The sequence below is a fragment of the Crassostrea angulata genome, chromosome 6, assembly GCF_025612915.1.
Source record: "Crassostrea angulata isolate pt1a10 chromosome 6, ASM2561291v2, whole genome shotgun sequence".
Lineage (NCBI taxonomy): Eukaryota > Metazoa > Mollusca > Bivalvia > Ostreida > Ostreidae > Magallana > Magallana angulata.
In genome coordinates, this window is record NC_069116.1 from 57,864,157 (window position 1) to 57,916,770 (window position 52,614).

At 32.9% G+C, this 52,614-nt stretch overlaps 4 protein-coding genes and 1 pseudogene across 5 annotated transcripts; 3 read left to right on the forward strand and 2 right to left on the reverse strand.

Moving 5' to 3' along the window:
- Nucleotides 1-6,775: 6,775 nt before the first annotated feature.
- On the reverse strand, nucleotides 6,776-10,360 carry LOC128187632 (uncharacterized). The gene is made up of 5 exons (XM_052858039.1): nucleotides 10,066-10,360; nucleotides 9,800-9,963; nucleotides 8,497-9,676; nucleotides 7,244-8,355; nucleotides 6,776-6,861 (listed from the first exon to the last, which is right to left on the reverse strand). The coding sequence occupies exons 1-5, from the start codon at nucleotides 10,358-10,360 to the stop codon at nucleotides 6,811-6,813; spliced, it is 2,802 nt and encodes a 933-aa protein (XP_052713999.1). The 3' UTR covers nucleotides 6,776-6,810.
- Nucleotides 10,361-19,565: 9,205 nt separating this feature from the next.
- On the reverse strand, nucleotides 19,566-21,563 carry LOC128187344 (uncharacterized). The gene is made up of 2 exons (XM_052857755.1): nucleotides 21,426-21,563; nucleotides 19,566-19,991 (listed from the first exon to the last, which is right to left on the reverse strand). Exons 1-2 carry the CDS (start codon nucleotides 21,555-21,557, stop codon nucleotides 19,767-19,769), a joined length of 357 nt encoding a protein of 118 aa, XP_052713715.1. The 5' UTR covers nucleotides 21,558-21,563; the 3' UTR covers nucleotides 19,566-19,766.
- A 4,594-nt stretch (nucleotides 21,564-26,157) lies between these two features.
- Nucleotides 26,158-28,383, forward strand: LOC128187345 (uncharacterized; annotated as a pseudogene).
- Nucleotides 28,384-30,758: 2,375 nt separating this feature from the next.
- On the forward strand, nucleotides 30,759-40,227 carry LOC128186734 (uncharacterized). 2 transcript variants are annotated; one of them, XM_052856603.1, is made up of 8 exons: nucleotides 30,759-31,322; nucleotides 35,757-35,839; nucleotides 36,191-36,247; nucleotides 36,435-36,491; nucleotides 36,801-36,947; nucleotides 37,335-37,486; nucleotides 37,597-37,744; nucleotides 37,845-40,227. In XM_052856603.1, the coding sequence occupies exons 2-8, from the start codon at nucleotides 35,776-35,778 to the stop codon at nucleotides 38,012-38,014; spliced, it is 795 nt and encodes a 264-aa protein (XP_052712563.1). In that variant the 5' UTR covers nucleotides 30,759-31,322; nucleotides 35,757-35,775; the 3' UTR covers nucleotides 38,015-40,227. The 2 variants fall into 2 exon arrangements, with proteins under 2 accessions (XP_052712563.1, XP_052712564.1); XM_052856604.1 differs by lacking the exon at nucleotides 30,759-31,322 and having other exon boundaries at nucleotides 35,674-35,839.
- Nucleotides 40,228-43,723: 3,496 nt separating this feature from the next.
- Nucleotides 43,724-50,189, forward strand: LOC128189149 (uncharacterized). The gene is made up of 9 exons (XM_052860637.1): nucleotides 43,724-43,799; nucleotides 45,116-45,188; nucleotides 45,567-45,649; nucleotides 47,418-47,474; nucleotides 47,667-47,723; nucleotides 48,059-48,205; nucleotides 48,513-48,664; nucleotides 48,791-48,938; nucleotides 49,028-50,189. The coding sequence occupies exons 3-9, from the start codon at nucleotides 45,586-45,588 to the stop codon at nucleotides 49,195-49,197; spliced, it is 795 nt and encodes a 264-aa protein (XP_052716597.1). The 5' UTR covers nucleotides 43,724-43,799; nucleotides 45,116-45,188; nucleotides 45,567-45,585; the 3' UTR covers nucleotides 49,198-50,189.
- The last annotated feature ends 2,425 nt before the right edge of the window (nucleotides 50,190-52,614 follow it).

Here is a 52,614-nt window from a genome sequence, read left to right on the forward strand (position 1 = left end):
ATACTCCAGAAGTGGTGTGAATCAGATGTGGATACTGTAAAACTCTAAAGAATTATTAGAAACTTTGAGGTCACAAAATCTTTCCAAAATCAAAAGTATCAAAAGGTACGATATCTCAACGCTTTATATAACCATTCCCTATGACAAATTAAAATCTAAGCTTTTTGATACCATCGACAGTTGTTTCTTCAATAAAAATGGAAGTCGTAAAAATTATTATTTTGTCACTGGAAATATAAAAAATATTTTTTAAATACCATTCTGATTGCACACATAAGTACTATGAAGTTGACAATAAAAAGATGCTTTAGTTTCTGATAGACAACATCTTTGTAGTTTTTGGAAATCAAGTCTTCCAACAATCTGTTGGAATTCCCATGGGTACCAATTGAGCCCCATTGTTAGCAGACCTTTTTGTATTCTTATGAAGCAGATTCTTGATTTTTAAATGTAGTAAAAATTTTGTGATATTTTGTGATAAATACCCCATTGTCAATGTTCAAAAGAGAGACAAGTCCCATTATGTCTGAACTTTAATTTCTATGCTCACATTTAAAAAATATTGCATAAGAGGGCTTATATCAACCTATTTTCAACCTATTTAAATACCCCATTGTCAATGTTCAAAAGAGAGGCAAGTCCTATTGAATTAGAAGCATTGAGTACCGTTTTTTACGTGATACCCGATATTTGGGACAACATTAGAAGAATGCGCGTTGATATTTTCGTCAGGGACATTCATCAGAACGCTTAACGGACAAAATAATAAATGCTGCATAGCTTGCGCTTCTGCGTTTGTATATTTGTGTATTTCTACTACCGTGGCTATTCACGTTTGTTAAAAATATACAGTTACCTGTATTTATTTCTAGTGCACAATGATAAAGTCACCAATACACAATTGTGCAGTTTTTTCTTATCAAAATCTGTTTGTACTTGTATACGTATGTTTGTCAGTTGTTTGATACTGATCATTTTTTGAAGCAACAATTGATCAACTAAAACAACATTATTTTTCAATGTGAGCATGGAACAAAGTCAATTGTACGTAATCTTTCTTTTTTTACCTTCTAAAGTAAAAATCAAGATGTACAAACATTCCGGCAAACAATTAAATATTGTGAATAAAACAGACAAAAACCACGTGCGTTTGTTGAATCGTAAACACGTTTTAGACCGTCGTGCATTGCAACTCATTCAGTGGATTGGAGAATCTGCTTGACGTAAATACTGTCACGTGTTAAATAATGCTAACCATATAAGGTAGTGTCCCCGACCTGTTTAACATGTAGGGAGAGGGCGAATTAAGTTTTTATAACTTGTGCCCAATCCCATTGCAAAATATAATGCAGTTAAATATATTCAAATCAAAATCAAATCACCCTAAGAATTAATGTTTATAAAGTTGCGTTTATTCTGGTGATTGTATCAATGACAGTGATTGAAACATGATTGTATCAATTACGTGTACATCAAAAAAGTTTGCCTTTATTATTGATTTACTCATCATTTTTAATCTATCTATCCACATTTTTATGTTTTAACTGATTTATGATAGAAAATGATTGAAAGCGAAATATTGTAAATAAAATGACTTGGCGTTTAATAGGCCGGTGTCGACCTACACATTTGGTTTTCTCCACGAAGGGAAATGGCGTTGTTTAATCACTTCCATCTCAACGTAGTCTCATGAAGAATACCTCATGTTTTTCGTTCAAAAAATGAACTTCTTGGGGAACATACAATTTTTAATAATAAATAGGCAACATTTTTATTACATGTCTTAATTACAAAAATATATCTTTGGATAAGATAAATCGAAACATATAATTCCAACTGAAACAAAAACTTGTTTCATTTACTTGGGGGAGATCAGAAAGCGGGGCTTTTACAGAATTATCCATATTGACATAGTTTACTTTTTTATTATCTATTATTATTTTGTTTCTATTCATCACGTCAGTGGAAAACCCACAATCTTTTATCTCATAAAAAATTTAACATTCGTAATCTATCAAGGTGATTGTATACAAACATTTAAAATGCTGGGGAATTCCTGCGCCAAATCTTTAAACTGAAAATAATAGTTTCAACATTCTTGAATATCTATTAAAGTACGAAGAGCAAACATATGATTAAAACAAGTAATTAATTAAAGAATAAGGAATCATTCTTTGAGTATTATGAGGTGATAATTTCGGTCGGGGCGTGATCAAATCCAATAAAGCCCGAAGAGCTCTATGATGGATTGATTAAGCCATCGTACGATTAAATTTTAAAATATAAATAAGCAAACCCCGCTGGCGCCTCAATTTGGCGTCATCTGTAGTTATGGATTATATAGTACAAAATCGATACGTAGCGTTATCACAGGCAAAGACACTGGAAAATGTAGATATTTAGGTTTTTTTCACAAAAGGGGTAACTTGTAAGTTTTGAGTCTAATAAATATAAATATTACATTCCTAAATCTTAGTTAAATGTTATGGTTTAAGATGCGTCTCTTTGTCTACTTTATCTTTTGTTTATATTTATAAAATACTCCCTATCTTAAAAAATAGTTTTTAAAAGACACCTACAAGTGCCAGGGTTGGCTGCAGTCTATCATAAAACTGTAGAATGTTGTCCTACAGGTTTTTTTTTATATTTTATATACATGTATAAACCGAATGCAAATGCTTGATCTGCTTAAATAACGAGATTAATTAGTTTTTCGAACTCCACCGACTTCTTTTTCAACCAATCAGAATTTTATATTAACCACCGTATATTGAACACATGCAGCATTTAATAAGGGTCAACTTATAAGAAAAATCAGAAGGTAACAAGTTATTAGGTTAAGCCGCGCTATTTTTATGTGAATTACCGAACAAAAATGTTTAAGTTAAAAAACAAACGATAAAATCTTAACATAAAAAGGAAACACGACGATAAAAATTTACAAGATAATATAACTAAATACATTGTCTTTGGAGAAAAAAAAATTCAAAGGAAAAAAAAAACACCTCAAGACAACAAGTGTGAAAGCTCTGACAGTTTTCAAAAAGTGTACGTATTCCCAAAATGTGATCATGTTGACACCTGAAAATCAGATACCTTTGAATATTTATCAAACATTTTTAGATCTCAAACAAGGCCGAATAAAAACGATTCAATATGTTTTTAAGAGTGAATGAAGAATGAATTTAAATATTGAATGATAATTAAATTTTTATAACTCTGCAATTATAATGGACACTTACACACACAAAAGAATTAGAGTTGATCAATTACGATTATATTATTATTATGAATTTTAATAAAATCCTGGTATTTTCGCTTTTGCATAAATAAAAGGAAAAATGTGAATGATAAAAAAGTTATTTTCGAAAGTATTTGCTATCAGTTGGGATAAATTTTACAGTTCTTTTGATTGAGATCTTTAATATTATGTCTGATTGACCCAATCTTTTTGTAATTAATGTTTATCAAATTATAAAATTTACATAATAATTACGGACTAAAGTGTTGATAATTATACTCAATAAAGCAACTACAAAGTGTGAAAACATTTAAAGGTGTTTGCGTTAGCCTATGATTAAAATTTTCCCTTTAGTCGTAAAAAACACAAACACTTGTTTCTTGTTAAATTGCAAATTTATTATTTTATTTTATTAAGGTCTTCCGTTTCCAACGGAAGACCTTATTGTTATTGCTTTGATTCTTTTCCTCTATTATTATTATTATTATTCTTTTTTCTCCCACGTTTTCTCAAAAATGCTTCAGCCGATTTTCATGAAATTTTCAGATCTTATTCATGACAAAATTTGTAAGAAAATTACACGAGCTTTTTTTGATCGTCACTTCCGGTACCGAGGTATTAAAGATTTTACGTTTTTGCTTGTTCACGATTTTTCTCAAAAAGACAAGAACCTTCAAATTTTCAGAGATGGAAGAGAGTGATCGGCCGCAGTGCCCTTCGCATATCCGAACGTCCGCCGTCACTTCCGGTCGTCACCGGAAGGAAATGAAAAACCTTAATTTTTCAATTTTTTGAACTTGAATTTTATTTATGTTTTTATTCGATAGAGACACTTAAAACACTTCAGAATATGAAATTCGTTTTTAAATCGATCCACGCATTCCCGAGATTTTGAGCTCAAAAGTTCTGAAGCGAGGGTCCGCGTAGCTCAGTCGTTAGAGTGGTGGACTTGTGCCCAGGCGACCCGGGTTCCGTCCCCAAGTGCCGATTATATTTCTTCCCTAATTTTGTTTTGTTTAATGATTTTATCTTTAAAATGATGGTTTTTATTGTTTTCCGTTTTATTTTTATATTAATAAAGATAATAACAGCTTTTTTAGTACAAATATAGAGATCGTTTCTGTCAGCAGTTGGCTTAATTCAGACGCTCGTCGCATCGCAAGCATCAAAGACATGCCGCCGAAGCTCTTTGCAGAACGACTGCATTAGAGTTCACTGGGTCGCTTTGCCGGCATCAAAAAAATGCCGCCATCTCCTTGACTGTATGCACACAACATTTACTTAGCAATGCACAAACGTTATTCTACATGGCTTTAAAATGAGGACTGATTAGTATTTATTTACATAATTATATAGATTAACGCATGCATGAATACATGCGTTTATTGACATAGGTTGCTTATATATTAATTTCCTGAACACTATAAAACACTATGAAATATCTCTCTCTCTCTCTCTCTCTCTCTCTCTCTCTCTCTCTCTCTCTCTCTCTCTCTAAAGTATAACTGTTTTAGCATTTGAATAAGAACTAATACAAGTAACATGCAGTAAATTGGATAGAGGCTAAATGTACACTGCGAACAAAAATTATACAGGTATTTATTTTAAGTAACGGGATAATGTCTATGGATTCAAATAATTTGAAATTCATTGTTTAATGATTGTTTTCTTACTGATTGGAAGTCAACGCTAAAAAGTCATTTTTATTACAGATGGTGTACTTTTTTCTCTTTTTTTTGTGCATTGTCATGAATCATATATCCTGAACTGATATAATGATCAGACGAGTTCTTTGGAATTGCCAGATGTCTGTATCAGAAACAACCAAAACACCAAAATAAACAAACAAATATTTAATAAGAAAAAAAATACATACAAGAAAAAAAATAAATGAAAGAAATATTAAACCAGATTCTAAAAGAGAGAGTCGACTCTAATTTCAACAACAAATCTTTAAATTGACTTCAAAACAAAATATTCTTTCCAAAATTTAAACACTTAAATTGATTCACATATATTTAGATTTTCAAATAATTTCTCTAAATTCGTTTATCAACTTTCAAATCAATTTCACAAAAATATCACTACAATTATACGAGAACCAAATATTCAAAACAATGAAAGTGAAATTTCAATAAATTTCGTCACATTTCCTTTCCTGGTTCCTCGGTATATTTCCGGTGACTTTTCACCCAAACCCCGGATATCACATAGACAGACACACGGACACACAAACACGGACAGATGACACAACCGTTGCTCCGGTACGTTAGGCCACCACAACACAACACACATATACAAACGTCTCCAGCGTAGACCGCTCCCGGTCACCATACACCATACACGTACATCGACGCCACGTGTCCCCGATATGGATGAAAAATGGCGGGTCTGGCGCTCCGTACTCGTCTCCGACTTCGTAGTCACAATTCAGCTGGTATAAACCGTCATCCCCTTGAAATTGGTGACAAACATACGGAAATGAACAAAGTAGGGAGAAGTTTCCCAATCTTGGTGACTACCACGTGCCTCTAAATAGACACTAGTCCACTCTGCTGGACTGCACGGACTGGAGTGCGGTATTTAAAATTTACCGTGTACACGTCACTCCAGTGACAGGTTTAGAGAGTAAAAGGAAAAGCGGGAAATTCAAACATATATATATATATATACAATCATATCAAGTACGTTACAAACGTCCCCATTTAGAAGACTAATGCCATTAGTCCGACCAAAACTCTAACGAACTTGATAACACTAAATGTCAAACATACAACACAAACTAACAAACCATCTCTAAATATTTACACAATTTCAAGAGGATGAATCTATTCTCGACAAATAATCTGCAACAACATTATCTTTCCCCTTTACATGAACAACCTCAAAATTGAACTCTTGAAGTGTCAAACTCCAACGAAGTAACCTCTGATTTGTCATCTTTATTCTATCTAGCCACTGCAGTGGAGCATGATCAGACTCAACCACAAATGATCGACCTTCAAGAAAAACTCTGAGCGACTTAATACTCCAGATAATTGCAAAACATTCTTTTTCAATCACTGCGTATCTCTTTTCAGTATCTGACAATTTCTTACTGAGATAAAGAATTGGATGTCTACCATCTTCAAAATTCTGTTCTAATACCGCCCCAACTCCACAATCTGATGCATCAGTGCGCAGATAGAACAACTTACTAAAATCTGGACTACGCAACACTGGGTTACTAGCTATAGCATTCTTTAATGAATCAAAAGCCTTCTGATGCACTGGAAGCCAAACTATCTTAGAACAACCTTTCTTTCTAGTAAGATCAAACAAAGGTGAAGCTAGTTCTGAAAAATGTGGAATGAATTTCCGGTAAAAGCCTATGGTCCCTAAAAATGATCGAACATGCTTTTTTGTAGTAGGAACAGGGAATTTCTGAATTGCCTGAACTTTACTTTGCTTAGGAGAGACAATACCTTTTCCGACCACATGTCCCAGAAATTCTAGTTGATCAAACCCTAAACAACACTTAGATGGCTTTGCAGACAACTTTGCATCCCTCAATCGCTGGAAAACTACTCTCAAATGCTGGAGATGATCGTCCCAAGTCTCACTGTAGATTCCAATATCATCTATAAAACATTGAACAAATGAATGCAAACCATCGAGAACTTTGTGCATCAATCTGACAAAAGTTGCAGGCGCATTTACCATACCGAACGGCATTACCGTGAATTGATAGTGGCCCATGGGGGTCACAAATGCGCTCTTCTGCTTTGCGTCCTCATCTAGCGGGATCTGCCAGTAGCCTTTTGTAAGATCAATTTTGCTGATAAACTTTGCTCTACTCACCTCGTTCAATAGGTCATCCATGCGCGGCATAGGTCGTGGATCAAATACAGTGATACTGTTTAACGCTCTATAATCACAACAGAATCTGATAGAAGAGTCATCTTTTCTTACCAAAACCACTGGTGAAGCATAAGGGCTAGTTGAAGGTTCAATAATACCCACCTCGGTCATATTATCTATCTCTTTCTGCATGCGTTCCCTCAGTGCGTAGGGCACAGGATACGGCTTCTTATGGACGGGATCGTCTGACTTAAGTTTTACTGAATGCTGAACTACATCTGTTCTGTTGGGTATATCGCTAAAAACATCAGAAAACTCATTCAACAAACCTCTTAACTGACAAACCTGAGTATTTGACAGTGTATCGGAAAATATTACATCTTCAGCCCCTTTTTGAAGTTCTAACGAAGGTGATGCTCTGTCGTTAAATTCAGAATCGTAGTCCATACTCTCATACACACCTCCCAGTATGTCAATAGCTGATAAATGTTCTTTCGACAAGTCTTGTTCACATTGGTCCTCACGATCATACCATTTTTTCAGCATGTTGACATGAAATACTGTCTCTTTGTTCCTTTTCACCTTAACTCTGTAGTCAACATTACCGACTTTCTCTGTTATCTCGAATGGACCTTTCCACTGTGCAAGTAATTTTGATGTATTAGATGGTAGCAATACTAAAACTTTGTCACCTACCTCGTATTGTCTTGTTCTAGCTTTCCTGTCGTAATACACTTTCTGCTTGTGCTTTTCGACTTTTTCCTTCTCTTTTGCGAGCTCTGTGCACTCCTTCAATCGCTCCCTTGTTTCGAGTAGGTAACTCAGAACAGATGACTGACAATTCTCTGGTTCTTCCCAGTGATCTTTCAGGACTGCTAAAGGACCTCGTACCTGCCTTGCAAAAAGCATTTCAAAAGGAGAAAATCCAGTGGTTTCGTTTGGAACCTCCCTATAAGCAAAAAGAACATAAGGAAGATGTTTGTCCCACTTTGAGGGTTCTTTGACCGCATATGCCTTCAACATTTTCTTTAAAGTGCCATTAAACTTTTCCACCAGGCCATTTGTTTGAGGGTGATACGGAGAACTTACCAATTTACTCACCTTCAGTAATCTACACAGTTCTTTTATCAACTCGGACATAAAGTTACTGCCTTGATCTGTGAGGATTTCATTTGGAAAACCCACGTCAGCAAATATTCCCATCAAGGCCTCTGCTACTGTCTCCGCCTCTTGGTTTTTTAGAGCTACTGCAATTGGATACTTTGTAGCATAATCTACACATACCAAAAAAAATCTGTTCTTGGATTCTGTCAATGGCAAAGGACCTACAAAATCTAGTGCAATTCGCTGAAATGGTTCGTCGATAGTAGGTATACTTACAAGTGGTACCTTTTTCACTCTTCCTTTCGCCGTACCTTTTTGACACTCTGGACAGGATCTGCAGTATTTTGATGTGTCTGAAAAAATTCCAGGCCAAAAGAAATGCTGTAAAATCCTGTTTCTGGTCTTCTTTACTCCCATATGACCCGACATAGGAATGTCATGTGCCATTTCAAGTGCCAACGACCTGTATTTATGGGGAAGGACAAACTGAAATATGTCATTTCCTACCTCACGAGGAAATACCCTGTAGAGAATCTTGTCCTTGAGAGTGTAGTATGACTGACCTTCGTCTGGCTTTTCAAATGTCATTTCCCTCACACGTGTCAGGCTAGGATCAGTTTCCTGCAATTTGATCAATGTCTCTGTATCACAAATGTCAAATTTTAGCTCACCATCATCTGTCTTCTTTGGTCTAGGCTTCGTTTCCTCTGCTTCCAATCGAGTCTGTGCTCTTGTTTGAACTGCCAAACAGTCAGCTGGTTTCTCAACTTCCATTTTCTCGATCTTGTCTATTACGTTTCCAAGTATGACGTCAGCAAATGGAGAATCTAAGATAAGAGCAAACAATTTACCTTTTATAAATGGCGTATCTATCTCTACACATGCTTCTTGGCATTGTTTCTCGGACCCATCAGCAAGAATTATCTTCCTTCCTCTCCCGGTCATTTGCTCCTTCTCGACTAGACGACTGTGGACGAATACAGTTGAACAACCAGTATCTCTCAAAACTGTTGCCTCTTTACCTCCTACACTTCCCCTAGAAATATCCAAACCTGGTACTGAATTATCATCTACATCTTTTGTATCCCCTGTACTTACACCAGGGAGTTTGACCAACGCTGCACTTGTATACAAGTCAGGTTTTCCCCCCTCTGTATGTTGCTTATTTTCGTGTTCTGACAAACACAACCCAAGCTTACCAAACTTCTTGTCCTCGGGTTTTCTATACTGTCCTCGGTTGTAAAGAGAACAGTCTCTCTGGATATGCCCAGGCCTCTTACAATAGTAACAGGCTCTGTCTTTGACCTGCGGGCCTTTTCCTTGTTCAGCTTTAAATTGCCCCTGATTTACATTGAAATTACCTTGAGAATTTCGATCTGTTCCATTTTTGCGGTTCCCTCCGAACGTCAACCTTTTGTGAGCTGTTTGATAGGCCTCAACCAAATCGATCACTTCCTTAACATTCTTTGGTCGATGTTCATGAACCCATACCTGCAAATCTTTATCACAAAACTTAAGCAATTGCTCTCTCAACACCAAATCGTACAGACTGTTATATTGCCCATGAATATCTTTTCTTTCACACCAGTGCGATAAATACTTTTCCGTACGTACCTGATAATCCTTGAACGATTCATCAGATTGTTGCCTTGCCTGTCGAAACTTCTCTCTATAAGCTTCTGAAGTTAACTCATATCGTTTGAGTATTGCCTCCTTAATCTTATCATACTTACCACTTTCACCATCGCTTAGACGAGAGTAAGCTTCCAATGCCTTACCTGTCAATAGTGGTACCAAATGAATAGCCCATTCAGACTTATCCCATTTATGCAACGCTGCAAGTTTCTCAAATGATCTCAAAAACACATCAATATCTTGACCTTCTTCCAACTTAGGAAGCTTAACATGAGAATTCTGGACCGATGAACTACCATTTGATTTCCCTCCATTAGCTCTAGCTACCTTTAACTCTTCCTCTTTCAATGCTAACTCCTTAACCTTAAACTCATGATCCAACGCAGCTTTCTTCATCTCACGCTCAGCCTGTCTCTCTTCCCGTTCAATCTTTCTCTCTTCCCTGTCCTTCTCACTCAACAACTTCAACATTTCTAAACAATCAGACAATGATGCCCCCTTCTTAATCTGATCATTAACCCACGACGGTAACTCCGACATGATTCAACACCTAACTGAAACAGAGATAGTAAGGCTGAAATTAGAGCAGGACTAGAGAAATGAAGAGAAAATACTCACAAGGGATGGGTGAATTCTGCCCACTTTGTAAAGGTTGTAACTAAAACAGCAATCAAAGCAATCCCACCGCTGCCACCAAAATGTCATGAATCATATATCCTGAACTGATATAATGATCAGACGAGTTCTTTGGAATTGCCAGATGTCTGTATCAGAAACAACCAAAACACCAAAATAAACAAACAAATATTTAATAAGAAAAAAAATACATACAAGAAAAAAAATAAATGAAAGAAATATTAAACCAGATTCTAAAAGAGAGAGTCGACTCTAATTTCAACAACAAATCTTTAAATTGACTTCAAAACAAAATATTCTTTCCAAAATTTAAACACTTAAATTGATTCACATATATTTAGATTTTCAAATAATTTCTCTAAATTCGTTTATCAACTTTCAAATCAATTTCACAAAAATATCACTACAATTATACGAGAACCAAATATTCAAAACAATGAAAGTGAAATTTCAATAAATTTCGTCACATTTCCTTTCCTGGTTCCTCGGTATATTTCCGGTGACTTTTCACCCAAACCCCGGATATCACATAGACAGACACACGGACACACAAACACGGACAGATGACACAACCGTTGCTCCGGTACGTTAGGCCACCACAACACAACACACATATACAAACGTCTCCAGCGTAGACCGCTCCCGGTCACCATACACCATACACGTACATCGACGCCACGTGTCCCCGATATGGATGAAAAATGGCGGGTCTGGCGCTCCGTACTCGTCTCCGACTTCGTAGTCACAATTCAGCTGGTATAAACCGTCATCCCCTTGAAATTGGTGACAAACATACGGAAATGAACAAAGTAGGGAGAAGTTTCCCAATCTTGGTGACTACCACGTGCCTCTAAATAGACACACGTCCACTCTGCTGGACTGCACGGACTGGAGTGCGGTATTTAAAATTTACCGTGTACACGTCACTCCAGTGACAGGTTTAGAGAGTAAAAGGAAAAGCGGGAAATTCAAACATATATATATATATATATATATACAATCATATCAAGTACGTTACAGCATGTCTATATACTGATACAAATCTGTTGCCTGTCTGGGATTAAGAAAAACCTCCAGAGTTTATACACGTAACTATACAAACGAACGGGTGACTGCGACAAGGTTTGAAAATTGACCACCCATTTATGAGTGTTTGAGCCTAAGAATAAACAGATGTAAAAAAAAAAATCAAAAGTTACATCTTTCAAACAACGCTTATACATTGTTCTAACATATTTATTTCATTTAGAAATTGTACATGTGTAATATGTGATATTAAGAATTTAATAATCTACGTTTAATATAGAAGTCACCGACCGACCGACCGACCCCCCCCCCCATTCATAGAATCATTTAGTTTTTCTGGCCCGATTTTACTTGTATTAATAACAGAGTTACGAAGCTTTTGGCATTTGAGTTTCAATTGTCGTGTTTGACATGTACTGTAAAAAAAATTCTAACTCCCAAGCCCTTCACTCAATCCTACTGAAAATTCGTGAAAATGAACCTCGGACCACATTCTTATCGTCTGTTAAATATGCAGCGGATTGAAGAATTAAGACGAAATTCCTGAGATTAAACGACGCTTATTGCCTATACGTGGAAATTAAATTTACACAGTACACGCACCGACCCCCACCCCCCTCCTTCCTATTCACAAAATCATGTAGTTTTTCTGGCCTGATTTTACTGGATCTTTCATCTTGAACCTTTAATTTCAACCTAGTTCAATTCTAGAATTCTGTTCTAATGACCAGACCTATACGAAAGCCGAGAAGGATCATTCGAGATTCGAGATTCGAAATACGAGATTCGAAATACGAGATTCGAGATTCGAAATTCGAGATTCAATATCTAAATCAACCAATCAAATCAAGGATCTGAAAATATGTATCCTAGCGACATCAAACTGTTCTAAATAAAAATCATAAGTACATGCTCTTATATACAAATAAATGCTATGTTCACTTCTCCCTACCTAACTAAATCATTATTTGTATTTACTTTTACACAGAATATCTAAGTAGACTAGTAATAATGCAGTGTGCTTTGCGGATCTAAGTGATTTTGTTTGCCCTGGTGCATTTCCACCTGATGCGTTTGAACCCTAAGGTATTTCACCACCAGTAATAGTTTAAAACCCGGGTTTATTCACCCCTTTACTATGTAAATTTAATAAGCTCCAATTTTCCCGAGGAGGGGGTCCAGATCCCCTGACCCCCTCCTTTCTAGATCCCCGCATGAAGATTAGTACATGTATCACCAGAACACCAAATAAAGAAACTGTGAGTGGTGTGTGGAATGCATAAAAGATGGCGGCAAATTATCTCAAATAATCGGTGCAAAAACCCACAAATAGGCTGTTATTTGTTACATATCCTGCAAAAACATTGATAAAAAATGTTATCGTCCCATAACATAGCCGATTAAGTTAATGTGTACATATGGTCAACGTTCATGTAATTCTAATATACAAGAAGGCGGACGTATCAGGCGGGGATCCAGAAAATTAAATTTCAAAAATGATCGGTTGAATTACATTAAATGCTTTGAAAATTGTTTTAAACTATCGCACGGGTCAAAATGCGTGATAGAAGCTATGTACAGTGTAATTGGAAACTTTCATTTTATGTAGAATTACCTATTATAACAAATGAGAGTATAGCACAACTGCCACAAGCAATACATGTCTTTTACCGGCACCACCTCCCTCCCCATAAAAAAAAATGAATCAATTGTCGTTTTATTTGCTAAAATGTGTGTGGTTCAAGATTTTTCTAAAGGACATACCCGATTAGAATTGAAAAAGAGTCGTACGTTTAAAACTAATTTTGTCAAAATTTTTAGATTCATTTGGTTATATTTTGGTCCATTTGGGTAAATATATGCATCAGCGCAGCTCTAATTTATATATAATCAGGCCATAAATTCAAAATATTTTCAAAAATCAATAGCTTTAAATTCAGTGGATGAAAGAAAAGGAAAGAAAGTCGAACTCGATGAGTGCTAATACCTGTGTTGAATGAATGGTACAGTAGGATATGCGCAAAAAAGTCCCGTCTACTCTTTCCTACCCTATAATTATTGGAATATTAAATCCGATTATTAGAGTCAAATTAAAAATCAAGTACGGATATGTACCTGTTTATCAAAAGTAAAACTACTCATAATTTATCTACAGTGCATCGTTATGGAGCTACACAGAAAGTTTTATATTAATTTGCCGAGCCAAATAAAAAAAACCTGGAAAACGAAGAGAAAACAAAGTGGGGACAGAATAACTGACAAATTAATTAGGACTATATAGCCCCCCCCCCCCCTCTTGAAATGTATATACTGAAAACAGATTAGTGGCGTACAACATCCACACACAATTTAAAGAAAATTTCATGGTTTTTTTTATCATTTTCGCTAGCTAATGTAAGACATCACAAATACCCCAAACCCCCTCACGGAAAAGGAAATGCTAGGTGATGAGAGAGAGAGAGAGAGAGAGAGAGAGAGAGAGAGAGAGAGAGAGAGAGAGAGAGAGAGAGAGAGAGTCGATGTTAATCACAGGTGCGCTAACACCGTTAAAATTAAAGCTTGCTAGTTGGTCTGCCCTACCCTAGCTACCTCCTCTCTTTTCTCGTTTTAGAGGCTTAATTATTGTCTATATATGCTTGTAACAAATCAAATCAATTTCAAATTCTAAATCAAACTGAATTTGACTCTACAAAACTCTCTCTGTGTCTGTCTGCCTCTCCCTTTCTCTTTCTCTCTCTCTCTCTCTCTCTCTCTCTCTCTCTCTCTCTCTCTCTCTCTCTCTCATATCGACAATGGCATTGCCATATCCTACAATACACTATTCTTATCTGGATTTTTGTCTTTGAGGTTGTAAATCATTATATCTTCAATGGTTTAAAACTTTATCATAACCTATATTTTGACATGTCGATTATTTCATTGAGTTTCGTTTCATAGCTAAAACATTTAGATTAAACAGATCTTTCTTCGCAAGCCGATTTTTACACAGTTGGGGCGAATACACTTCGGGTTAAAATTGTTCGGGGGGAAATACATACAGGGCAAACAAAACCACTTAGATTCGCAAAGCCAACAGTGTTATTTCTAATTTAATTGTTTATACTGTGTGGGGTTAATTCATCAATGTTGATTTAAACATTTTATAACCACTATATAAGAGCTATTAAGACATTTATTTGTAGGAAAGAGCATGTACGAATGATCTTTATTTAGAACAGTTTGATGTTGCTAGGATACAGGTTTCAGATCCATGATTTGATTGGTTAATTTAGATATTGAATCTCGAATTTCGAATCTCGAATCTCGTATTTCGAATCTCGTATTTCGAATCTCGAATCTCGAATGATCCTTCTCGGCTTTCGTAGACCTATTCGTTCATTTTTAAGAGAGTTATGATTTTTTGGGCATTTGAGTTTCGATTGGCGTGCTTGACATGTACTGTAGAAAAAAATTCTAACTCCCGAGCCCTAGGCCTTACTCAGTCCTAATGAAATTTTGTGTAAATGTATCTCGGACCCCATTCTTATTGTCTGCCAAATATGCAGCGGATTGAACAATTAAGAAGAAATTCCTGAGATCAAACGGCGAGTATAGCCTGTACGGGGACTTAAAATTTACACAGTACATGGGATGTAAGCAGCCGCGTAATATTTCTGTTGCATGTATATTTCTTGTTTTCCGTTTAATCTGTATCTACGATAGCGTGTGAACTACTTATGAATGTTAGAACTGTGGAAATTACTGTCATCAAATTTTTACCGAATAAATTTACGTGTTACTGATTTCGTTATTTCTACATTTATAAAGATTTTATCAATCCTGCTGAAATAAAACAGCCAAACATAATAGTAAACGGCACAAAAAAAATTCTCAACACTGAAATACATGGGTAAAATGCATCAGTCATTGTTTTAGGACTTCCCCTAATTGTTGTTAACCGAATCCGAGATCCACACCTCAAAATTCTATTTTCGATTTATTTAAGCCGAAAATCAAGCACAGGTCTTTTCACCCCCTCCAGACACAAACACGCATCAATATTTCAAATGACCTCGCACTGTTACCAAACCTGAATAGTCAGACATCTTACACGTTGTTTTTCATCTCATACAAAAACTCAGCTCCTCTCCCGTGCGGAAACGCCCCAAATTCAAAGACAAATTCGGGAATTATTTCGCGTCAGCCATGTTTTGAGACACCTGCAAGGGCTGTGTGTTCTAATTTCGCCGGAGCCAAGATTTGTTCTTTCTCTCTATTTTTTTCTCTCCTTTTTATTTAATTTTCTAACTAAAATATTCAACATAAAAGGATTGTTGAACTGTAGTAGAAGTTGAAAAACACTCTTCAATTAAGATTTAGACAAAAACAGTCTTTTATTATTAGGGTCTTCCGTCTTCAGCGGAAGACCCTCTATTCTAATTGTTATTAGGGTCTTCCGTTTACAAAGGTAGACCCTCTTTTTTTCTTCGGTTTCTTTCTATTTCAGGTCATTAGACCTGTTATTAGGTCAAAAGACCTCTTATTTAATATGAAATAAAATTGGGCGGTCCTTGAAATTAGGGATCCAACGGGGTGTATAATCCTTCATCCATCGCTCTTTTAGATCACATCTGCATTTCCTGATATGTTTCGTTGATGAAAATAAAAGGCAAGGTCATTTCCTCTTCTAAAAAACAGACGGAAGACCTCCTCGTTGCTCGCAACGAGATCGTGTCTAGTTTTGTTTTTATTTTTTTTTTTTTTGCTAATATTTCTATTTTTCAAACAGAAAAGTAGCGTGTAGTTCTTCATCGGAAATGGTTTGTTTCTTGGTGATGAATAAAAAGAAAACTACAGTACAGGCAACGCGGATCCCGTATTTAATCGTGCTTCTTTATACACAGTCCATATACAGTTTAAATAATCAAAACAGAAAAAAGAAAATGGACAGTATCATTCTATTTCATAAGCGCTCTCGGGAAATAAAGTTGCTCTATTTCACCAGCCTCATGGCGGTGAATTGATTTTAAGTTTTAAGAATGGGAATACTTGGTTATCTTCCTTTGCACATCTGTCAAAATGTTCACAGCAAGGATGATTGTCTATCTTTATGCGATGCACGCGCATGTAAGCATTAAGTTGTGTTCCCGTTTTTCCCATATAATCTTCTTGTAATGGCTTGTAAATCTAAAACCCTTCTATTGTATAACAATAACTGCAATATTGAATTTTCAAGGCTTTTATTTATTTTGTCGTCTCAAAGATTAAGTGTAAATTCTAAAGAAGTTAATCTAATTCTCTTCTTAAACCAAAACATATGTGAAATCATCGGGAATCCAAGATTAGTTTCGTTTCTCAAAAAGATATCTTATCAGTCGATACATGTATCAGATTAGCTTTCACAAAAATTAAACGACCCTAAATGATTTGAAAGTTTATATAACCTCGTCATCGGAAGTGATTCCAAAATTTCGATTTTTGGATTTTTAAAGCATATATATACGTTTTGTAGACATTTTTGTATTGAATAAAAAACTAAAAACCGTTTTAAAATTTGGAAAACGCATTGCAGAGATATTGCAGTTTTAAAATGACCTTTTCCGGAAATCTCAATATTGCAGTGTAGGTCCTAATAGCAGTTTAAAAGTAAGTTGATATAGAAACTCGTACCAAATGCCAACATTTTGATTTAACCCTATCATATATTTATAATGAAACGGAAGACCTACTCGTTTCTCGTAACGAGATCGTGTTTTGAATTCTATTTTTTTTCCCCTGTATTAATGTTTTGGATATTTAAATTTATCGGGTTATTTAAAAAAAAAACCCACAGATTACGAAACATTTAAATCTGACCTAGATTTATTTTAGCACCTAGATATCAATTGCGTACATATAAGTTACATTTTATCTGGACAGTTAAAAAATATATCTTTTAACAAGAATAATGTAATACTTGTATACACAATGAAGGTCATTGACTTTCAGCTTCTATTATCGATAAAGTAAAACAAGGATTAACAACGAGAATTAACAGAACTCTATGTTTATCAAATGTGCACTTTACGAGTGCAACAAAATACAAACAGAGGTACGATGTAAGATATGTGGGTATTTAGGTATTCCCCAACAAACTTCCAGGAAGATGTGTTTAGTCAGTTTACAACTTTGCTGTTAAGGTAGGTCAAGTATCTTATATATGATCTTCATTTTTTGTTATCAGAGTTCTTATAATAGAAAAGACGTATAATCGATATACAGCTTACTCCACTTATATTGAACTCGCTTATTTTGAAATAGAAATAAATCCCCAGTTTTTGCCTCTCATATTCTTTGCATTGATTTCACGGATATAATGAAATCGGTTATTTTGAAATATCGCTTATATTAAAGCCACTGATCAGTCCCCAAAGGTGATAATTAGTTGTTTTATAACGGTTATATTGAAATACTCCCTGGCGGCTGTCGTCACGGTTGGTGACAGTAATACACCGATTCATTTTATTTGTGGGTGTGTCGGGTTTGACCAATCAGATCACGTCATCTGATGCGGCGTATAAGGTCGGACATTGGTCGGACATCGCTACATGAAAATGGCGATTGTTTACGCATTGAAACTGTAAATCTGGGTGTTATTTTTCGATTGAAGCACTGTTCTTATGGGACATGTTAATCGGATAGCAGGTATCCAGAGAAACTTATGGGAGCAAAATTAATCCCATTTCCGAAGCCAAAGTCTAATTTGGAGAAATGTTTACGATGGATATCATGCTGTCGAAGACCACATGCCCAGCTTAACGTTGACAAAATTACGAAGCATACATATGTGTGTTCTAAGGTAAGTGCACGTTCATTTTATTTTCAGATTATAGAGTAACCTCTCATCCAGTAATTCGATATCCTTTGAACATGTTGAACACTGACTATACCCAGTAACGTTACATCACGTATGTACAACTTGAAAATGGCGTCGTTTTTGTTCCGACTTCTAAAATACCAAAATACCCTTACTGGCATAAACAAATTAGATTTTAACTCTTGCTTATATGTCGGAATGCTTGTAAAACAAATGCAGTAAAATTTTAAAGCTTTCAAGATGTACCTGTAGCTTTGTGCTGTGACAGAGAGTCAGACAGAGCGCATTACATATCATATAGAATATAGTGATTGTATTACTATTTTTTTTTACACTGTTTCAGCATTTCATTTCATTGGATGGCCCTTCAGATGAATACCCAGATCCTTGTGATGCCCAGACTGCTGAACTGCACAGAGCAAGGCGAAAGATCATATACTTGTCTCAACAGTCAAAATCAGATGATTTAAACAGCAAGACCAGGTTTGCATCAAATAAAACATTTCAATAATCAGCTGATAAGTGTCGGGTTAAAGATGATCATAGTTGTCTCTGGTCAGATAATATATTGCATAACTTTCTCTACATCTGTATTCTGTATTCTACATGTTCTATACCGGTCTTATAATGAAGGTTTTCTATTAAAAAAAAATTCAGTAGTACCAGTACTGATGATTCATCATATTCTCAAGCAATGGAATGCTGTTTAACAACACAGACAACTTCAAATCCTGTCATAGATTCCTCATGCCAAACAGAAGAAGAATGTATGTATATTTGTCAAAACCAGATTCTGCTTCTGTGATTTAGCTGGTTCCTTTTTATTAATTGAACACAGTAACACACTTTCATTTGTGAAATAATTCATTTCATAGCTGTTAAGTAACATTTGATGACTTAAACTATGCAGCAGGAATATTGTTCAATATTCTTGGTCTGTATTGAAGGTAAAAATTAGCAAGCTGTAATGAAGTCAACATTTTTGGTTATTTTTTCCACAAATAAATCTTTTCTTGTGTACACAACAAATATGCAGAAAGAAACACCTGTCACCATTAATTGTCCCTGAATTTAGAAATAATAATCATGATTCTTTTTCAATGTATATGAGTCTCCTAATATCTCAAGACAAAACATTGGTAAGTTCACTGCCTCTGCGATGAGTAAATCTCTAGCTGAAAAGGGACATTTTATTTCCAATACCCCAGTCTGTCCTTCTATACAAACTTTACCATCAGGCAAGGCAGCAAGAAATGAAAATCTTGGATTTACTACTAATCCACAGTCATGAATATGTACATTGTGGAATTTTTCCATATATTTCTGTTTAGCTATGTTTTCGTTACATTTTCCGTAGGAAGTTGCCTCAGTAGTAAAATTTTTACTTTCAAATATGCTAGAAACAAAAGTGTCGGTTATATCTTTTTTCCTTTTACATATTCTTGCAAACTAGGAAGCAGTCACATGTTTCTTCCTCTCCTCATACCACAAAGCATTTCCAGATTGATCCACGGTTAATCTTTCTAACTTCTCGGCGTCATCTTGTGTCATGTTAAAAGGTTCATTGAGTTGTTGAAATTTAGAATTGATTAATGGCACATCAGTGTCTAGAGGAAATGTAGTATTTCCACAAGCCCCATGTACAATGGTCGGAAAAGATTTGTAGTTTTTCAACTGAAAATTTACAGATAATATAAGTATAATTAACATCTTTAATATGTACATAGGCTAATACATGGTACATGTAACTACAAAAATTATTGATAACAGCATACTGTGAGAATAAAGTTACATGTAACTAAATATTTATATATACCTGTATACTTAACGGTATGCAAACTCTTGTAAGTAAGTAATGTAATTATGTATGCATGTAATTTTATCGGCATTGTTTCTGATTATATGATTTTATTTATTTTGATGTTAATTACAGTACACTTATTAATGAACTATTTTATTTACTATTTCAGTATTTTTATCTATTATGTGCTTTCATGGGTTGCACAAGTTAGAAAACTGGAGGAAGAAAATGACAGGTTGCGACAGGAAATCAGACAGAGAGGGAAAGTTTCTGATGCTGCTTGCCAAACAGAGAGAGATACAATTTTCACTGCTGAAGAAGTTTCAAAGTCAAAGATCAAAAACTTGTTTGAATTTTACACTGGATTAAGTTATAGTAGATTTCTCATGCTTCTTGTGTTTCTCTTTCCAAGTTGTGAAAATCCAATCATTAATGAAGACAAAAGAAAAGAAACACATGTTGACAAGTTTCCTTTGTCACAGCAGTTGTTTATGTACCTGTGCAGACTAAGAAATGCTTTAAATGTGAAAGATTTAGCATTCAGATTCAATATTAAGGTTCAAACTGTGTCAACAGTAATTAATGGGGTAGCGAAGTACATGTATTTGAGATTAGGTTCCTTAAGTTATTGGCCCCATCGAAATACAATCATAGGAATCATGCCAGAATCTTACAAACATGATTTTCCAAACTGTTTAGCTATTCTTGACTGTACCGAGCTAAAACCTGAAAAACCTTCATCATTGAAACAGCAAAGTCAGTGCTATTCAGACTACAAATCATCCAATACATTAAAAGCTCTTGTTGTTTGTGACCCAAGAGGGTCAATTTTATTTGTTTCAGATTTATTTTCTGGAAGTATTTCTGACAATGATATCATTGAACAATGTGGTTTTTATGATTATTTAAAACATTTGAAAGAAATGGAGTTTATTGCTAATAATGATGCCTTAATGGCTGACAAAGGGTTTCTAATTGAAAAAGAGTTGGCACTTTTAGATTTGCAATTGAATATTCCACCCCTTGCATCTAGTGCTAGGCCATTTAGTGAAAGCGATGTAAACCTTACCAGAAAAATAGCTACTCATAGAATACACATTGAACGTGCCATCAATCAAATAAAGTGTTTTAAATTATTGAAAAGAAAAATTCCTGTGAGCATGTTTAATTGTATTAATGCACATTGGTTTGTAGCTGCGATGTTGACACATTTCCAAGATACTTGAGTAAAGTTTTGAAAATGAATGTTCTTGTTTTTATTTAATATAGTACATGTACATGCATGCAAACATTTCTGTGTGTTATACCTGATATGGAAGCATTGACCCCATCTGTACACCACCTAGTGTTGTCTCAATCAGCTGAACCTCCTCCTGAAGGAGGTAGGATAGTGGTGTTCCCACAGCTGCGGAATTTGTCTTTAGCTTTTTCACCTCCATAGCACCAATATCTGGTATTCTTAATTAATTTATATGCGGTGAGTTCATATATTCTAGTTTAGATTTATATTATTCAAACGTATAATGGCTCATGAAGACTTTATTATAAAAACCTTACAATAATTTGTCAGTACCTCATCTTTGGCATAATGCTATGGATAGGCCTCTTTTTTCTTGGGGTCTGTTTAGGCTTAGAAAACACCATTGCAGAAAGTGGTTCTGGGCTGATTTTGGACCCCCGTGGTTTATGCCACTGCTGTGGCATACTAGTGCAGGCAAGTGCTGAAGGAACTTCAGTCATGCCAAGATTTTTGTAGTGAATTAAAGTGTATAGCATACCAATTGAATGGGAACAAGTACCGCTTACTCTGAAAAGAATATTTTTAAACACGTATGTGGAAAATGTTACGATGGGGTTTTTTTAAAAATAAACATCATAATCTTTCGATATAAGTACATACCCAGCTTTGCATGAGCAATGACTCTCGCTGATACTTGAAGTTGTGATCGTAATTGTCATGTTTATTTTGTGGTGAGCTTCACTTTTACGCATAGATCGAAAACATTTGGCGGCGATATCTATTGATTCATCACTGGACTTGTACAATTTTAATGCATGTTAAGTTTATTTCGCCCGCCATGTTTACTTTAGAATGTCCGACCCGGAAGCGTCGCTATGACGTAACTAAGGGGGGCGGAGCTTATCGATGCAAAATGGATCGGTGTATTATGTCAGACTGACCGGTTGATATACAAAGGTGTGAATTGATAAGTTGTTTTTATACTTCTATGTAAAAGTAAAATTTATTCACTGTTTAATTTTTTTGTTTTTACGAATACGGATGTATTGAGGCTAGACGTAATATGGAAACCCCACGGAAAAGAAATACCTTATCTCCGGACGCTAATTACAAACTAGTTATGGCTATTGATGAAAGGACAAAGCCTAAATTCGAAATAGCTAAGCATTTTGAGATTATCGCGTGTACACTTGCAATGATATACAAGCAGCGTTCAGCAATATTTGTAGCGTTTGAGTCTGGTGATTTTTCTCTAACGTTTTTCTAAAACATGAAAGAATGCGGTCCGAGATTATGATGAGGTTTAAGATACCTGTAGTAACAAAATGAAAGTTACAAAATTTGTGGATATAATTTTAATCAAACTTTCAAGGACTAATGTCCTATGTAATCGCTTATATTGAAATACGGATATATTGAAATAATTTGCATGGTCACCTGAATTTCAATATATCCGGAGTAGGCTGTAAGTATTATCATTTTGAACACATTTCTTTATATTCTGTCTAAATGCATTTACCTACATTTTTCAAACTAGTTAAACTTAAATCGGTTTGTAAAATATTTACTTAATCAGTTAATCAAAGAGAAAGTAAAGCTTTTGAAATATAAAATTGCTAAAAAAAATCATAATCTGATGAAATGCACATGTTCTTGGGTGGGTGGGTGGGGGGGGGGTGGGGGGGGCCAGGGGTTCCCCCCCCACCCCATCTCCACTTTTTCTTACAGCAACTAATGTTTGTAAACATCCATATAAAAAATTGAGTTGCCCCCCCCCCCCCCACCTTTTTGAGAGTATTTAAAAAATTGGTAGGAAATTAAGAGTGAAATTGAAGTTATAGATATACTACACCCCCCCCCCCCTCCTTCCGGATTAGGATTATGAAGATTGTGAAAAATTGAAAATTCCCCCCTTTTTCTTTTTGCTTGTCAATATTTTTTTTGGTCTGCCCCCCCCCCCCACTTTCAAAAACGATGCTACGTGCCTGCATTAACGAAATTTTAGTTCCTTTCTTACAGTTATGACATAACCATTTATTAGTGATGTAATAAATTTTATTAAAATAATAATCAAAAATTGATAAGTATTAATTTATTTTAATTTTGTAGAACCTAACTAATCTTTTCTTCGAAAAGTAAACCTTTTTATGCCTTGAAATCAATGCAAATCGTAAATGAGCGTACAATTTTCTTGACCACATTTAATTTGCTTCAAAACGCTAGCTTCGGTGAATAACACTTTGCATTCATTTAAAATTGAACTCAACTTTTAAACGCCATTTGGTGAGTGCCTTTTGCGGTTTTGCACGCAATCGACTATCCTACTTTAAGAAACCCTTGGAACAATTTTATTTTATTCCTATAATATTATATTTATTAAATTACACAAATACTTTTTGGAGGTTTTGAAATGCATAACCGCTATATAACAGCTATTTAAGGTCTCCTCTACCAAAATCCATAACGTGATCATTTGAATTTGCATCATTTCAACAGTTTACTACACGATTGGTCCGTCTTTGTTAAATAAAATTTCAATCACTAAAATTTTGCTAATGTGTACAACATCAAATATAAACGGAGGTGCATTCAAGCTACATGTAGTAGGCCCAATATCCTAACTATCAAAATTCATAGCTTTACTGCCAAAAATCAAGATCTTAAAGAAATAAATTTCGTATGAAAAGGTTATCTTTAAAAAAAATTGGTATCCTACGTAAAGTAGTAAGGTTATTGTTTTCCTTTATACCAATCTGTTTAATTATATTATAAACCACTTATGCAGAACGCTACACAACACCCCTGCGAATGTTATTGTCATTCAAATTTTAGACCACGTGGTTTTATTTGACCCTTTCAGTTTCGCAGTAAAAATCGTACCTCGTGTATAAAGTCTATTTCACAGTACATGTATCTAGGTTCTTAATATAGTATCTAGAGGTTTATTGATTTTAAACTTTATCTTCATTAATTGGTGAATAAAATGTGTTCTAGAAATAAATGTGACTATACAAAAATTAGTTTTTGTCTGCTGTTGCAACAACTAACATGCTTAAAAGATATCCCTCCTGAGGATTAATTTTTGATCTGCGCCTGACCTAGTTATAACATCAATAGTGAAACAGACTATACACTTTTATGCAGAATGTTCCTTGAAAATGGCTCGATATACTAAGTTTTAATGCAAAACAGACACCCATTATTTTTTTTAAAACATGGTATTGCACACCACAAGCATCAAACATGGCTATGATTTTATTAAGACACCCAATGGTTATATTTTCAACCACTCTACACGTGTTTGAACACGAACGATAACTCTGTTCTGAATATTATCGTTTAATATAAATAACTGCTAGATGGTAAAATAAGACATACATCTTGAAAGCTTTTCCTGTTTTAACATAAATCACAGTAGGATGTGATATGAAAAACGACCAGTACTTACGTATTTTGAGAATATTATCCGAACACTTATACTTCCGCTCGAAATTTCACAGGAAGTGAACAAATATCGGTGAAGTCTCGTGAACTTTCATTCGAGCACCTCTGGATTTATTACTCACTTAGCAACGATAAAGAAAACATTCCGAACACATTCGCAGGGGTGCACAAGGTAATAAAACACGTTTAGTTGTTGAATATTGAATATGGTTTGACAAATAAATTGTCAGGTACTGGCAAATTCTTCTGGCATTAAGTATATTTCTATATCTTGAAGTTAGATTTATGAAATACTAGTAAATATATTTGTTCTTTTATTTATACGTCAGGCAAATTAATAAAATGTTTTTACAAGGCAAGGGCGGATGTTCGAAAATATTTATTTAGCTCGAGCCCTCTAGTAAACTATGCAAAAAATGTCTAAGGAAATTTTATAAAACATAAGACATCTTTATTTACCTCTTATAAAGAACAATCTCTTGTTTAAGCTTTCCTGAGTCGAAATAATTTGATATAATTCTGAAAAATAAAACACAAAACGCTTAGATGTTAACGACTTCAGTTCTAAGGCAAAACCCTGCAGTTTAGTCACGATTTTTTCCACTTTTGTAAAAATACGAGGTCACTTGATGTTTTGATGTCAGTTGTTTCGGAAAAAAGGTGAAATGGTCCAAGCTTAAGGTATGTTCAACAACATTCAACAAGACGCACAACTTCATCATGTGCGTGTTGTTTTAAAATCTTATTGTCGTTCTGTTTTTCTATGGAGGAACACTAAACCTTGATGAATTCGTTCTAGGGGAAAACCCTTTGACAAATTTTTATTCTAGTGAAAAAGTCTTACCTGGCCTTAGTCCTTCCTTCTTTGGTAATGCAAAAACAGGTAGGCTTCACCGGAGGAATTTAAGAAATGTCAAGTAATAAATACAGTTGCGTTTATATGTGCATGAGATCTCAAACATATGTTTTTTTATAGTCATATCAATAAATGTTACATAAACTTCAGGGCCATGAGCCAGAATGCTTTTCTTCTTATCATGTGTCCATAATTTATGTTGATACATAAGGATTGTGACTTTGAGAAATGTTTTACTAATTACATAGCATACTGGTTGAATGTCGGACGTCGAAGAAAATTTATGAATTAATTTACTTGAACATTCTTGATTTTTTTTTTTTTTTTGCAAAATTGGTATTTCTACATATACTGAAAAGGCAATATAATATTTTAGCAGAGAAGCAGATTTATTGTCTGTAAAAAAGTGCTAGAGACAAAACTTGATGTAATGAACTAATGTAGTCATTTATTGTTGTAAAGAACAGTTGGCAAATTAAATTTGTTATAAAGATTGCATTGTTCTTTTGCAATATTTTTTATTCTAGACTGGCCTTTACAATATGTGATTATCCAAGACAACCAAGGTTTAACAGTACCGTTCAGTGAGTGGAATTTAACTTCTTATTAAAACCTTAAGCTTATTGTGATTTTTTTTATCAACAGTTAATCTGCACTGAATATTTTCACTGTCTGATTTGTTTTGTTTTTAAAAAGATCCTCCATCTTTTTTGACATCAAACATCAAAACACAATGTCAAGTTCGTGGAACAGGTAAGTGGTAACACAACATTTAAATCAAACTCACTTAAATAAAGTTAATGTATTCTTTGAATTCAACAATGATATTTTTTAACGTGATTTTGTGATTATTCTGCACAAACCAAACTTTCCGATTCTAATTTACTTACTTGATTCACTTCGTGATATTTTGCATATACGTCATCAGCAAGATCTCTCGCCCGCCTCTATCATTTGCAGTTCTGGTGATGTTATTTTAGTCAAATCATGCTTCCTTCATCCCCGTTTCTATAGTCCTCCTCCATTTGTCATTTGCTCTCCCTGGCTTCCTATTAGGCTATTACCAGGTGGAGATCATTTCAAAGATCTTCAAGTAATGCCCTCTATATCTTGTAGAAGCACATGGCCCAAATTTTATTCTTGATTTCACTTTTTTATTGGCTACTGTTAACTGAGTATTCCCGTTCTTACTTTAAATAAAAATTGATTTCAAAATACTTTCAAATGTATAATTGAGCTTGATTTTCTTTTATTCGATACAAAGCTTTTCATTTACATCTGTGTATTGAAATATGAAAGATATGAGTGGCGGAAATAACTTGGTAAGTTCTACTTTGTTTCAGGACTAGGGATGCTGAGATGTGGGACGTCAAATGTGTACATAAAAACTGAGTGTGTCTGTTCTTTTCACAACGTGTATGAGGCCAAATACCACAATTTCTCATCTTGTCCGCACGGAGAGAAATCTGATGATGTCACAAAATTAAAATGTAGGCAAGCAAATAAAAATTACAAAAAATAACGTTCTTTATCACATTTAACATTTTGAACAAGGAATGGCTACTTTATATGCCAAATCGTTTACGTGTGTTCACTGATATTAAATGTAAGTGGTTGATTGAGTTATAAGTCCCATACTTACCACTAAAAGTGGGTTTTAAATTAAATCGTTTCCAATTCTCTCTTGGATAGAAACAAAAGCGTTGGAACAACGTTAAAGGCAATTTTTGTATCAAATCGGAGTTATTTGTTTCAATGCATGTGTCGGAAATAAACTGGGAAAAAAACTTTGTTTAAAGTACAAAAAAGTGTCAAAAACAAGAAACGATTTTATAGTATTCAGACTCGTTATCTGTATCTTGTCAACTAGGTCCTGATTGCTTGAAGTATAGCATGAATAGGAATGGACCTTGTATCAATGGAGGTACTTAACATGTAAAGGTAACGAAGTGGCTCCTAATATTAATTGTCGGTGTCCACCGAACTACAAGGGGATGTTCTGTGAGGAAAAAATAGAAAATGTAGGTATTCTCTCTCTCTCTCCCTCCCTCTCTCTCTCTCTCTCTCTCTCCTTAAAAATATAAAATGTAAGGAGAATAGCATGACCTTCATTTACAGTTGATATGTTAAGCTTTAAAATGTTCTTGTTCTATATTTATGAAATCAGGTAACAAGAATATGTGATAGAACTTCAGTCTCATCAACAAAAGGCCTGACAAGCTGTGACTCGACAAGAATGGAATGTGTTACATTCAGTAGGAATCGTCAGTACGCTTACAAATGTCAGGAGACTGATGCCTTCCAAGACGGAAGACGTGAGAGCAGACAAGTTACATTTATCAAAACATCACTTTTAAAGTATATAAGTATGTGTTTGTAAATTAAACAATCTTCATTCTTACAGGATTACCGTTTTGCGTTGACACAGAAAATACCACACAGTTGGCCATTATAGCCCAAATTTACTCGACAACAATGAATCCCACTAAGTCGGATCATGATTTAACTTCATCTGCGAAAAGACACATGTCCATTTATGTAATACTTTATATTTCACTGACACTACAATTGTAAAATATTGAATTAAAGCGTTTTTATATTCATCGGATAAATCGTGCCAAAAATAACACAAAGCATCAGTGGTTTTATTTCTTATTTAACAATCTTGGTGAAAACATTATTAGATCAACGTAATTTTCTGTCAACAAGAATGGCCTGTATTACATTCAGCAAGAATCTGTGATTAATTTTAATAAATATTACGATTATAGATTTTAATACTTTTATAATGATTTCATTTGTAATTTTAGGACCCTTAATCCAGACTTTTTCTTAAGTTTTAGTGTAGGCCTTCAGAAAAATGAGATAGAAATGTTTAAGATAAAAATATTCTACATGCCAAAGAGAAAAAAAAGATTTAAAATTGTTATTAAACCAATTCAACATGTAAATTTTTCAAACTTTTAAAAACAATTTTTGTCCAAGCATAAATCGCAAGAAGTAAAAAAACAACATTTCTAAACCCTAATTTGATTTTGTAATATGATTCTTGTAGGAAAGTCTGTAAAACATTATGTATACATATATTGAGATGTAAATTCGGTTATTTTCAAATATATCGTACTTGGATACATTATTGAAAAATGATGCTCATATTTGCATGAAATCGAATGTGTTCAATTTTATTTTTAAAGATAAACGGAAAGGGTCTTATGAGTCAAATATTTGTTTCAAATATTCCTTTTTTAGAGTAGGTGCTGGTGGGCCTCTTTGAAATATTTGTTTTGATGTTTGAATAGTATAAATCGGGTACATACTCTTGTAATTAAAAGATATTATATACAAGAAGGTATATGCTGTAATCTTTATTTTCCGGGTATATATTTTGTATCTTCAAAATATATTTATTTTAAAATATATCATAGTACATGAATTTTAATTTTCAAACATGTGTGTATGTTAGATTTGCAAAATCACTTATTTTAAAAAATCCTCTGTATGTTATGAAGTATTTTATTGATGTCATTGTTTGCATATAACAGATCAACAGAGAAACTGAGAAAATTTGGTCAGTGGTTAAATAGCTTTCGTAAATGTTTACAGCTGCATTAAATGACTTTTTTTTATGAAATTGGTTCAAAAAATATTCATCAACGTATATTATAATTTATATCACTTTTTATAAACTTGTAACACTGATTCTATTTTCAATAATATCAGATTCTCAGCAATCTTTTCATCACTTTTAAACATCAGAAAATCATTTGTTCGTATAAAAAAAACCTAATCTTTTATAGCGCGTCAGTGTTACTCAGGCATAGCTCCATGGGGGGACAGTCAATGTACCAGTCTGTATATAAAGAGGAGACAGCTTCCAGTTGACTACTCTTTAATTCAGGAATAATACTTTTTTTATGACAATGTTTTTTTAAATTATTAATGATAATTAAAATAAAGTTAATTTTCATAAATGTTCATTACAAAAATCTCTGAAAATAAAACATTAGTCAGACCCTGTGAATCCATTGGCCTTACCATTTACCTTACCTGTATATAAAGAGGAAGCAGAAAGACAACTTTCCCCGAAAATTGATGTCCTTGAATATTAATGAAACCAAAGTACATGCGTCATATAACATAGAAACTCTTCAGTTTTTGTTTATATAAATCAAAACTGTAAATGCATTGACAAAGCATACAAAATCCAAAGACCATGAAAGGAATACTATATGTTGGCTATATGTTTCATTCCGATTAACGAAATCGAAGGGTTTATATACCCGCCCGGTCGGTACCTGGCCTAGGTGACAGTGCATACTGCGGTTTCATTAATATTCAATCGGATATATAAGAATAATAAATCAGATATATAAGAATAATAAATCAGATACTAGTATTTACAAACGGTGTTCAGCTTTAATCACACATTTATCCTTGAACGTAAACAATCATACGCTATATATACATGTATATCGCATGTACTTCAACAAATTCTATTGATTAAAAATAGCAATTATTCTTGGGTATCAGACTACGCGTTGGCATTGGGCGCATTGTCATTGGACGATTATGGGTTTTTTTAGATTAGGTTTTCCGATGATTCATAATGGAATATATATACATGTATAGAAGAAAATCATTTAAACTCTTGGCAATGCTGGCAACTCTAAAGAATAAAGAATATGCATGATATGAAATCAAAGTAAGTTTTGATATCTGAATTCAAATTTATTAACTTTAAGAAAGTACAAACAAAATAGGCTGATATGTAACTTTTTTAAAATATATTTTTTAGGAAAAATTGAAACTGGTCATGAAAAAAGAAACCTTTACTTTACTCTTTAACACCGTATTTTTCTTAACTTCCATGCAAGAAACGGGCAAGTCAACTGAAAAAAAGATTATATTTATTTTCAATATTAAAAAATCATAAACTAATAATAACTAAAAATCTGGTTTTTTCATTTACTTTTATACTACATTGTATTTTATTTACATAAACAGTAGTAAGTTTTAAATTAAAGAGACATTATGGCGTATTTTATCAAAAAATCGACTTGAAAAAAATTTCCGATTGGGTTCGGTATTTTTTAACTACTAATAAATGTAAAAACGTTCAGAAAATTTTTCCATGAAATAGATCTAATTGTTTCGTTCAAATTAATAATTACGTATAACCCATACATATTTATTCCGTAAGAAAAAAATTTAAATGATGGTTACATAATATAGGAGTACGTGTTTCGCATACGTTTATGAGTAGTAAACTAAACAGAAATTAGTTCATAACATAATATCTAAAGTTTCATATTTAAGCGTATGTTAGGAAAATATTTAGTTTTGAACAAACTATCACGTTGGCAACAAAGAATGCAAGATTAAGTTACATCAAACTCTACATGAGAGGAAGGAAGAGGATCAGCTTTATTTAAAACTTGTTTGATTAGCAATATGCTTTCTACCTACGGAACAAAAACCTATTTCGAGGTCTCTCTTCTTGTTTAAATGTCTATCTTGCAATGCACGGGTCTTTTTAAAAAGCTAACTACGTGTCATTTGAATGTGACCTAGATTTCTTTTTACATCAATTGTGTATATTTTCTTGTTTTCGTTTTCGTTTTCTTTCATAATATATGGACAGTGAATTGCTATACCAGCGACCAGGTATGATGTTTTATTTGTTAAAGAAACGTACAATATCAGTAATAGGCTTAACGTTCATTTTTATGTATTCATTCGAAAAAGCAAATAACTAAACCTAATTCATTGATTACTGTTTATCTATTGTGTACAACAAAAATATGTAACCGATATTGAAGACAGGAAGTTAGTTCATTAGTTGTCTTTAGTAGTGGATATATGACTTTGCTTGTTTAAAAAGGTTTGATATTTTCTTTTATCTTGATACTATTTTATCTGGATTTCTCTTTAAAACAAATTCAAATCTTATAATGTCAAAGAATTCTTAAAGATTTTATTATTAATCTAAATTTTACTTTAAGGAACCAAAAACGTCTATTATTTTAACTACGTATAAAAACCTTTGTTCTTTATATATTTATTGTTTGACCATATATTTCTTTAAATACTCACATTACCCAGTATTTAATATTTTGGTCAATTTCATTGTGCCTTACAATATTCTTTCACATGTCAGTTAAATACCTAGTCGTTGTAATTTTATGGACACTTCCTAATGCACTTACTGACTTTCTTCAAAAACTATTTAAATTTGTGTCGAGAAAATTGGTAATATATGCTTAATGGGAAAGGAAAATTCGTGAATAATAGGATTAGAATTGAATCCTATTATGAAGAGAAAGTTGCATATTTCAAGTGATTGTTGAGTTCTTTGCTATTATTTGTACTTAACTGGTTTTTTTAACATCTCACTTACCTTAGTAATGCCTTTGCTTGCTTTATTATTTAATGTCTCAAAATCTACGAAACATTTCTCCTTTCTAAACAAAGATAACTTGAAATTTATGCTAGTTGTCTATCTGTGTTAATTTTGTCTTACCCACAGTTTGCCGTCGATTATAACTTTCCCTTTCATTTGAACAATGAAATATGAACAAATGCTTCTTGTAAAGACATGACTTAGAACGATTAATGTGATACAAATATCAATTTTAGAAGTATATTCATTTACGTGTAATTCAAATTTTCAAAATGCTGCAAACATATTATTAAGCTTTTTGCATGCTTTGTCAGTGTTGTAGTAAATAATTGAAACCGGAAGACGGACCATGAGGACTTGTGCACCTGTTTAGGTATACAAGAATTTAAATCGGTATGAAGTGTAGCTAAAGAATACCAAATATTATGTCCAAGACAAACGTCTAGTATTAAATACAAGATTGTAGATATTTATTAAACTAGGTTCTTTATGAATATGAACTCTCACAAATATAGCCCTGTGTAAAACATCTATTTTATTGATCCAACTTTTTTATAAGAACATTTGAGGTGTTTACAATTAGCTATACAAAATAAATGAAAGCTTGTTGATTTTTCAAATTTAATAATTCATTATGATTTGATTCGTTCGCAATTATCTACTATCTACTTCTTAATTAGGATGTTTCAAAATTAGAAGAGACAAAAAAAAACGTTTGTTGCAATGTAATCATCGCATGAAGCAGTATATCAGAATGTTTAAAGTAATGAATTATTTTCCACCTTTACAACAATTAAGTAATCCCGTTTTTACAGCAATTATTCATTCATTTATTCATTCATTTGTATGACCTCTTCTCAGATATTGTGAACACATACATATGAACAATATATTAGTAATATAACATCATACAATATATTAAAGTTTATGTTTGAACGAGTTAATATTTCTACACACAGCATTTAAATAAAATAAGTAAATAAATAAATTTCTGAGATTTGTTCGAGTTGTTATCATTGTCAGCAGACGACTTGTGATAGGGTCACACTCTAGCGCTAGATGATAAGTTTTTGGAAATTACTTGCGCTCTTTTCATCTAAATGCGCACACGTTTTGCGGCCGAGGGGTATAAAAAAAAGGTCATTGTATGAATCACAGAGTTCGCTATAGACACCCCTACGAATGTAATTGTCATTTAAATTTAGACCACGAGGTTTTATTTGACCCTTTCAGTTTCGCAGTAAAAATCGTGCCTCGTGTTTATAGTCTATTTCCTACAATCTATAGGTACTTGTAATCAAATATAAAGTTTATTGATTTTAAACTTTATCTTCATTAATTGGTGGATAAAATGAGTTCTAGAAATAAATATGACAATAGAAATGATAGTTTTTTTCTGCTAGTGCAACAATTAACATGCTTAGTGGCGATCTCCCTTTTAGGTTTAATTTTTGATCTGCGCCTGACGTAGTGATAGCATTAATTGTGAAACATACTGTAATATTTCATGCAGAATGTTCCTTTAAAATAGCTCGATATACTGAGTTTGTATATGAAACAGACACCTAATTTTTTTAAAAAGCATGGTATTGCATGCCAAAAGCTTCAAACATTGCTGTGATTTTAATTAGCAAACCACGTGTAGAGTGGTTGAACACGAACGATAACTCTGTTCTAAATATCATCGTTTAGTTTAAAGACTGTCTAGATGATGAAGTGAGACATATATCTTAATAGAATTTCATGTTTTAACATAAATCAAAGTAGGGTATGTTATGAAAAATGACCAGTACTTACGTATTTTGAGAATATAATCCGAACACTTATACTTCCGCTCGAAATTTCACAGGAACTGAACTAATCTCGGTGAAGTCTCGTGTACTTTCATTCGAGCACCTCTGGATTTATTACGTACTTAGCAACGATAAAGAAAACATTCAGAACACATTCGCAGGGGTGAAAGAGATAGACACTACATAGGTTTGAGATCTTCTTCCACCAGATATTCCGGATTGTGTAGGCTACAGAACAGGATCATGTTACATAAGGAAGAAATCATAAAGTATGGCGTCGCATAATTGACATGTATCTAGGTTTTCTTAAGGTTGATCTGCAATTAATTTGCAGATAAATTTACACTGAGAGATTTCGTAGCAATTTGTAGAAAAACGCCAAAACTGAGATGGATTCTTGTCTTGCAATATAGCTAAAAATGTGAAAATCCGGGAACAGCGGAAATGCGGGATTGTCGGAGAGTTCTGTGACGTTGGCTAACTGCTTGATTCAAGATTACTTTCCAGTTTGCTAATTGGGAAATAATCCAGTATTTAATCACTGTTGTGAAAATTCTAGGACAAAATATTCCGTCAGCAAATTCAGAATAGCGGGTATTAATCCAAGTTGATATGACGATAGGTTTTTTTGGGAAGGAGAAAAGGCGGGTTCAGAATATCCTGTTTGGTAGAGTTTAGTAATTGAGTAGACAAAGTCGTCTAAAGAAGAGGAGCTTCTTTTGTCTATTTCAGAACTCATGGGGTACACAGCAAAGAGGTTTTCGGAATTATGCGACCTTGTTCTGCGTCGTAAATTTGCACCGTTTTACACACTGAGTTTTGGAACTTATATAATCGCTGAATATCTTTCGCTGACAAGTTGTTCCAAAGCTTGCAGCCGTAAAGACCGATGGTCTTACTACAGTTTTGTACATATGTGCCATTGTCAGTGGATTAAGGCAGGGAGAACCGATATCTGAAAGTGCGTAAAAGGTTCTATTGACCTTGCGTCTGGCAGAATTAATTTGGTCGTAAAAGTTACAGTCTTGTCATGCACTAGGATACCTAAATGGTTGTATGTGTCTTCGGGGGGGGGGGGGGTCGTGTCATCGCCTAAATACCAAAGATGATCCGATTTCGATTACAAGGCTTGAGCTCTCATATCGTTTGTATGGTTTCTGCTAATATAGGCACTGTTTAAGTCACCAGCTATTAGTTCATCACCAAATGTACTATAGTAATTATGAAACTCTATCGATTCCACAGTATTTAGCTCATACATATAAGCATCAATATTGTTGTCAGCAGGCATATATACACCAAAAATATACAAATTACCACCGGAGGTTTTAACCTCGACACCAATAACACGATTTGATTTAAGACAAGGTATTTCCTTGACTGAATACATCAAATGGTTTTTTTTTATCAAAAAAACGGATCACCACCCTTGCCAATGAAACAAACATTGTTATCACATGCATATTTCCTTTAGTAAATGTACATTTAAAATGAGTGAGAGAGTGAAAGTTTGTGTTCTGTTTTTGGTGTGTTTGTCTTTATATTAGAACTATTGTATTGGTTGGTGATAATAGAAATAAAGCTTAAAAAACAAACAAACAAAACCATTGTTTTCATTCCTCAGTATTATTATTTACTTTACAATTCTAAAATAATGTTTGTGTATTGAATCTAAATAGATTTAAAAATTTTCTTCTATGTGTATTTGTCAAGCTTTGAAACTATTTGTGATTATTTTTCAAGTCAAATTTTATTTTATATACATGTGTAATTAACCTATTCCAAACATTCTTATACACTGATGAGACATTTCATTTTTTTATTCCGGTTCATTTATAAAACACAATCCTAGATTAAACTGAGTTAAAAATATGTGTATTACTTCCATTATCATCTTCATTTTAGCGATTGTATCAAGAAAATTATGAAATTACTAGTATTCCCTGCTCTTCTCCTTTGGATTTGTTCGTTGGCATTGAAACAATCGGGTAAGCACTCAATATGTCAAAACATTTAAAGAGAAGCCACGACACAGAAAAATTTTGTTTTAATCCCTAAATTTTGTTGATACATAAGGATATATATATTCCCTTTATACTGCTTGAATAGCGCATGCAAAAAGAGGATTAATAAATTAAAGTACGATCAATCTTGATCATATTGAGTAAAATATACCAAATTAATTTTTAGAAATTCTTATCTATATCCAACAAGCACAGTTTAACAATAGTAGTCGTTAAAAAAGTGCAAGATTCGGATATATATGAACTGTGGCTCGCCATTAAATGAATTACTTAAACAATACTGATCTTTTGTTATATATTTTTGATTGATTCTAGACGGACCTTTACAATGTGTGATCATCCAAGAAAAAGAGGGGTTAACAGTACTGTTAAGTGAGTGGATTTTAACTGTCTTGTTTTCTCTGAGTCTTGTTGCAATTATATTTTTACTTGCAAGTAAATCCTTTTAAAGAAAGACACTCAATATATGTTAGTGAACATACAAGAGCATTACCTTTTGTAAACAGAAATTTACAAATAAACAATTGATTAATGTTAGATTTAATTTTTTTTCTTAAAGATCGTCCGTCGTTTTTGACCTCCAACATCAAAACACAATGTCAAGTCCATTTGCCAGGTAACTGAGAGAATACCACAAGCTTATTAAATGCAATCGTTGATGTATTTCTAAAATATATTTTACATTAAAAAAGCTTTTTTGCAACAATGAATTTCATTAGAAATAAAAATGAGCTTGAAGTTTCAAGTTTCAAGTTTCATATGGAAAAAAAATAACTAAGCTTGATTTTCCAAATAAACATTGTTTATCAAAGAAACATGTATATTCATGGCCTATAGGGACGAAAGCTTTTTAAATACATACTTGTATCAAGTATTTGAAAAATATAGTTTGCGCTAAACTTTTGGTAAGTAAAATTTGTATCAGGACAAGGGATGCTGAGATGTGGGGCGTCAAACGTGTACATAAAACCTGAGTGTGTCTGTTCTTTCTACAACGTGTACGAGGCAAAATACCACACTTACTCCTCTTGTCCAGACGGCGAGAAATCAGATGATGTCACAAAATTAAAATGTAAGTAAACAAATCGTAATAACTTATGACCAACATTCAAATTTATGATTAAGGTCACATTTGAACAAAAAAGCTACTCTATACATGCCTTTGAAAATTGTTTACGTATGTTCAATAATTATAAAGTTAGACTTAATTTCCTGATGGGGTCACATGCTTAGCACAACAAAATGAACTTTAGATTCAGACATGGATAAAGATAGACAAACACATAAGAAAATGTTAAAGTCAACTTTGTATAAACTTATGAGTTCCAATGGAATTGCAGGAAAATCAATACGATTTTTTTTTCTGTTGAAAGGATGAAAAAAACGTTGCGCCTCAGCTAAAGAACAAGTAACGGTGTTAGGATATTCATCGACAAATTATCCATATCTTATCTTTTAGGTCCAGATTGCTTGATGTATAGCTTGAATAAAAATGGACCTTGTATCAATGGAGGTATTCTAACATGTAAAGGGAACGAAGTGGCCTCTAATATTAATTGTCGGTGTCCACCGAACTACAAAGGGATGTTTTGTGAGGAAAAATTGGAAAATGTTAGTAGTTTTCTCTTTTGTCTGCTCCTCTCCTTGAGAATGATGATACAAAATTCAGAGTTTCTTACGTTTGGCTTAAAATGTGCATGTTCTATATTCATAAAAATCAGGTAACGAGAATATGTGATAGAACTTCAATCTCATCATCAAATAACCTGGCAAATTGTGACTTGACTAGAAAGGTCTGTGTTACATTCAGTAAGAATCGACGGTATGCTTACAAATGTCAAGAGACTAATACATTCCAGGAAAGAAGAGGTAAGAGCAGACATATCACAGTTATCAAAGCGTCAGATATAAGGAATATATAAGTACTACATGTAGTGTGTTACTATTAAAACAATCTTCATTCTTACAGGATTACCGTTGTGCGTTAACACAGAAGATACCACACAATTACCTGTTAGAGACCCAATTTACCTGACAACGATGATTTCCACTGAGCCGGATCATAATTTAACTTCTTCTGCAGGAATACGTATGCCCATGTATGTTTTAACATGTATTTCACTAACGTTACAATTGTGAGAATTAAATTAATATTAAATTAAGGAAGGAGTCTTCTCATTATCAAACATACTTCTTATAATAAGAAATTCATGAAATTTTTACACAGTCAAATGAATCATATTACCAAATGATTATATCAGTTTAATCAAATTTGACCTTTTTGTTTTTGCATAAAGGTCAGGTCAAGGTCACTACCTTTTCCCTCAACGTAAAGGATGATAAAAATAAGTGTAGACCTTTGTAGTTCTGTAAACATATTTTTAAGATTTGAAGATTTTAATCTTCAATGAAATCGTAGACTATCAGAGTGTCTATCAGCTTATACTACTTTATTGGAATAAATATTTATAATAAAAATTGATATTGCTTAGCCCGCATTTCCTCAAATTTTCTTAAATTTTGAAGAAATTTTGATTTTTTTTATGCTCCCAATAATAAAATATTTCTGATTTTTATGTATTATGAAGACTTTTTATAAAGATATAAACTTACAGAAAATTTAATATATTGACCGTTTTATAAGAGAGAAAAACTTATTTTAGTGATTTTTTCACAAAAATCAATGTATCGAATGGGCACTTTAAAAAGCTTATAAAAATGTAATTTGATAGACAAATCATATTTTAAAAACATATTCTGAACACCAAGTATCATATAATTAGTTAACATTAGTAAAAAAATCCAACATTAATGTTATTGTTTTTAAAATGCGAAAACAGACTCATTAATCTGCAGCAATTCTGAATTGCGAAACAGGTGATATTTTCCTACGCCAATATTACGCCAAAAATATAGTCCTTGCTAGATTCTAAACACTGATTGCCTTTTTCTATTCCAAGTTGATTGATAGTAAAAAAGAAAGAAAAATATACTATTTTAATTTCCTTTCATCTTTATAAATGAACAATTGATCAAATTTACGCTTGACAAGTCGAAAACCAGAAAAGACTCCTTCCTTAAAGTGTATTATAATCATCCAATGTATTATGTGCAAATGAAAAAATGACAATAGCAAATCGTCAACCGTCAAACTAATAAAAGTCATCCATGATTTTGTTAGTGAAGAAGCAGAAATATTCGTCGAGAATTTAATTTCGTTATTTTCATAGGCAGTAAAAATCAACAAATTAAATTCATGACAAATTTTTAACCAAATTATTAATGAATACATAGAGATTACGATGTGACGAAATTAAATGCCAACGGAATTTTATTTGGTTCAAAAGACAACGAAAGTTTGAGCCAACAAAAATATTTGCTTGTACAATAATCAAAAATCTTTGTACAAACTATGAAAGTTAGCACAATTTTCTTTTGAGATTGTGAATTTGAATACTTTAGCATGTACTAAACCACAACATTTGGAATTATTTGATTTGTATTTGTAGATATCTTTGACGTAGAATTTTCTCCAAAACCTCTTAGTTTTAGTGAAAACCAAAAATAATGTAGAAAGAAATGTGTAAGATGAAAATGTCAAAGGGAAGAGAATTGTAAAATTATCATTAAATCAATTCAATTTGAGAATTTTCAAAACTTTTTATCCAAATGTACTTTTGTAAAAGCATTCTTGAAGGAAATATAGAGATCAGTACGTATACATATTTTGAGATAAAAAGTAGGTCATTTTCAAAATAGATCGTACTTGTATACATTATTGAAAAGTAAGCTGTCATTTGCATTAAGTCCATGTGCATTTTTACTTGTCTGTATTGTAATATTGTGTTCAGTCCGAAAAGGTTTATGAAAAGACTTAATGAGTAAAAGATTTTGCTTTTTTTTTTACCTTTTCCTTTTTTAAGAAGGTGCTACAAGAAGTGTACAAGAAATTAAATTTTTAATTCTTCTGTATGTTGTGAACTATTCTTATCAATAAAATTACAGTTTTGCGTCTTTGTACAAAACAGATCCACTGTGAAACTGATAAAATTAGCAAGTGATTTAATGGCTTTGTAAATGTTTATGGTTGCATTTAATGACGTTTTCTATTCAGTTGGTTCAAAATATATTCATTTCAGTTTATTGTTTTAGGTATACTAATAAAAATGCATAATGCTCGAAAAAGTGTGAAGCTCTGTTTCTATTATCAACAATATCAGATTCTTAGCAATCTAAAGGATCAAAAAAATATTTGTATATATCATTGGCCTATGCTTTTATATAAAACTAATTGATAATGCGAGCAATCAAAAAAATGTCCTTTTGTAAAAATAAAGTATTGATGAATTCAGTTTGATTTTTATTTATATTTTCAAGTATATACGTTTATTCCTTGTTGCCTCAAATTTGCACAAAACGTCTATTTTATATCCTGGATTTTTAGAGTAGCTCTGTGTTCATGCCTTTATTGATAATTCCTCGCATTTGCTCTTTTGTTCTTTTATAATGGTGTCTTTATATTCTTATCGAACTCAAAAGACTATGAAAGAAAGTGTTTTATAATGAAACGATTCTTGGCTTCTTTTTTAAACTTTTAGATCAAAATAGCAATGATTCCTTTCAACACATCTGAAATGCGTTGTCATTGAAAGATTAGGTTATTTCTGTACGATTGGGATTTATAAAATAAATAAAACTTATGTGTAATTTTAGGTTACAAGACTCTGTGATAGAATATCAGCCTCTTCGGCTGACTAAATGAATTATGACTATACTAAACAAGAATATATCACATTTTCCCGATTACGACAAAGAGCACACGGCGGATGTGACCGGTCAGCGGAGTATGCTCACTCCTCCCAGGCACATGATCCCACCTCTATTTATATATCTCTGTGCATGTTGGTGTAATTAGAAACATTTTTCATTTGTCCTATACATTTGTTTAAAAATTGATTTGTAACTTGTAGATAACTATCTGTACTTGATCTTACCATGGAAAGAACTGATAAGTGCTATTTTGTGAGATGTTCCATTCACATTCATTGAATATACTGTGTATGTCATTAAAAATACAAATGCTTCTTTGACTAACATGCTTCAGAGAATGTTTTTTACCTTTAAACAAACAACTATTCTGTAGATACAAATTCTGTAAATTTCATATTTTGGGGGTTGTGCGTATGGGTGGAAACATCTTCGCTAGCCAAGGGTTTACGATCCGCTTCTCTCCTGTTGTAGAGGAGAGAAGCGGACCGTAAACCCTTGGCTAGCGAAGATGGGGTGGAAATAATATCCATTGTTTAATGCCTTGTTTTCTGTCAATGAGACTTCGTGTAATTTTTATATTAATTTGGGGCGGAGATTCGTGCGTATTATTCACTTCTGTTGCTCTGCACTTTTATTGAAATCTGGGTTCGTTTAAAACATGCTTTATATCTTATGCTTACTAACACTGCAATGTTATTTTCAATATTTAAGTCCAAACATTAACATTAGGGATTAAAATAAAAAGTAAAAGTTGTACAAATGTTCTATTGCGCTGCTGATTTGCATTGCACATAGGCATGATAGACCAAACTTCTGATAATGCAGCAACGTTTGTTCCGTTTGTTTATAAAATGTTTCTTTTATTTCGGACACCCCCCTCCTTCCTGCTATTTTAGATTATTTTTTGTATTATAAGAAGTGATAATAGTTTGTTAATACCCTTTGACTGATTAGTCAGTCATCAACTTTGTACATGGATACAGGTAGTAATCCTCTTAAAACTAGAGAGTGAGTTTCTGGTTTTGTTTTGTCTGGATTATTTCACCTTGATAGGTTATATGAATCAACAGGATTGGCGTTGAATGTAATACACTAGGACATGTACCACTGCAATGAAATGACAACCAAAAGAGAAGAGAAATTGGGCCAACCAAATTCAACATGGTGGAGAAGCACTGGACAGGAGCGGTCTCAGCTTAGGTGGAATTGATGGCAATATCCTAAGACAGAGGGAGGTAGAAGCGATGTATCACACCGTGTATGTTTCATTTATTTTAATAAAAAGACTCAAAATATCTCCACTCGTTTAGAATTAACATTGTATTTGAATGACGGTTATATGATATACGAGTTTTGCTTATTCTTGGAGATGTTATTTTGTGGATGCTTCGGTTTCGGTTTCAGTAAGAAGATAACTTTTTTTAAAGAAAGCGGTACAGTTTATTTTAATATTTGCCCTAAAGTTCAAACGTTGTTTATATCTCTCGAAAACATGCAAATAATATGAAGAATACATGTGTATATTAAGTATCAAGGTATACACCTTTATCGCATTTTCAAAAAGAATAATGACTTCAACATGTTGTCATATTTCTAAGATGCAGTCAAAAACAGCACATTTTATCATAGTTTATTTGAAGAGAAAAATGTGTCCGCAGCCGTCGCCCAGAACGAAATTTATATATCTTATGTGATATCACATGATAAAGTTATAATGAGAATTTCATCGTGAGCGACAGCTGCGGGCATAACTTTTTATTCAAAAACATCATTGAAAAAATTGGTGTCGTTTGCTTAGTTTTAATAAAACATACGGAAAATGCACTGTTTATGACGTCACATTACCGTTGTAAAGTCTAATCAGGAAACTATTTTTAATAAAATCTTAATTTATTGGTATACTTAGGTAAAATAATGAGACCCTTCAATTGTTTGTTATATTTTTAAAAATCCCTTAAAACAGGAAAATATAACTGAAACTGTACCTAGTTCTTTATTTTTGCTTAGGATGCAAATTCATCGGGGGGGGGGGGGGTGGCTTCCCACAAATGCCACGAAATTAAGTCATCACAAATGCTAATTATCCACAGTATCTAATAGAAATAAAACGGTTTAATACAGTCACCTCACCTATTCTCTCCGTGCCAGCTGTTTCATAGGGTCCTATTAAATCGCTTCCACCTGCCTCAATCTCTAACTGTTTCAATTGCTTATCCCAACAATTTAACCCAGGATGAGAGAGCTCCACCCCTGTGCTTCTCCTCCATGTTGGTTTTGCTTGGTCAATTTTTTCTCCCCTCTTGGTGTCATGTCATTGCAATGGAATATGTCTTGGTATTCTCCATTCATGTCCAGCGGGCACAGAGAGGGTAGGTAAGGCGAAATGATCTTTAAACGTTTTGTTTTATGTTGACTTTTTTCATTTCTATATATTGCCCGTAAGTCCCACTTATTTGAGTTGAATCACTCAAAATCCCCCACTCTTCAATAATGTAAATTTTATATATATATATATATATATATATATATATATATATATATATATATATATATATATATATATATATATATATATATATATATATATATATATATATATATATATATATATATATATATATATTTATATATATATATTATAAAAGTATTTAAATTATGGTCACAAAACAAATGAGTATGTGTACTGCTTATGTTTACGAATGGTTAACGCAACAAAAATTGTTTAATAATATATCATGTTAAGTTTTATTTTTATACTATATGTTTAGTATTTTAGTTGCACAAACTATAAAGATGACAACAAAGAATGCAAGATTAAGTGATATCAATATATATAAGAGAGAGAGAGAAAGAGAGAGAGGAGATAGAGCGGGGGTCAGTTCTATTTAAAACTTGTTTTATTTAGCAACATGCTTTTTATCTAAATTTTGTAACGTTAAACGTTCAAAGCAGCCTGTCCGAGACAAAACCTATTTCGAGTTCTCTCCCCTTCTTTAAATGTCCTGTAATGCAGAAGCTTTTTTATAAAGCAAAGTATATATCATACGAACTTGACCTATATTTTTCTATTCTTAATATAAATTTTGTATATCTTTTGTATATCTTCTTTTTGCTTCATTATATTTGGAGAGTGAATTGATATACCTACAATCAGGTAGGTTGTTTAATTTGGTGAAGAAACGTACAATATCAGTAAAAGGCTTTACTTTCGTTTTTAAGTATATTAAACTAAAATACAAATATCTAGACATCAGGAATAAATTCATGTTTATCTACAGTGCACCGAGTTTAACAAAGTATATAGCCAAGATTAAAGATATACATTCAGTTAGTTCATCAGATATACCCCACAGATTTCTGTGAAGATGACTTTAGTAGTGGATGTATGACTTTACCTGTTTGGAAAGGTTAGGTAATTGAAATTCATGATAATCGTCTATCAGATGATTTTGTCTTACACACAGTTTTGTGGTCATTGATAACTTTCTTTTTCATTCAGATAATGAAAATATGATATAAAATGCTACTTTTACTGACGTTGCTTAGAGCAGTTGATGTGATATGCTGGTTAATTGAATTACTTTTTAAGAGACATATTCGTTTATGTCGAACTCAAATTTTGAATACGCTGTAAAAAAATATTATCAGAACGTTCTGTACGCTTCGTCCGTGTTATATATAAGAAATGAACCCGGAAGGCGGACTTTTGCACCTGTATGGTAAACAAGAACATAAATCCCTACGAAGTACAGCTACAGTGTACAAAATTATGTCAAGGGCAAGAGTATTATCGTTTATACCGGGGTTTTTTTTATATTAAGATACTATATTGTAGCTATTATAAATTAAACAAGATTTTTTATGAAACTGTACTCTTATCTGCCTTTTGTAATCTACTTTTAGTTGTTAGTTAATCCTACTGTTCTCCATTTAGGCAATTCGATTACTATATAGGAACATTTGAAGCGTTAACAGATCGCTACACAAAATTAAAGAAAGGTATTCTTGTTGACTTTTGAAATTTAAAAACTCATTATGACATTATTACTATCGACAAACACTTGTGTTTAAAAATTAGATAGTACGTTGGCTGAAATGTAATCAATGCGCGAAGCAGTGTATCAGAAAATTAAGTATTCCCCGCATTTACAGCAATTGGTATTCCTCACTTTTACAGAAAATAAGTTTTCTCTTGCCAAAAACTGCAGCGCTTTCTCTTTCACTTTGGAAGTTTGATAATAGGAATTATGTAAGGTAGGTTAACTATCGAAAGTTACAAACGAGCGACAAATACAAACAAGGACCATTGGATTGGATTTAAAAAACATGCATTCTGGCATAACCTCCCAATGCATCTTAAGTGACGTGGTGATCGAGATGTGAGCAGCAGGTCAAGGTACTGAATTAAATGAAGGTATTTTTTCAAATTATAATTACATTTTATCTCAAAAAAATTATTTCATTTTGTAGGAAGTTCATAAAAGTCATTGCACCTCAACAATTCAAAGGTTCCAGCGACATATAGAGATATGCATCTTAAAAGGTTAAACAGGCATTCATAATAAGTTTCAACAAATATTAATTGATTTTTTATTACATGTTAAAATTGAAGTGACTACAAGTAAAAATATGTTTCTTTATAAAAATAAATTTTTATGTTTTAATTATTTGATTTTTTAAAAATATTTTTTGCATACATTTTAAAAAAAATTCTCTTCTCTTTGAATTAGTCAAGCAATGTAAATATTTGTAAATTATTTTTTTTTAGTCATACTTTTATGTTAAGAAAAATCAACCTATTTCCAATTATTTTACATAGAGGCACAACATTTTTTTAACCGATTCATTAATAAAACATTAAACTTATGATTAATAGGAGTTAAAAATATAAAAAAAAAATTTATATTCATTTTGATTTCAGCGATGGTATGTAGAAAAATATGAAAGCACTCGTCTTTGCTGCCATTGTCCTTTGGATTTCTTCGTTGGCAATACAACAATCGGGTAGGCAGCATTAAAACAATTAAACAACAATTAATTTATAAATACGGTTATTTAGTACGTGATTTTTCGCTTAATATATACAGACTGTGGACAAAAGTATTCGCACGGTGAAGGCGGCCATTTCGTTTATCAAAAACACTTGCTGGTAATGAAACCTTTTTTTGTAATATTTTGATTGCACATATTGAAATGTGCATAAAACTGCAATAAAATATCTAATTTTTTCTGAATGATCAATTAAATGAAGAAAACAAGGCGTAACTTTAATATTTGGTGATACACCCGCGGGCATGTTGAATCGGCGCACTCTTGTCGGAACTGATGCATGCAGGGTTTTTTTTTTCGTTTTTTTTAAACAAATTTCACGGTAAGTAAAGTCAAAATGTCGAAGTGTTTCTCATATAGTACATCACCTGATCTAATAGTGTGAAATGACTTTTAAGTTTTCTTTAATTACTAACCAAACATTTTCTATGGGGTTTAAATCGGGGGACTGTGGAGGCCACCCCAGCGTTGAGATGTTGGTGTTAATTTTGAAAATTGTGGAAATATGAGACCGATGAACAGGTGCATTAACATCCATAAATAAGTAGTTACATGCATTATTGGGGAAATGTCTTGCTAGCACAGTTATTATCTAAAATATGTATGTATTTCTCGGGGTTAATGTTGCCATTAATTCTACAAAGCGTACCTACGCCATAATACGAAATATATATACCAAGATCATGACACTTATTTTCTTACTAGTTCCAGGGAAAATACAGTCTGGCAGCCAGGAATCGTCCTTCTTTTACCATATGTAAACCCTACAGTCATTTTCAATGATAATTTGACTTTCATCGGAGTAAATTACTTTTTTCCAGTCATTTTCAACGGTTCAAGTTCTTTTTCTTGCACACTCACTGGTCTACGCACTCGTTCACAGTTAACGGTTGACGGTTTGTTATTGTCATTTTTTCATTTCACATGATCTGTCACTCGGAACCGTATTTTCTTTTTACATACACATCTTTTGTAACCATAACGTTTCAAACTACGCCAGCTTGTTTTTGATGACGCATTGGCATTGTTATTCTCGTTAAACTTACTTGTCACGTCTTACCCCTTCGTATGTGTTCGGATTGTTTTCTTTATCGTTGCTAAGTGTGTAATAAATCCAGAGGTGCTCGATGTTTTCTTTACAGCCCTGATTAAGCTCAGTTAATTATCGACCCCTCTCATCAACTAGCAGACGATAAAAGACAATAATACGTCACTGTTAATGACCTTGACTTTTTAAATATATTTTGGGTGATGGATTGAATCGTGCCTATGCAAAATAAGACATCCCGATTTGTACAATACGCGAAAACGCGTTCAAAAATGACGCAATAGTGCGAATACTTCTGTCTACGGTCTGTAACATTAACGACTTGAGAAGGGTCATAACATCAAAGGAAAAGGCATAATCCAGAACTTTTTCGTTTTACTCCTTGTTCTTAATCTATACTGGTACAGAAGGATTTGGATAATGGGAAAATAAATACTTATATTTTATCGAATACCAAAAAAAGATAGTATGAATAAATGTACGCACAGTCTTAAGCATTTTGCGTACAATATTCCAAATAAGCCTTAAAGTTTAGAAATTATATTTTTATCCAACAAGCACAGTTTACCGATTGTAGATTTTAAAAAGGTGTTAGATTCAGAACTACTATATGGCTATTAAGTAAGTTATTAAAACAATACTGATCTTTTGATATGTATTTTTGATTGATTCTAGATGGACCTTTACAATGTGTGATCATCCAAGACAAACAGGGTTTAACAGTACCGTTTAGTGAGTGGAACGTAACTACTCCGACTTTCTCTGAGTTGTGTTGCATTAATATTTCACCTAAATGTAAAATTATTCAAAGACTCTGAATACATGTCTGTGTACACACAAAAGAGCTTGTACGTTTGTATTATTTTATAAGATAGTTACAGATAGGAAATTGATTGAAGTAAGTTTATAATGTTTTCCTTACAGATCCTCCATCGTTTTTGACCTCCAACAACAAAACACAATGTCAAGTTTATGGGTCAGGTAACATAAAAGTATAATACTGGATCTGGAGTGTATAAAGCAATATATGCTGTATTGCTAATAGATTATTTACATTAAAAAGTTCATTTTTGCAAAATTATTTAAGATATAAAATTGGACTTGAAGTTTTTACTTGAGATTATCAGTTATTGACATAATATAACAGTCCAAAAAATTAATGTGAAAAGTATAATTGAGCTTGATCTACCAAAGCGGATCCGTATTTCAAAGATATATCCGACATATTAGAAGAAAGCTTTTTATATACATAAATGTATCAAATATATGAAAGATATGAATTGTGGAAACACTTAGTAAGTTCTACTTGGTTTCAGGACAAGAGATGCTAAGATGTGGAACGTCAGATGTGTACATAAAACCTGAGTGTGTCTGTTCTTTCTACAACGTGTATGAGGCCAAGTACCACAATTTCTCATCTTGTCCTAAAGGAGAGAAATCAGATGATGTCACAAAATTAAAATGTAGGCCAGAAAATAAAAAATTCTAGTACATAAAAGGCAAAGTTCAAAGTCATGAATAATATAACATTTTGAACAAGGAATATCTACTCCATACATTTATGTGAAAATTGTTTAGTGTGTTCCCTAACTATTAAGTTAGACGTAAATGTCTGATGAAGTCACTTTTTTGTAACAAATTATGTGTTCCAATGCAAGTATCAGAAATTCTCTGAGAAAACCTCTGTTTAAAGGATGAAAAATACATGACAAGAACAATGGACGGTTTTATGATATTCATTGACAAAATAATCTATATCTTGTTTTTTAGGTCCTGATTGCTTGTTGTATAGCTGGAATAAAAATGGACCTTGTATCAATGGAGGTAATCTAACATGTAAAGGGAACGAAGTGGCCCCTAATATTAAATGTCTGTGTCCACTGAACTACAAGGGAATGTTCTGTGAGGAAAAAATAGAAAATGTTAGTAGTTATTCTTCTTTTAAGATCCTCTACTTAAGAATATAAGGATAAAAATCTATTATCTTCATTAAGAGTTTGTTACGTTTAGCTTAAAAATGTGCTTGTTCTTTATTCATAAAAAATCAGGTAACGAGAATATGTGATAGAACTTCAGTCTCATCAACAAAAGGCCTGGCAAGGTGTGACTCGACAAGAATGGAATGTGTTACATTCAGTAGGAATCGTCGGTACGCTTACAAATGTCAGGAGACTGATACCTCCCAAGACAGAAGAGGTGAGAGCAGACAAGTTACATTTATTTAAACATCACTTTTAAAGTATATATTTATGTGTTTGAAATTAAAACAATCTTCATTCTTACAGGATTACCGTTGTGCGTTGACACAGAAGATACCACACAATTACCTGTTAGAGCCCCAATTTACCCAACATCAATGAATCCCACTGAGCAGGATCATAGTTTAACTTCATCTGCAGATATAATTGTGTCTACATATGTTTTAACATACATTTCACTATCGTTACAATTGTGAGATCCTAAACTGAAGTGTATTATAAACAGTGGATATATTGTGCCCGCTAAAATACAAAACATCCATGATTGTATTTTTTATTCAAGTTATTCAACAAAAATGAAATCTACGTACAAACTATCATGGATCAGCGCAATAAAATCTATCTCACAAGATTGTAGATTTTTGTACTTTTAATATGCACAAAAATGCAACATTTCGACTAATTTAATTCGTATTTTTCGAAACCTTAGGCCATATTTTCTCCCAAACCTTTTAAGCAAGAATCTGCGTAAACATTCAGTAATTTGTACGATAAAAATAATCTCCATGCGGAAGAGAATAGAATTGTCAAATTGTTATGAAGTCAATTCAATATGTAACTTTTCCACACAATATTAATGACCAAAATATATCGCAAGAAGGAAGAAAATTATATATTCTGAAACCCTTGTTTGATTTCTAAAAGCATTCTTGTACATGTACTAAATTTTAAAAATACATTAAGGTCGATTATTTGAGATGTAAAGTTGGCTATTTTCAAAATATATCGTACTTGTATACATTGAACTCAAATACATATGAAAAAACTCTTATTCGCATTAAATCGATGTGAATTTTACTTGTTTGTATCGTAATATGGTGTTCAATCTTTGTAAACGGAAAAGAATTATATAGAGAAAAGGATTTTGTTTGTGTTTGTTATAAATTTTCTTTTTTTTAAAGAAGCCTTTACAAGCCTCTCTGAGTTATGAGTCTCGATATTAGAATTATAGTATAAAATCGTGTACATTATATTGTAATTAAAAGGTGTGTAGAGGAAATTATGTGCCGTAAACTTTTATTTCCGAATATATATTTAGTATCTATGCACATTTATTTTTAGAAATATCAAAGTGTTTTATTTTAAAGGTTTTAACCTGTTTGTATGGTTAATTTGCAGTACTACTTATTTTCAAAATTCAAAATGTTTAACCGTGTGTGTGTGTGTGTGTGTGTGTGTGTGTGTGTGTGTGTGTGTGTGTGTGTGTGTGTGTGTGTGTATAATATTTGTGCTGATACATATTTCATTCTACAGAGCACATGTCTACAACCACTTCCTGTGTAAACAAAGCAATTGTTATTTCTGCCTCCTATGTCAAACACTAAATTTGAATTCAAAATTCTTAGCTGCTTCAACTCTTAATGAGATGAATATTCTTTTTAATAAAATTTATGTAAATTGATAACTGCCTTCATAGCTACTTCTACAGCAAAAAATTAAAATTTGTTATTTATGTTATATCATTTTGTGTTTGGCTGCTATTTACACAACTCTAACTAAAACATATCGTATTTTAAACCAGATTTTATATAACAAACATAACAAAGAAAGCGCAAAGAGAAAACTGGTTTTGGTGGCGTAATATTGCGCAATAAAAAAAAGTACGATAAGATGGGTTATTCACCTCAATTACGACTTCTACATGAGCAATACAAAAATGTTTTTCTGTTTTAAAAGAGAAATTTCTAAAAAGCTGCCTTGAAATCTTACTAAAGAATGTGACTGGACACATTCATTATTCTCTCGGAAAGGAAATAGCGTTGTTCAGTCAATTCCATCTCAACATAGTCACAAGAAGAATGCGTCATGGTTTTCATTCAAAAATGAACTTCTTATAAAAAGGTACACATTCTAAGAAAAAAATAACGAACATTTTGATTACGTGTCTTAATTACAAAAGTACATCTTTGGATCAGATAAATCGACACAAATGAAACCTACCGAAACAAATCTTTCTAGATCTTGTTTCATTTATCTGAAGGAAATCAGACAAAATGGGTTTTTACAGGATTCTCCATGTTAACCTAGTGCATGTTTTCATTATCTATTATCAGCTTGTATTTTTCATTGCGTCAAAAAATTCCCGCCAGTGGAAAACCCACAATATTATATCTAAAAAAAAATGATTTAACGTTCGTAATATTAAAGTGATTGTTTACAAACATTTAAAATGCCGAGTCAGGGAATTCATGCACCGAATCATAAAACCGCATATGATAATTTAGTCGACCTCTTTTTTTTATTCATATGAAGCAGAACTTATTCAAAATCTTGTACATTAAAAAACACACGCTTTTGCCTTCACCTGAATATTCAGGTATATCGACGACGTATTATTTATCATCAATTGATACTTCCATACTCACGTCTACTCGATATATCACAGCGACCTTGAAATAATAGATACCTCAGAGTCTGCATCATCTGATTCATATTTGATTATTTTTCTGAAAAGACATATTGAACAACAAAACTTTTTTAAGGTCAACTTTTCTAACTTATGTAGTAGTACACCTTATCACCTACAGATAGAGTTTTTGTCTCTCATTTAATTCGATACGCAAGGGCAAGGCAAGCTACTGACAAACAAGTTGATAAAACAGGGCTATCAACAGTCTCGATTGAAATCATCTTGTCGTAAGTTCTATGGTCGATACAATGACCTTTTCAGCAAATACAATCTTCCACTGCGTTGCATGCTGACTGACGTTTATCATACTTATTGTTAAACCATAATTAATCATTTTTTTGTCTACGGATTTTTCCGCTTTTTCTAATTACGACATAGAGCACACAGCGGGTATGACCGGTCAGCAAAGGATGCTCACACCTACATGACACTTGATCCTAAATCTATTTTTTTAAGGTCCGTACTTTAGATTTTTCCTTTGGATTTTGATTTTGAACACTTTTCGTTATCACCACATATCATGTTCAACATTCTTAACATCTATCTAAAGTTCGAAGAGCAACCAAATGGTTACAAAAAGAAATTAATTTGGTTTTTTGTCACAGTTAAGGGTAAATTGTAAGTTTTGAGTCTAAAAATTATAGATTATTTTCCTAAATTATAATTTAACGCAATGGTTTAAAATGTGTCACTGTGTATTTTATCTTTTGTTTACATTTTTAACAGCAGCTGCTTTATTTCATGTAGTCTGTTGGTAAAGATAAACAAAAACGCAAGATCTGCCAGAATACACATGAACACTTATTTTCAAAATTGTCTTCAAAAGAGACATACAAGTGTAGAGATTAACTGCAGTCTATTATAAAACTGTATTATGTTGTCTACGAGTTTCTCTTTTTCCATTAGATATATGAACCAAATACAAAAGCTTAATTTGAATTTATATAGCCAATTAGAAATTGTTTTAACCACTGTATATTGAACACAGGCAGTACTTAATAGCCTAAATGTCCAAGAGAAGATAAATCTTGCACCTTAAGAAAATCAGAAGGTAGCACGTTAGTTTAGCCGCGCTATATTTATGTGAATGACCAAACAAAAAATATAACTTATGCAAAAAGGCAAAATTGCAACGTAAAAAGAAAACACAACGTTCAATATCACGAAATATTATAACCAAATACATTGTCTTTGAAGAAAAAAA

Bases quoted from the DNA above. Each gene is read 5' to 3' on its own strand.
- LOC128186734 (XM_052856603.1), top strand. From the start codon at position 35,776: ATGAAATTACTAGTATTCCCTGCTCTTCTCCTTTGGATTTGTTCGTTG. The intron at 36,248-36,434 runs GTGAGTGGATTT...TTTTTCTTAAAG, and splicing joins GGGGTTAACAGTACTGTTAA to ATCGTCCGTCGTTTTTGACC. The intron at 37,487-37,596 runs GTTAGTAGTTTT...CATAAAAATCAG, and splicing joins GTGAGGAAAAATTGGAAAAT to GTAACGAGAATATGTGATAG.
- LOC128187632 (XM_052858039.1), bottom strand. From the start codon at position 10,360: ATGTCGGAGTTACCGTCGTGGGTTAATGATCAGATTAAGAAGGGGGCA. The intron at 9,677-9,799 runs GTACGTACGGAA...AAAGATTTGCAG, and splicing joins AATCGTTCAAGGATTATCAG to GTATGGGTTCATGAACATCG. The intron at 8,356-8,496 runs GTACGGCGAAAG...TGGTATGTGTAG, and splicing joins CTGTCCAGAGTGTCAAAAAG to ATTATGCTACAAAGTATCCA.
- LOC128187344 (XM_052857755.1), bottom strand. From the start codon at position 21,557: ATGGAGGTGAAAAAGCTAAAGACAAATTCCGCAGCTGTGGGAACACCA. The intron at 19,992-21,425 runs GTATAACACACA...GTAAATTTTCAG, and splicing joins GGTCAATGCTTCCATATCAG to TTGAAAAACTACAAATCTTT.
- LOC128189149 (XM_052860637.1), top strand. From the start codon at position 45,586: ATGAAAGCACTCGTCTTTGCTGCCATTGTCCTTTGGATTTCTTCGTTG. The intron at 47,475-47,666 runs GTGAGTGGAACG...TTTTCCTTACAG, and splicing joins GGGTTTAACAGTACCGTTTA to ATCCTCCATCGTTTTTGACC. The intron at 48,665-48,790 runs GTTAGTAGTTAT...ATAAAAAATCAG, and splicing joins GTGAGGAAAAAATAGAAAAT to GTAACGAGAATATGTGATAG.